We start from the raw sequence: 72,089 nt of genomic DNA on the forward strand, positions 1-72,089 counted from the left end.
AAGAAAATTTGTTCGAAATTCGACCATGTATGGCCTGCATAAGTCATAGTTCTACCCTATAAACTAAGCCACAGTGGACAGGACAAGACTCATAGGCTGATGCCACTTTTCACTGTGTGTCTGCATGGACTAGTTATGAGTAGCGGCAATTCTTTTACTAACACTTGTCTGCTCTCTGGACTGGTATCAGGACATGCCAGAACCCTGCATTTTCACTCATCACACATAGGGCAGCCCATCCACCTGAATAGGCTGCCTTACTTACAGCAATCACCCCAAAGAAGCTTCAGAACTGACCTACAGTCTGTGAGGAAGAAAGACATTACTAATGGAAACGTCTGGATACATGGATTAACACAAGAAAACTGTGTAGATTTAATGGAAAGAGTTGATATTTTTTCAAAAAAAGTACATGAATGCTATTGGTGCATAAGGGAGCTGGAATTTAGGGAGAAAAAAACGCAGTGTACAAAGGTGAACTTACCGTTTAAGACGAGCTAGAATTCAGATGTGCATCTCCACAACAAATATGTAATTTGCCTGTAAACAGGTACCTGAATCTGAGCGCATGTGAAGGTATCCAAACTGACACTTCACCCTCAGTGCCTCCTGTTTCTGCAGCTGCCACACAGACAGGAGACAGCCCAACAGCAGGATATTTTGAAGCTTGGTGGGCAGAGCCTGATGGGGATTCACGGACATTAGTTCCCCTTCAGGTCCACTCCCTTTGTAATTAACAGCGGCAGTAGGTGGATCATTAGCCAATAGACAGCCTGCTATTTTCTATAAAGTTCACCCACTGCCCTCTACCAATCAAAAGGTGAGAGGAAACTGGATGGGGAACTAGTGTCTTCACTTCCCTGTCAGACTTTGGCCGTGGTCAGCATCACTGGTTTTGGCAATATTTTCCCAGGGATCTACCCTTTTTATGTTGGTTGGCCTGTAGGAAGCAGTAAAACGGCTGAGAATGGCAAGAAAAGCATTAACCCTTACAGCCTGGTTACCCCTAGCTTTAAGGTCAACCTGAGTACACAGGAAACATACAACATTGTAATATTTGGCACCTGGCTGGCTCAGCTAACTTGCAGAAATTAGCTCAAGCAGGGGAAAACAAGTGCATACACATTAACCCCTTTGTAGGTACCTGCAGATTTGTAAAATTGGACAGAGCCAATATTCTAGGCACATGGATGACAAAAGAACATGAACCTGTATTTTTGAATCTAGACCACCTGTTGTAAATGAGATTTTATTGAATCAGTATTTGATTAAAGAACCGGAAGGCTGATGTTGGGCAGAAGCATCATTTGAACCAATGATATAATACTGGAAAAAACTAACCAAATTCACATTTATAGTAAAGTAAACAGCTCATTCTGTTTTATTTAGCTTACAAATGTGGTTTCCTTTTCCTTTTAGGATCTTTTATAGTCAGCCAAATGAGAGGTCAGCTCCAGGCTGCGTAACCATTTAGATCAGAAAAATAAAAAACCTACTCGGCTCATCTTGATCCACTTTTGTCTTCCCCAAGTCTCAGCAGCTTAGGTAAAGCATTTTCGTCTGGCACCCCATCAAAGGCGGCCCTGAGCGCATTCTCACCTCATTTCCTCATAAACCAACAGGCAGACCTCTTTGAAATCTCTGACTTGACACATGTTTTTCGTTTTCTAGTGTAGTTTTTGGTGTCTTTAACAAAGAAAAATGTTTTGCTTTTTGATCAGAATGACAAAGCTTTGATGCATGTAACATTTATTATATAAAACATTTTTCTAACGTCTGAGGTCTTTTTAATACTGTGCACAAATTCCTCAGCTCCCACATTGGCTTTTTTAATTTTTAATTTTTTTTTTGATAAGACCACAGAAGTGCTTGAAATCCAGACTCATGAGCAAAAGTGAAAAACTACATCTGAGACACATACTACTTGATAAAAAAAACATATGTTTTACAACTGTCTCAGATTTTCTGATTAGGACCTCATGGCCGATCTGTCCACAACAGTATTTTTTTAGAGCAGATTTCAAATGAAAGGATGAATATGACTGACTGTTGTGGGCTGTAATCTACTTTTAAGCAGATTTATGCTTATTACTCCACATAGGCCAATTATAATGTGCAGCCCTCCTATACCCAAGTCTACTAGGTAACCTTTATACTAAAATAAAGTGTAATTGTAGCCAACCAAGAAATGCTGATGCTGGAGGTTGAGAAAGATTGTCTAACCCCTAGAAGGGCATTAAAAATTGTTGCCCTCTATGACTGAGTGATTTGTCATTAATGGCTAATACAATGGTATCCACCAAAGAGGCCATCCCTATAAAACACTGGACTTCCTTGGGTTTAAATGGCCACAGCAGCCACTTCATTAAAACATGAATAAACTATTATCAACAATGTACAATGTAAGTACATTTCTTGCAGTGTTGATCTCCTATCCCATCCACTGTGCTTAGAGGTTCCTCCTGCCAACCAAAATGTCCTGTACTTGCAGGCAGGTACTGCTGCACCAGTGGGAAGTTAAGGGTTAGCTGCACTCCCAGGTTTTCTGTCTTGGCGGGGTCTCTTGCATCTGACTCTCCGGTCCTGTAAACTATAAAAGGGACAGGGGGACCGGATCCAGAGAGAGACAGAAAGTGGTGCGGGAAGTTATACTCACAGTCTCTATGAGTGGAAATACAGCCTGCATTCCTATCTGAAGATGCCAATTCCTGGATTGTGCCAAGTATGGACTCTGCCAAAGGTGGATTCTTTCCCTTACAGGTATGCTAGGGCAGCCACAAGTCTGAATTAGGGACGAGGGATGTTAGGAAAATGTCTGCACTTTATTCTGAACCGTTAGCTCTAAAAGCCATCATGCTAAGTTATTTAACCACTTACAGACCGGACCATTTTGCTGGTCAAAGACCAGACCCCTTTTTGCGATTCGGCACTGCGTCGCTTTAACTGACAATTGCGTGGTTGTGCAACATAGCTCTCAAACAAAATTTACGTTCTTTTTTTCCCACAAATGGAGCTTTCTTTTGGTGGTATTTGATCACCTCTGTGGTTTTTATTTTTTGCGCTATAAACAAAAATAGAGCGACAATTTTGAAAAAAACGCATTACTTTTTACTTTTTGTTATAATAAATATCCCCCAAAAATCTATAAAAAATATTTTTTTCCCTCAGTTTAGGCCGATATGTATTCTTCTACATATTTTTGGTAAAAAAAAACGCAATAAGCGATTATTGATTGGTTTGCGCAAAAGTTATAGCGTTTACAAAATAGGGATAGTTTTATGGCATTTTTATTAATAATTTTTTATTATTTTTTTTTTACTAGTAATGGCGGGGATCAGCGATTTTTATTGTGACTGCGACATTGTGGCAGACACATCGGACATTTTTGACACATTTTTGGGACCATTGTCATTTCTACATAATCACTGCTATATAAATGCAGTGATTCCTGTGTAAATGACACTGGCAGTGAAGGGGTTAACCAGTGGGTGGCAGTGTAGGGGTTAAGTGTTTCTAGGGGTGTGTTACTAACTGTGAGGGGGTTGGGCTTTCATTTAGTGAACACTGATCTCTGCTCCAATCACATAGAGCAGAGATCAGCGTCACTAGTTGCTAGGCAGAATGGAGAAATGGCATTTCCTCCATTCCGCCGTCCCGTGAGACGATCGCGGGTACGCCGGCGGCGATCGAGTTTGCGGGACCCGCAACCGGACTCACGGGGGTCCCGACCGGCACGCGAGTGCGCCGCCGGCGGCGTGCTGACGATGGCAGGGCGGCATTGAAGATTGGACGTACCTGTACGCCAATATGCCTGCCCGTGCCATTCTGCCGACGAACATCGGCGTGCACTGGTCGAGAACCGGTTAAGTAAAGCTTTTGAAACGTCCTTATCAGGTTTAAAGTTATTAAAGGGATGCAATGTAAGTAACCCTCACATTTAGTCTACAGCCCGGGTCACTAAACACATTGGGGTATGAAGACATCTGTACAAGAGTTAATGCTGTGTGAGGAAACAGTGGGTACATGGGTAATGAAGTTTTCTCTATTAGTCTGTCATAAGTGTGTACATGTGGCATGTGAAACAGCCTCTTCTCTGATGAGAAGGTTGGCAGGAGGAACCACTGAGCGCAGTAGGGGGGGGGGGGCAAAAGGGATTGCCAATGCTGGAAGCGTCGGGGGTATGTGAAAGGTAAGTATTTAAAATCTTCTTTTACAGGATTTTCTTTTTGGCCAATCTGATTTATACAACAGGGTAGCCTTAAGTTTTTCCTTGATCCAAACTGTAATTTGTTTGTATAATTATAATTCAACTATGCACCCCCTTAGGCCAAAGTTTCAAAACTTACCAAATGAAAAACTATTACATATAAAACCCTATCAGTTCTAGTGTCCGGGGGGGGCAATGCCTTATGCTGGAAAGAATGGATGAATGGCTTTTTTTCAAAGATGTTTTCTATGATTGTTGTAATCATAGCCAAAGCATTTAAGATTTTTAATATCCCCTTCTAGGAGCTATAAAGGCATTATATTAAAATAATATCAGAAACACAAATTAGAGTAGAGAACTTACATTTTGTTGTAAAAATGTTGCTTTCCACCATACATACTATACATAAAGTCCCTTTGGGTCATGACAGCTTGTGAATGTAAGCGTCACTTGATGGTCTCTGGTTTGCCCCTGGATTCTTCTTTCTTTCATAAACAGGCAGCCAGTGTCAGTTTCTAATGTCTTTACATTATAAATATTGCAAATACTTTGCGGTAAGGACGTAACAGGATGGAAGATGATTTGTTTTAATGCTTGCATAAACTTTGTTGCCCTGAGCTGGGGTCCATGTAGCCTTTTCACATTTGTGACCTAAATGTATTGGTCCTTTAATTTTTTGATTAAATATTTTTTTTACTCTTTATCACTGATAAGACTGACTGGATTCACATGAATAATACAGAACAGGCAGACATCATTTTCTGCAATATGTGTGACTTTGCTATATAGGATAAAACATTATATTATTTTTATTACGACTGTCATCAGTTAGCTGCATGTTTTATAGTCACACAGTTAAGTACCTTATTCCCTTGAGGTGGAAATACCTGCAGACATTCTACAAATCTGTCAGCTCTGTAGTTACAGGAGATAAACTGACTTGATATACCGTATTGAAAGATATGATGAATTTACTGGAGGCTTTCCCTAAGAAGCCTACACTGAAGAAAGTCTTCCAGGAATAGAAATTACAGCCGGACAGAACATAGGATAGTAAAGGCTCAGTGATTTGCCAACAAGCCACGTGTCCAGGAACAAAATCTGCAATCTAAAAAAACAATGAATGTCTCAAAATAAACATCTATCCATATTCTCAGCTTTCATTTTTAGAGCATGCAAACCAATAACAAAGTGGCATTACTATGCAAATAAAAGCTTCTCAATACAGGAGTGCCTCTTACTTTTAAAGTGGTTGTAACCCCTTACAAACCACTTTGACCTACAGGTAAGCCTAGATTAAGGCTTACTTGTAGGTCCAAGAAATATCTCCTAAACCTATACGGTTTAGGAGATATTTACAAAAAGACAGGCACCGCTGTCTACGGAGCATGTGCCATAGACAGCGGCGCGCAGGCGCACTGAGCAGGCCACAGATCACGGCGATATGCCGCTCGTGTCGCATGCGCAGGAGTGACATCATCGCGGCTCCAGCAAATCACAGTGTTGGAGCAGCGAGACCCGATAGTCACTCCGGGATACATGGCAGCGGCAAAGATGAAGACGGAGGACCGATTCGGGGGCTTCATTCTCAGGTAAGTTATTCATAATTAGCTAGTATGCTATGCATACTAGCTCATTATGTCTTTGCCTTGCAGGTTGCATTTTTTTTTTTTTTTAAATAGCCTTTACTTCCTCTTTAAACAGCATGTTATAGAGGAAAGCTATGCAAACAACTGCAGCCAAATGTCTTTTTTTTCAGTTTTGGATGGAGTGGGAAAGGGTTAAAACTTCTGCTTTTAAATGTGTCTATGATTTCGAGAGAATGTCCCTCATTTAGTACAAAGTCCTTCTGTCCCTCTTTCCTCCTCATTTGTCCCTCATTATTTTAGACCCAGTGATGTAATCACTGAGCCTCTGTGCTTCTTTATGCAAGGGCAGTACTTAGCTTCCTTGAGGCATCAAGGCATCCTCAATATTCTACTCAAGAGCCGTTTGCCCTGGTACAAGCAGAGGGCTTGCTCTTGGGAGGACCTATGAAAAATCAGAAGGCCTTGATGGGTGGGTATCAGTCCCATCAGTCCTCTTGAGATGGGAAGGCCTGGGGAAAAAAAAGAAAAAATTGGGGGAAAATACATTTTTTCCCATTTTTTTTTAAAGACTTTTTTTTTGCAACGATTGAAAAAAAAAGTGTGGAATATGATCTTTTACAATTATAAATAATATATCCATGACATGGTATTCAAAATATATAACATGAAGATTTCAATGAAAGATTTCCGAAACATTATTGTAAATACTTTCAGCTGAGGAAGGAAATCCTGGAATAGACAATTCAAGTAACGTTGTACTTCTCAAAGCAGTTCTCAAACAAGAGACATTTTGGCCACTAGGGAACATTGCAGGGGAAAGGCCCCAGTTTAGTTTACCTACAGTTGGGAAAACTGTACCTCAGGGATTTGTGTTATTGTTGGGATAGAGTAGATGATACTTTCTGAATCTCAGGCCTTAATTGACAAGTAGGAGGGTAAATTTGTCTGACAAATTAGTTTATCTTTTTTGACCTTTAAATTAATCCTATTATTGTTCACCATCATAGCATAATGTTTACCTATAGGCTGATATGTAATTTTTTTTTCTTTTCCTCCTCTCAGTAAAATGGTGAGACCAACATTTAGAGTTTGATAACATTTCCACAGTGCAATTTCTGCTGAGAACAAAGCTGCAATTTGCAAATATTCTGAAAAGAAATATTCTTTTCCAAATGCTACATGGATGACAAAACACATCCTGGCATGCCAGAGGTGCCCTAAAGACATTAAAAATACTTTATGGAATTCAATGGTGAGGTCCAGAATATAAGTGCACGTAGCTTTTCCCTCCAGAGTTCTCATTCCAGAAACACTCTTTCTTCTGCTTCTGGATCATTACAAAGTGTTTCTTCACCAGCAGCATCTTCAAGTAAGTAAGTGTTGCAAACCACGGCCTCCCAAAAATACACAATACCTTCATTTATAGAGAAAATGGCACCCGAAAATCAGGGGAAAATGGATCATGCTCTTGCAAGAGCAATATATGCTTCTTGCTCAGCATTGTCAATAACTAAACATGCACATTGCCTGGAAGCTTTTCAATAATTATGAAGGAAAGGGGATGGTTACCTTTTCTCATGTATAGTTAACATTTTCTTAGTCCATGGTATTCCATTTATAATAAGAAATACAAATACAATTTTAAAAAGCAAGTTTAATGTATTTATTGAATAGGCTGCACTTTTATTTTGAGCATAATACTTTTATTTACACTGCATTTCACATTGTCAGTGTAACAAAATGACTTTCAATTTGTAAAACTACTCCACGGGATTTTCTTTTCGAATTTTCCTGAAAAAATTATTTTTTTTTCCAGAAAAAAACAGGGGAAAAAAACTCATGGCTTCTCAATTTCAGGAAATGTTACATCTCCTGTCAGGACATTCCTAGGTAGACTGTATTTGCATGCAGATGGCCCTATGTAAGGTCTACACATAATGCTGGAGGCTCCATGATTGACTGAACTGAAATCCAATGAATGAAAGAAATGGGACAGTGCAGCTGTGTAGGAAAGAGCTAGATGGTGATATACCTTCTGCAGCCAGGAAATTAGGCAGGCTCTATCTGACTTTCCACAGCTGCTAATGCACACTGTGAGAAGCTTGCAGTGCACAGTGAAATCATAGTCAGCAGCTTGGGTACCAGAGAGTAACTTGCATCTATTCTTCACCATAAACAGTGCAATGCACCAAATGCAATGTAATATCCAGCTACTAACAGACATCTACATGGCTGCAGAAGTACAACAGATGGTATTTCAAGAATAAAATGACTCCTTTGTGCTTGTGCACTGTTCTTCTCTCCCTCTCTGTATCACTGAAGCCTAAAACAGACATGAACTATGCATGCAGGTGATTACATGTAGATGCAAGCACAGGGGCAGGCAGCATTACCAGGAAGAGATCTGTGATTATTATGACATCAGCTTTAGTGTGCGGGATGCTGAGAGCAACACTGACTAAACAGACAATCAGGGTGCTCTGGGAAAAAAAAAATAACAAGTAGGTCTGAGGTAGAATAATGTTTTTATATGTGGCTGGGTTTTTTCCCTTACATTTCAAGATGCAATTCAGCTTTAACCACTTCAGCCCCGGACCAATTTTCAGCCTAAGGACCAGAGGTCTTTTTACAATTTCGCACTGCACTGCTTTAACTGGTAATTGCGCGGTCATGCAATGTTGTACCCAAACTAAATTTGCGTCTTTTTCTTCAGACAAATAGAGCTTTCTTTTGATGGTATTTGATTGCCTCTGCGATTTTTATTTTTTGCGATATAAATGGAAAAAGACCAAAAATTTTGAGAAAAAAATATATTTTCTACTTTTTGTTATAAGAAAAATCGAATAAACTCAATTTTAGTCATATATTTAGGGCAAAATTTATTCAGCCACATGTCTTTAGTAAAAAAAAATGTCAATAAGCGTATATTTATTGGTTTGCGCAAAAGTTATAGCGTCTACAAACTAGAGTACATTTTCTGGAATTTACACTTTTAATTTCGACTGCCTATCTCATTTCTTGAGGTGCTAAAATGGCAGGGCAGTACAAACCCCCCCCCAAATGACCCCATTTTGGAAAGTAGACACCCCAAGGAAATTGCTGAGGGGCATGTTGAGCCCATTGAATATTTTTTTTTTGTCCCAAGTGATTGAATAATGACACAAAAAAAAAAAAAAAAGTTTACAAAAAGTTGTCACTAAATGATATATTGCTCACACATGCCATAGTTATATGTGGAATTGCACCCCAAAATATATTCTGCTGCTTCTCCTGAGTACGGGGATACCACATATGTGGGACTTTTTGGGAATCTAGCCGCGTACGGCAAACCAATCACTGCCTTCAGGATTTCTAAAGGTGCAAATTTTTGATTTCACTCCTCACTACCTATCACAGTTTCGAAGGCCATAAAATGCCAAAATAACACAAAACCCCCCCAAATGACCCCATTTTGGAAAGTAGACACCCCAAGGAAATTGCTGAGGGGCATGTTGAGCCCATTGAAATATTTTATATTTTGCCACAAGTTGCAGGAATATTAAAAAAAATTTTTTTTGCACAAAATTGTCACTAAATTATATATTGCTCACACATGCTATGGGCATAAGTCAAATTACACCCCAAAATAAATTCTGCTGCTTCTCCCGAGTACGGGGATACCACATGTGGGGAACTTTTTGGGAGCCTAGCCATGTACGGGACCCCGAAAACCAAGCACTGCCTTCCGGATTTAAATATAAAACGCTACCAAAAAAAATGTTAGCGATCGCAGGAATCAGGCCTGACTCTGCGAATGCTGCAGTTATGTGTTTAGTGTTTTGTAAGTGACAGTGATTGATCGATACTGCACTTGGGTGGGCTGGGCGGAGGGGCAAGACGCAGGTGCTAGCAGGTATCTGGGCTGATCCTACTAACAATGCGTTTTTTTGGAACCCTAAACTGCTGGGGACGCTAGTATAGATCTGATCAGATCAGATATTGATCTGTTCAGATTCTATACCACTACGGGAGGTTTATGCTTTGCGCGTGGGTGTTAGCGGTACTGGCACTAACCTAGCGCTGCCTGGGGCGACGCAAACCCTGACCCTAAAACCTAATTGATATCACCCGCCGGGTGATCAGGGGGTTAAACCTTTATTGGGTAATAAATGGTGGGTGCCCTGATGCTATAAAAAGCAAACTAACCAGAGTCACCCGTAACACTTATACGGTGATCACTGGTGAAAGGGTTAACTAGGGGCAATCAGGGGGTTCAAATTTTTATTAGGTAGTATATGGGGGTCCCTGGCGCTATATAAAAACCTGACGGGGAACCTAAATAACTAACTGGCTAACCAGCGTCACCAGTGACACTTATACTGTGATCGCTGGTGAAAGGGTTAACTAGGGGCAATCAGGGGGTTAAAACCATTATTGGGTAGTATATCGGGGTACCTAGCGCTATAAAAACCTGGCGGTGAACCTAAAAAAATAACTAGCTACCTAGCAACACTAGTGACACTAATGCAGCGATCAGAAAAATGATTGCTTAGTGACACTGGTAAAAGGGGGTGAAAGGGTTAACTAGGGGCAATCAGGGGGTTAAAACCATTATTGGGTAGTATATCGGGGTACCTAGCACTATAAAACCTGGCGGTGAACCTAAAAAAATAACTAGCTACCTTGCGACACTAGCGACACTAATGCAGCGATCAGAAAAATGATCGCTTAGTGACACTGGCAAAAGGGGGTGAAAGGGGTTAACTAGGGGCAATCAGGGGGTTAAAACCATTATTGGGTAGTATATCAGGGTGCCTAGCGCTATAAAAACCTGGCGGTGAACCTAAAAAAATAACTAGCTACCTAGCGACACTAGCGACACTAATGCAACGATCAGAAAAATGATCGCTTAGTGACACTGGCAAAAGGGGATGAAAGGGTTAACTCTAGGGGCATTCAGGGGGTTAAACCTTTATTGGGGGGTGGTAGGGGGCTTCCCTGGACCTAACACTAACTGCCCTGACAGTTTTTACTGTCACAACTGACACTGAATGCAGTGATCAGAAAATAAATGATCACTGCAATCAGTCACACTGTGACTGGGGGTGGGAGGGGGGGCGTGATGGGGGGGGTTGTGTGCCTGTGTGTACCTATGTGTTAGTGTAGTGTTGGTGCACACTTACTGTGTCCTCTCCTCGTAGTCCGGTCAATAAGACCGCCCCGAGGAGAATGACATCACTTCCTCCCTGCCTGTGTTTACTATACACAGTGGGAGGAAGCTTCTCATTCGCCAGGAGCGATCGAGAGGGGATGGCCAGAAACCAACGGCCATCCCCTCATCCCGGATCGCTCCTGCAGCGAAACGGACCGCCGCATCCAGCGGGAGGGGGTCCGATCGGACTCCCCACCTGCTGGAAGGTAAGCACGTACATGTACGTGCTTGTGCCTGTACATGCCATTGTGATGACGTACATTGGCATGCGGCGAACCTTAAGTGGTTAAAGAGGAACTGCAGTCTGCTCACATAATTTGTAATAAAAACATCTTTGCCATTCTGAAGCTTCCCTCCAACCACTTTGCATATTATTTTATATATACTGTGATTCTGTGCTTACCAAATATCCTGCAGAAATCTCCCTTTACTGAGTCTGGCTGCAACCATTTTAACTGTGGGCAGCTAAAGCTGCTGTCTGTTCGCTTCCTAGATTTACACAGACACACAGAGGCACAGCTCCAGCTCTGCAGACCTGCCACTCTCATTGGCCCTCTTATGACTCATCCCCCTCCCTTCCTGGCAATTCTCATGAGAGTGAGAGAGAGAGAGCTGTGCATGATGTCCTAAGCCTAGGCTTTTTACTAGACAAGAAACAGGAAGTATCAGGTATTTACTGGTAGAAAAAAAAAATGTTTTACTATCCAAAGTTAAAACAACAAGGGCAGAAGATTTAATATATGGAAAGTTTAAAAAATGACTGAAGGTCTGCTTAAGGCTGCTTTCACACTGGGGCGTCGGCGGTAAAGGGCTGCTATTTTTTGTGGTTACCATCGTTTTTGTGGAGGTTTTTGGCTGCTAGCGGGGCGCTTTAACCCCCACTAGTGGGCGAAAAAGAGTTAAAATGACCCGCAAAGTGCAGTTTTGGCAGCGGTTCGGCAGCGTTACCCATTCATTTCAATGGACAGGAGCGGTGGCGGAGCGGTGGCGGAGCGGTGGCGGAGCGGCGTATACACCACTCCTGCACCGCTCCAAAGGTGCTGCTTGCAGGAGCTTTTTTAACGTCCTGCCAGTGCATCAACTCAGTGTGAAAGGACTCGGGCTTTCACACTGAGACTGCAGGGGAGCTGTTTTTCAGGAACTTTACAGGCGCTATTTATAACCCAAAAGCACCTGAAAAGCACCTCATTGTGAAAGGGGTCTTAAGGATGGCCCGAAAAGCATGTGAAGAGAAGCCGGGAGCGCCATCTGCTGGCCTAGTATATTAATATAACACACATATTATACTACATACACATTTATATAATATATACTATTTCTTATTACCTTACAAACAGAAAAAATCGTTTTCAAAGATGTGTTTTTTAGACCATAACATAAATGGAGAAAAATATAAATATAGTATATATTCTCTTTAACACATTAAAACACCTGTACATGACATTATATAAGTTAAGAAACTGATTTTGAAAGGTTCTTTTGAGTCACATTTCCTAGAAGGGAAATTGAAAGCAAGAAATGAAAATATATGTGCGTATTTTATTAGGTAAGAGAAAGAAACAAGACTTATATCATTTTCAGTAATGGAAATAATTTTCAAACCACCTGTTAATGTACAGGAAAGGGAACTGGTGATGTGTCATGTATGTCAGTCTCGTAAGTAGCCATTTACCATTAGAAAATAGTAAAGCTTTTCTTTTCTTTCCCATTCTTCTCATGGTGGCCATTTCTCTTTGCTGAAAATGTGGATCTACCTCCTGGAATATGTGACAGTGCACATCATCTAAGGGGGGAGACACTGGTGATGTAGAGTTCCCAAGATACATCTGTGAGGCCAGGGCTACATCACCACTGCCTGGTATTAAACACCAAACCTAAAATGTAACATATGTCAGCTTACAAATCATTAGAAGTGGCAGCTCTATTAGGTTTCTTTTTTAGTCCTTTTCCCTCTGTTTTCACCTGGTGATCTGCCCAGTAATACACCTCCTGTATTAGAGTACCCCCACTCTGGATGAAGGAGCACAGGTAGCACTTTTGGACAGCAGCAATATCAGTCTGGGAGGAGGGGAGTGTTAGATGTTCTAGCAGATTTAACCACTTGCTTGCAGGGCACTTACACCCCTTTCCTGCCCAAGCCATTTTTCAGCTTTCAGCGCTGTCGTATTCCGAATGTCAATTGCATGGTCATGCTGCACTGTACCAAGATGACATTTTTATAATTTTCTTCACACAAATAGAGCTTTCTTTTGGTGGTATTTAATCACTGCTGGGTTTTTTTTTTGTTTTTTTGTTTTTAAAAAGACCAAAAAATTAGATTTTTTTAAAATTTTATTTATTTAGTTTCTGTCAGTAAATTTTGTAATTAAGTAATTTTTCTCCTTCACTCATGTGCGCTGATAAGACGGCACATATGGGCAGCACTATGGTCACTGATAAGTGGCATTGATATGTGGCACTGATGAGCACTGATAGGTGGCACTGATGGGCACTGATAGGCAGCACTGGTGGGCACTGATAGGCGGCACGGATAGACAGTATTGATGGGCACTGATGGGCATTGATGGGTGGCACTGATGGGTGACACTGATGGGCAATGATGGACAGCAGTGTTGGGCATTGATGGGCAGCACTGATAGCCAGCACGGACTGGCATTACTAATGGGCACTGATTGGTGGCACTTATGGGCAGTGGTGGTAGTGCCCATCAGCTGAGCCTCATCAGTGCCCATTCATGCAGCCTCGTCAGTGTCCATCAATGCAGCCTGAGCAGTGCCCATCAATGCCCATCACCAGTGCCCATCAATGCAGCCTCACCAGTGCCCAACAATGCAGCCTCACAAGTATCCATCAATGCAGCCTCATCAGTTTGTTCAGTGTCCATTAATGCAGCCTGTTCAGTGCCGATCAATGCACCCTCACCAGTGTCCATCAATGCAGCCTCATCAGTGCCCATCAATGCAGCCTCACCAGTGCCCATCATTGCAGCCTCATCAGTGCCCATCAGCACAGCCTCACCAGTGCCAATCAGCTCAGCTTCACCAATGCCCATCAATGCAGCCTCACCAGTGCCCATCAGTGAAGCCTCACCAGTACTAATCAATGCAGCCTCACCAGTGTCCATCAATGCAGACTCATCATTGCCCATCAGCTCAGCCTCATCGGTGCCCATCAGTGCAGTCTCACCAGTGTCCATCAAGGCAGTTTCACCAGTGTCCATCGAGGCAGCCTTACCAGTGTCCATAAATGCAGCCTGATCAGTGCCCATCAATGCAGCCTCACCAGTGCCCATCAATGCAAAAAAACTCACCATGCCTCCTATTAAAGTGGACCTTCCACTCATCGGAACCCTCCCCCCCTCCGGCGCCACAATTGGCACCTTTCAGGGGGGAGGGGGGTGCAGATACCTGTACAGTACAGGTATCTGCACCCACTTCCGGGATAGCTCTCTGCGGAAAGGGGCGTAGATTACGCCCCTTTCCGAAAGTCCCCCGCTGCCTGCTGGGAAACACACAGATCCCAGAGGCAGCGGGTCCATCCTTATTGCGCAGCGCGACTCGCGCATGCGCAGTAGGGAACCGGGAAATGAAGCCGAAAGGCTCCACTTCCTGATTCCCATACCCAAGATGGCGGCGGCAGCATCCGAGAGACGATCGAGAGATCGGCTTCGGGTGCCGACATCGCGGGTGCGCTGGACAGGTAAGTGTCACTATTTTAAAAGTCAGCAGCTGCAGTATTTGTAGCTGCTGGCTTTTAAAAAAAAAAAAAAAACGCGGAGTCCCGGCGGACTCCCGCTTTAAATACTTTAGACTGTATACTTTCCAAAAAAGGGGAAATTGCATAGGCAGTCAGTACATCAGAACTGATTAATTTTAAAATATATACTGTATTCCATATTTTCCAGACTCTATAACTGTCACACAGACTGAATAATATACACTGATTTGAGTTATTTTTGTTGCCAAAGAAATGTAGCAGAATACATTTTGGCCTAAAAAGGTATGAAGAAAGATTATTTAAATAATAATAAACTAAGGAAAATAATATTTTCACAATTTTTGGTGGTATTTTTTCACTATATAACAAAAAAAAAATGTTGATTAAATACTAACAAAAGAAAGGTCTATCTGTCTAAAAACAAAATGATAAAAATTTTATTTGGGTACAGTGTTATATGAGTGAGTAATTGTCATTCAAACTGTGAGAGCCCTGAAAGCTTAAAATTGGCCTGGGCAGGAAGGGGGTGAAAATGTCCAATATTGAGGTGGTTAATACTTTAAGGATTCAGGTGGATTAACGGGCAAAAAAAAATGCTCTGATAAATTATTTTTCAGAATTTATGTATAACTACTGGTGTATGGCCAGCTTAAGTAATAGAAGCAGATCACAGCACTGCAACCTACAAGCACTGTCAGGCCCTGGGCAACCCAGGCAGTGTAAGGCTAGGTTCACATTATTGCGGGATTGATCAAACAAAAGCTAAAATGCACTGCTTTTTGGAGATACACAGGGGTGCCATTAATTCAGGGGTACAACAGCACCATGCAGTTCCATGCTGCCTACAAAAAAAGGGGTCAAGGACTTTGTACATGAAGGGAACGCATTCAAATGAATAAGCTGCTGTGTCTGCGCAAACACGGAACTTAACAACCGCATCCGTGTGATTCTAGGCTAGGGTAGGACCTTTATGTTAAAAAGTGAAGATGATGTCATGGGGATCTATATTTCAATTGGCTTAGATCAGATCAGTTTTTCAAGTACAAAAGAAAACAATTGAAACAGAAATATCAAAATTTCTACAAACCATTTGAGACTACAAGGGAGACAATTGGGGGAAATGGTTGATGGTAGATGTTTGGCAAGAGCGTACATTGTGTCACTGTACAGCTGCTTTGTGTAATAACACACAGCCTTGTTTATATTATTCTAGGGGTTTAAAGTCCCCCCTCTCTAGAGGTGACATAGCAGTGCTAAACGTAAATAACTCAGATCCATTTATTTAACCACTGAACAGGCTCCATCAGGCCAGCCACCCACTTCGCCTCTGTATAGAGTCTCGCTGCATGAGAAGTATCTGGTGTTCAAGTTGGAGGAGATTCCAACAGCGCACTGTTCTCCTGTATACAGCCTCTGTTGATAAATGGGTGTTAGTCAAAACAAGCAGCATTCCACGTGCAGCGCCCTGACAAGTATTATGCATTGGCAACAAAGTCACTATTTATCTAACTGACATAATGACATACAACAATACACAAATATATTGAGAATGGAATGCATATTTCATTATTTAGAGAAATATAATCTGTGCATAGCCTGGAGGATGGAAGAACATTCTTATTTCTGAATCCATGTCCAAATCCATCTTCAGTTATATATACTGATATATACTATGTATATGTATATATATATATATATATATATATATATATATATATATATATATATATATACACACATACACACACATACACATACATACATATATATATATATATATATATATATATATATATATATATATATACACATATCCGTCAGAAAAAACTTGGATGGTTTTTCCGACCGATTGCCGCTCAAGCTTGCCTTGCATACACACGGTCACACAAAAGTTCTCTGAACTTTCGACTGTCAAGAAAGCAGTGACGTACAACACTATGACAAAAAAAATATATATATATATATATATATATATATATATATATATATATATATATATAGTGCCTTGAAAAAATATTCATACCCCATGAAGTTTTCCACTTTTTTTATCATGTAACACCAAAAACGTAAATGTATTTTATTGAGATTTTATGTGCTAGACCAACGCAAAGTGGCACATAATTGTGAAGTGGAAGAAAAATGATAAACGGTTTTCAACATTTTTTACAAATAAATATCTGAAAAGTGCATGTGGCATTTGTATTCAGCCCTCTTTACTCTGATATCCCTAACTAAAATCTAGTGGAACCAATTGCCTTCAGAAGTCACCTAATTAGTAGAGTCCACATGGAAGAAGGTGCTCTGGTCAGATGAGACCAAAATTGAACTTTTTGGTCTAAAAGCAAAACGCTATGTATGTCAGAAAACACTGTACATCACCCTGAACACACCACCGAGAAACATGATGGTGGCAGCATCATGTTGTGGGGATGCTTTTCTTCAGCAGGGATAGGGAAGCTGCTCGGAGTTGATGGGAGGATGGATGAAGCCAAATACAGGACAATCTTATGCCCCATACACACGATCAGAAATAATTCTGTCAGAAAAAACTTGGATTTTTTTTCCCGACGGAATTCCGCTCAAGCTTGCCTTGCATACACACAAAAGTTCTCTGAACTTTCAACCATCAAGAACGCAGTGATGTACAACACTACAACGAGTCGAGAAAATTAAGTCATGCTTCCCAGCATGTGTCAAATTTTTTCCAAGCATGCGTGATATATTGCGCGTCCGAATTGCATTTTCGGATAGGAACGTTTTCCGACCGAAAAATAGTGAACCTGCTCTCAATCTTTTGCTGGCTGGAATTCTACCAGCAAAAGTCCAATGGAGCATACACATGGTCAGAATTTCTGAACAAAAGCTCACATCCGACTTTTGCTGGCAGGATTTCTCATCATGTGTATGGAGCATTAGAAGAAAACCTGTTAGAGTCTGCAAAAGATTTGAGACTGGGGCAGAGGTTCACCTTCCAGCAGGACAATGACCCTAAACATACAGCCAGAGCTACAATGGAATGGTTTAGATAAAAGCATATTCATGAGTTAAAATGGCTCAGTCAAAGTCTGGACCTAAATTCAATTGAGAATCTGTGGCAAAACTTGAAAAATGCTGTTCACAGATGCTCTCCATCCAATCTGACAGAGCTTGAGCTATTTTGCAAAGAAGAATTAGCAAAAATGTCACTCTCTAGATGTGCAAAGCTGGTAGAGACACCCCAAAAAGACTTCCAACTATAATTGCAGTGAAAGGTGGTTCTACGAAGTATTGACTCAGAGTGGCTGAATACAAATTGCCCCCTACACTTTTCACATATTTACTTGTAAAAAATGTTGAATACATTTACATTTTAGGTTGTAACTCAACAAAATGTGGAAAAATGCAAGGGGTATGAATACTTTTTCAAGGCACTATATATATATATATATATATATATATATATATGTAAATTAGAATTCCCAACTTTCACTCTATTGAAAAGACTAACCCCCCCCCCCCTTTTAAGCCAAAGGATGCATTAAGGTGAAAAAACACGAAGGTTTAGAACCCCTTTAAGGACTCCTGGGGGTGTTCTATATCAGAAAAAGATGTGCTGGAGATACTTGTGCAGCAAAGGATTATGGACCGTTTGTCGACATCATTTTTGTTTTTTAATTTGTGAGACTATTGCCCCTTTTGAGGACTTCCACTTTGTGATAGAGCTGGCAAGGTTGAGTCAACAAGCCCAACCTCCTCCTATTTGATAGACAAAAGAGCCAAGTCAAGCACCTCACATCTACTCTTTCTGGGTCTTTAAAGTGTAACTAAATGCAAACTTTTTTTCATGTTTGGTAGAGTAATGGAAGTATTTTTTTTTTACATCTGTTCCATAGGGAAGATTTCCCTTTACTTCATGCCTACAAAGTGAGAGAATCCCGGGGTGTCACCAAAGTGACCAGAACTAGTGTCCCCATGATAGTTGTAAACAAGACAAAAAGAGAGGGTTAATCTCCCTAATAGGGATGGGCAGAACGGACCCCTGTTCGGTTCGCACCAGAACTTTTAAACATCGTGAAAGTTCGGACCCAAATAACGAACCCCATTAAAGTCAATGGGACCCGAACGTCAAAAATCAAAAGTACCCATTTTGAAGGTTTATGCGCAAGTAATTGGGCATACAGTGGTTATAGGGGTCTGGGTCCTGCCCTGGATGACACGTATCAATAAAAAAAAAGTTTGTGAAAAACTTCATTTTTAATTGAGCAGTGATTTTTAGATTTTTAAAATGAGAGCCTAAAAAAGAAAAATTCCTTCAAATCCTGCCTAAAGGGACCCCCTTTAGTCTACCTGTAAAGTGGCAGATCTGTACCATGTCTAGAATCTGCTACAGCAATAATTGCATTTATAAAACCAAAAAAATGAAATTTTCCCTAGAAGCTGCCTTTATTTTGCTCAGCAAAAGCTGGGGAGCCAGTGTTTATGATGAGGCCACAATGTAGTGTACTGGGAACAAGATTAGAGATTTTCTGGGTACATTCTGGTGTTACTTTGACTTTGTATAGAAGTAACGGGTGCGTAAAAATTGTTTTTTGGGTGTCGGTGGCACCTTCCCATTGTAACCCTATAGAGATACTCTTAAAGAAAGGAAGAATTAGCCTTGCTGTAAAAAATTGCAATGATATGCACTAGTCAAACAGGTGAAGAAAAAATACTCTTTGGGTCTCAGGGGCACCTTCCCACTATAACCCTATAGAGGTGCACGTGATGAAGGCAAAAACAATTGCAATGATATGCATCATCAGTGGCGTAACTAGAACCTTCAGGGCCCCGATGCAAGAAACCATGAAGGGCCCCCTGAACCCCAGCCAGGGCCCTTCCCTCCGAGTCCGGCGGTGGAACTCCATGGCGTGGTCACAGGTATGACCTTTGTGAGCCCTGTAGTTCCACCACTGGCATCAGTAGTTTTTTTATTTTATTATTATTTTTTTTTTTTTTAGGTGCCCCATCTGGCTGGGGAGAACAGACATCGGACTGAGTGGCAATGCATGGAGCAGGAGAGGGGTACTCTGAGGAGCCAGCCGAGGACACAGGTCATACAGGGAATGCACAACTAAAGAGCAGCCAGTGCGATATGTAGAGGGGGCTGCATGGGCCCCCTGCAGCACCGGGCCCAGTTGCGGTCGCGACTGCTGCAAGCTAGGCAGTCTTGAAGTCCTGCCGAGATTCCACATCCAAAAATGTCTTAATCACTGACATCGGCATCAGGGGCTTCATAACTGGTAATCCAGGACTGGACTCTTATAGTGCCCTGTGCCCTGATTGGCTGAAGCTTTCACTGTTTCAGTTAATCAGGGCATGCAATGCACTGTTCAATGCCGCAATGCATTGTGGACGGTTCGGTGACCGAACAAACGGTCGAAAGACCCATTTGTTTGGCTTTTTGTCGAATGTCTGAACAGCAAAATCTCCGGCCGAACTTATGCTCAGGCCGAACCGTTTGCCCATCCCTAACAGGGGCACAGATAGCAATTAAAACTGGAATCCCTGGAAAAGCTGTAAAATAAGCAGTCAGTTGTCGAGTTCTACTGCAGATGTGATTAAGAAAATGAAAGGTTAAAGCGGAGTTCCACCCTATTTTACAACTTGTGCTTAAATGAATGACCATCCCTCCACCCCCTCCACTACTCGTTTTTGGATAATGATTTTTTATTTTATTTTTTTTATTTACCTTATGTGGAGTACTGAGTGTACTTCCATTCTGCCTGGGACACAGCCCAGGGCGTCCTTTCCTCCTTCACCCTGTTGCCTTATGGGACCTGTGTTTGTCCCAGAAGACGACAGGCCATTCAGAAAGCGACATGCGACTCGCACATGCGCAGTAGGAAACTGGTGGTGAAGCCTGAAGGCTCCACTGCAGGTTTCCCTTAGTTACATTGGTGGTGCCTGCACCCGAGCCAATGGACGGATCGGCCTCGTGGGGCCGACATCGTGGGTTCCCTGGACAGGTAAGTGTCCTACAGCAGTGGTCATCAACCCTGTCCTCAGGGCCCACTAACAGGCCAGATTGTATGTATTACCTTGGGGAGATGCAGACTAGAATACTGCAATCACTGAGCAGTAAATGATATTACCTGTGATGTATTTCAGTTATCTTGCAAACCTGACTTGTTAGTGGTCCCTGAGGACAGGGTTGACTGCTGACTTTTAAAAAAAAATATTCACAAATCCACAGCTCCTGAAGCTCAATTTCTATATCAGTAATGCAGCTAAATAAATGTTTTTAATGTGCAATAATGGTTCTCCAAGCATCCATTTAGAATTAAGAAATACAAATTTTAATACACACACACACACACACACACACACACACACACACACACACACACACACACACACACACACACACACACACACACACACACACACACACACACACACACACACACACACACACACACACACACACACACACACACACTTTTCCCTCCTGCCCAATTGCATATCTCCCAACTTTTTGAGATTTGATGAAGGGAAACTTATTAGCAAAAGTGTGTGACACACACCCCCTGCCAAGCCCCCTTAAAAGATAATTATACAAAAAATATGATTAATTAAACAAGTGCTTTTTTTTTTTACCACTACTATTCCTTTATATTGGATTTTGACATTTACAAATGCAGCAATTTAGAAATTGGATAAAATGTTTAGCACTGAGAAACATTTTTTGAAAGATAAAAAGTGCATTCTATATATACTTTATAGATAAAAACAAATTGAGGGATAAATAAGGAGGGAACAGGGACAGAGGGACGTTCTTAAAAATCAGGGAAAGTCCCTCGAAATCAGGGACAGTTGGAAGCTATGCAGTGTCCACCTTGCCCTGGTCATAGTGACACACACCTCACCCTCCTTTCAATGCTTCCAAGCCACTTCAACCACTCAACTCAAAATGTCACTTTCTCAGAGTGCATTACCTCTCTGGTGACCATTTCCATTCACCCAAATTTACAGCACCATTCTTCCATCCACCTATCTACCCCCTGTTGACTGCCACAGAGAATACCAGGCACAAGTACAGTGTAAGATAATATAATTTACCGTATATACTCGAGTATAGGTCGATCCGAATATAAGCCGAGGCCCCTAATTTACCACAAAAAAACTGGGAAAACGTATTGACTCGTGTATAAGCCGAGGGTGAGACATGCAGCAGCTACTGTTACAGCTTAAAAGAGTGGAAAAGAGGGTCAACAATGCCCATCTGCAGCTGCATACCTCCCTGTGTCCATGCCTGTGTCCGTCCCTCCCTGTGTCCCGTCCCTCCCTGTGTCCTGTCCCTCCCTGTGTCCCGTCCCTCCCTGTGTCTATCGCAGCCTATCTGTCTCTTTGCCTTCTGCAGCCTGTGTGCCATGCCGCACCTCTCCTCCTTGTCTGACAGACGGCGGCCATTCCACTGTTCAAAAGCCGCGCCTCTCTGTCTGTGATAGGCGGAACACTCAATTTCCCAGCAGTCAGTGTTCCGCCTATCACAGACATCCTCTCATCCTCGTCCGTAGTATGAGAATGAGCGGATGTTCGCGATAGGCGGAACACTGACTGCTGGGAAATTGAGTGTTCCGCCTATCACAGACAGGGAGGCGCGGCTTTTGAATAGTGGAATGGTCGCCGTCTGCCTACCTGATCTGCGTGACTTGAGTATAAGCCGAGGGGGGCACTTTCAGCCTAAAAAAAAGGGGCTGAAAATCTCGGCTTATACTCGAGTATATACGGTATTTAAAAATAAGTGAACAACATAAATGTAAACTCACCTCCAAAATACCAAACTGTATAAAATAAACCAGGAAACCAAACAAACAGGGACACAAAATAAACAACTGCCCAAATCATATATACACAGCAAGCAGGCAATGCTAAGTGAAGTCGTAACAGAGACTGGGTCATACACAGGAGATCAAGCAGAGGGATCTGGGAGCCAGACAGGACAGGGAGAGGGTATCATGAGATAGAGAGAGCAGATGGAAATGGATCAGGCTGCAGGGTCAGGATCAGGGTCCAGGAATGTCAACAGGGTCCAGGAATGGGATCAGGGTCCAGGAATGGGATCAGGGTCCAGCAATAGGATCAGGGTCCAGGAACTCAAGAACATAGGTCAAGGCCACCTGGAGACAAAACACCAAGGCAGGAATGAAGAGCGTAGACAGGGTTTAAATACACTTCCTTCAACCAGCATCAGGTGATGTCTAATTGCATTCAATGATGTGAGCTTATGGCCTCTGAGAGACACCCACTGGTGGATGCTGGAACTGCAGCCTATAGATCTGGGAGCCACAATGCCACCAGCAGGTGAGCCCTTTCCTGACAATTACAGTTTGCAACCATCCACTTTACCCCATTTGCTCACAGCACCTCAATGCAGAGTTAGTGCCTCCCACCCACATTACCCCTAAGCTTACAGCATCTCCCTCACACTTATGACATCCCCGATCACAAAAAATACCTCCCTGGCCACCTTCATCCCCTTCCCTACACATACAGAGCATCCTCCCTGCCCTCCCATTCCTCTCACAGCACCTCTCTTCAACTCACCTCACCTCTACAGGTAAAGTTCCTTGTTCCGACTCACTTTGCCTGCTGGCTTACAGCACCTTACCCCAGAGTGCCGCCATCCTTCCTTCTTCACTCCCCAGCTGACAGTGCTACCCACCCACAAAGTTCAACCCAGCTCACAGCAATTCCTTCAATCACACCTTCCCCCTGGCTCTGCTCTGCTACTGAAAAAAAAATACAATAATCTAGAGTAGCAAATCAGAATTCATAATTTAGGCTCCATTCACACCTTCCTTTTCCATGAACTTGCAGAAACACGCATTTCTATGTCTGTTCCCAGAAACACACGAAAATTTTTCCAAAATGTGCATTGCACTTGTGGTGCCATTATTTTTTAATGGCATCCCAAACACAGGCCATGCATTATGCTCACCATAGATATAACAAGAATGAACTCAGTATTTTTCACATACCTCTAAATTTTTTTAAGTTCACCCTATATAAACATTTTTTCCAGAAGTCATGCATCATCCTGAGAAACTCTTCTTCCAAAGTCGAGAGTGGGCAGTCTCCAATAATACGAAGAACAATGCCATGTTTTAATGTCAGCCCTGCACTCTGCCGCATTGCACTGTGAGCCCAGGCTCATATGCTGATGTACCCCCAGGGGGAGTGTCCACGACAACCTGAGCTCACAGGAAATTGGTTGAATGAATATTGGCCATTATTCAACCTATAAGGGGACTGGTTACCAGCAGCAGAGCAGTAAACTGACCATACACTAGTAAAACTGAATTTGCACATTTGTACGGAAATTCAGAAAAATGGTTCGTCAAACCATTTGATGGTACCATTTTAGACTCCACAATTTTTATATAAAAATCTTGAAAATGATTTGAAACTTCCGTTCAATTTCAGGATGCACCTGGGCATTAGAATATGTACAATTTTTCTCCTTCAAATTTTCTCGTCATGATCATTGATTTGAGGCAAGTTACCTATTAAAAAATCAAATATTCCAAAAATCGATTTTTTCAAATAAAATTTTACTGGTGTATGACCAGTTCAGGTATACAGGGGACAGAGCTGTAGGAAAGTTTATTAAAGCAGCAAGAGATTTTTTTTTCCCTAACAAGACTGGACAAACTATATTTAAAGCTTAACTCCTGGAATTTAATAAAATGCCCCCCTCCCCCCAAACCTGCGCTCCAAGGGTTAAATGCTTGTTATGCGCAGGGGTTAAAGTACAGGCTATAGTATTTACCCTACAAGCTTGCTGCAGCATAGCATGTACATCACAGAACAGAATGGCATACAGTACAGGGACATTAACCCTGTATTGTATGCTGAGAAGGCTGGAGTGCAACCAGAACCAATTGTAGCTTACAAAGCAGACTCCGGGGGCCAATCACAGCAATGGAGAGACCCTGTTGGAGCAAAGAATAAGGTAAGGATTTACACTTTATTCATGCACCCCTGGACATGCGCCCTTGCAGTGCGGATGATCATGCCTATGCATATTTTAAATTCATAGTTGGGCCAAAAAAAATTAAGTTCTGCTTTAAATAATTGGGCTTGCTGGCCTTATTTATCAGTGAGAAGTGAGAAGTCTGAACACAATTCTGCGTGTGTTTAGTAAGCAGTCTATGTCGCCCTCTGCTGAGCTATATGATGAAGTTGTTAATCAGAGTTTTACAAAAACTCAACTCAGTTTGATTCATCAAAGAGGAATTCACTAAAATAATTCTAATACATAAAAAGTTAAATGCTAAACGGAAACTAAGAACAGGCATTTCCCTATTTATCTAGATAAATCATTCTTACTTGTGAGATTGATAGAACGTATTTAAGTAATTTATTTTACATATTTGTATGCTTCTCTTGCATTTTTTGCACAGAAATTTATAAACAATTGTACCATTCACATCCATTTCTTGGCTGGACATTTGGACTTACTTTAACCCCAGTCTAATAAACCTAACCTACCACCTAAATCACAAGCCAATACTCCTACCACTCAACACATTGTACTGACAATTTTAGGTGTAGGCAGTGGCAGCTGGTGGCCTTTTTTTGGGGGGAAGGCCTCTGGCTCTAATCACGTGCGTAAAAAAAACTGTTATGGTCCAGCATCCCTGCATGTAGATCAGGGGGTCAGACTCATGGATAGGGGGGGGGGGGGGGCAGCGCCCGTGCACCCATAACTGGGTGAAGGCCAAAAAACTTAAAGCCCAAGTTTGAACAAAATAGAAACAATAAATAAAAATCAGGGATATGCCTTACTATTAATCTAATGTGATATAAAATGTATTTATACCCATTTTGGGTTGGATATGGTAGGCAAAAGTTATACCACCTACATATTTTTATTGCTGTCTGTATCCCCATTGGAGAGATTAGAATTTTCTATTTGTCATGGTGTCATCAGGGCTTAAAGTAAGGCTAAATCAAAAAAAATGGCGTTGTCACTGGAATGGGAATAGAGGGGGAATCTTCCATTGAGGACACTTGTTCTGGTGACAACTAATTATTTTATTTTAAAACAGATCTCCTTTAACTTCTTGTTTTGCCTTGCAAAAAGAAGTGAAGTGAAGAAAATCTCCACAATGGGAAAATGATAACAAAAAAGCTAAATGTGGGTCTACATTAAAACCATTATATTCTCACATAGTTTCTAACAAACCTCTTAAGTTCTGAAAAAAGCCAAGCCCTTCCATAACTCTTATTTCAGGGCAGGTTTGAATTGTAAATGTTGCCTTTATTTTACTTTACCTTGTTTTGCAAATCATTGCGGAGTAATTCACGTCTTGGGTGGTGCATTTTGGCTGGATCTTGATGCTTCTACCTACTAATATGAAGATATTCGTTTTTTCATTGGCTAAAACTGAACTCATGATGCATCAGAAATCACAATCTCAACAAGAATTTTAAAAAAGTGTGTTCCTTAATACTGACTCATGTGTGTAAGAACACGTGTACGCTCTAATCTCTGTGTTGTTCTGGTTTGGGACAATCTAGATACTCTCCTCCTGCACTCCACTTGCTGCAGACTATCTCTCCTTCTCCCTCCAGAACAATTCTTCAGGTGCAGCACATGGTTAAGCCTGACACTGGTTTCAGCCAGGCCTTAGCAGAAGTGCTTTATTACAGGCATGGACCGCGGGCCCCTATTGTGTAGCAAATGAAAGTTCTGGTGCTAGCTGCCCTCTTTGGTGGACTAATACTCCCAGCCAGTCCTCTCCAGACCCTGACAGCTCTTCTGGCTGCAGTGGCCTGCTTTCACTGCCCATGACACCACAGTCCTTACTGGCTCTACATCCATCTCAGATTGCATCCTCCCAATCTACTCCAGCATGCCTCCTCAGCATTCCTGACTGTGTCACTCACCAACACCTGGTGGATCCCTCCTGGAGACTTGCCCGGCAATATTCCCGCTGTCTGCTTCTGCTCCTGTTCAGGAGACCCCTTGGGTTGTATGGGGTTCCTGTTCAGCTCTGAGCCCCTGGCCCAAGGTCACGCCTACCCCCAGACTGGAGAGCTTCCTCAAAGGCCCCGACAGCCTAAGGCTCCATCTCCAGTTCTTTCACTTAAACAACTCCTCCTCCACTGGGCTAATGCTAGGTATTTAAGGAAGCCCCCCAATCCAGGTTGGAATTGGTCAGAGCTCCTTAGAACACCCCAGATAGCTCCACCCTTCTTCCCAGCCTTCCTTCTAGATGCCTCCAGGCATGTACTGGCCATTGGGACTACAGGGAGTTTCCCGGTGGGCCGATGGCTCAGTGGGCCGGTTTCAGTGACAAAGTAATGGCTGCACGGCTCGCCCTCAACTTCACGCAGTGATATGAGAAAAATACAGAGGAAAATAAGTGAAATAATAAAAGAGGTTAGTGAGGACTCCTTATGTTATGCTATTTATGTTTTTTTTTTGCACAATTACGTATAGTTTTATATACTGTTTTTGAGCTTGTTTGCAGAATTAAAGTAGGCTGGTCTGGATGAAGTCCATGGCCAAATTTTTGTCCCAGTCCAGCCCTGGATGCCTCTAGAAGAAGAAGGGAGGTAACCGAAAAGTGAAGATAGCTGTGAGTCACCAGCCTACTCTAGGCCGCTCCCAGCCCACAGATTAAAACAAACAGGCCTAGCTTTTGGCTAGGCCTGCTTAAATTTACCTCCACTACAAAGAAAAATCTTACTCTAGCACCTATCTAAGGTAGAGGGTGCTTACAGTATATGCACTATATTACCAAAAGTATTGGAACACCTACCTTTACACGCACATGAACTTTAATGGTATCCCAGGGTACAATATTGATTTGGCCCACCCTTTGCAGCTATAACAGGTTCAACTTTTCTATGAAGGCTGTCCACAAGGTTTAGGAGTGCGTCTGTGGGAATGTTTGACCATTATTCCAGTAGCACTTTCTTGAGATCAGGCACTGATGTTGGATGAGAAGGCCTGGCTCACAGTCTGTGCTCTAATTCCTCCCAAAGGTGTTCTATCGGGTTGAGGTCAGGACTCTGTGCAGGCTAGTCAAGTTCCTCTACCTTAGACTCGCTCATTCGTGTCTTTATGGACCCTGCTTTGTGCACTGATCCAATTTTTTTGGTGGAGGGGGGATTATGGTGTGGGGTTACTCTTCAGGGGTTGGGCTTGGCCCCTAAATTCCAGTGAAGAGAACACTTAAGGTGTCAGCATATCAAGACATTTTGGACAATTTCATGCTCCCAACCTAGTGGGAAGAGTTTGGAGATGGTCCCTTCCTGTTTCAACATGGCTGTGCACCAGTGCATAAAGCAAGGTCCATGAAGACATGAATGAGCGAGTTTAGGGTGGAGGAACATGACTAGCATGACCTTAACCCGATAAAACACCTTTGGGATGAATTAGAGCGGAGACTGCGAGCCAGGCCTTCTCATCCAACATTAGTGACACACAAATGCACTTCTGGAACAATGGTCAAACATTTCCATAGACACATTCCTAAACCTTGTGAACAGCCTTCCCAGAGAGTTGAAGCTGTTATAACTGCAAAGGGTGGCCCAACTCACTATTGAACCATATGGACTAAGGCTGGATTCACACCTATGCATTTTTAGTGCTTTTTGCATTTTGCAGATTTGCACTACAGAACGTGTTCCATAGGAAACCATATTAAATGGACTGTAGTGCAAATCTGCAAAATGCAAAAAGCACTAAAAATGCCTAGGTGTGAATCCAGCCTAAGACTGGGATGCCATTAAAGGTTATGTGTGTGTGCGTAAAGGCAGGTGTCCCAATACTTTGACAGAAAAAAAAGAAAAAAAAACTATGCAGTCACTTCCAGCGCTTGTAGATGTTCCAAGGTGTGGAGTAACAGCAGATAAAATGGTGGTGTGAAAGGTATATATGGTATCCAAAACTGTGTGGATGCTGCCTTCCTCAGATGGGGTAATCCGAAAGGAAGTACAAGAAAAACAGAAATGGAAGGCGCGCACACCTAGTGCATTACCAAAGATAATTTAATAATAAAAATGTTTTATATAAAAGTGGGCACTCACAAAATGCAACTGACAAAAGGCCATAAAAACAATGCATGGACATGCACAGGACACTGGGTACATTTAATGCTTTCAGGGGCGCACCCCCTTCCTCAGAGCTAGGCCTAGCTCTGAGGAAGGGGGTGTGCCCCGAAACGCGTTAGGTGTACCCCGTGTCCTGTGCATGTCCATGCATTGTTTTTATGGCCTTTTGTCAGTTGCATTTTGTGAGTCCCCACTTTTATATAAAACATTTTTATTATTAAATTATCTTTGGTAATGCACTAGGTGTGCGCGCCTTCCATTTCTGTTTTTCTTGTAGTTCCTTGCACATTATAAACCTGCTATACTGTATGTCTGCCAAACTACGATAGTAGCTTGCAGTTGTCTGCCTGTGACAGGTACTCTTTATGATTGATGCATCTGTAATACCTGTAACATTTTTTTTAGTAATAGCTTTTGTAAAATAGTAGAGAATGCAGCTAAGAAACACAATCTTGCCTATCCAATGCGTTCCGAATGCAGGAAAGAGTTAATATTTTTGCAAGGTTGTCATAAACAAAAGGGCTTGATGTCTCTGGAAGGCTATGGTGCACTTTCATTGAGATGATCGACGAGGTGCTCAGGAGAAGGTGACAGATGAACTAGCAGGCAAAATCTTTTATGTATGAGCTCTTGTATGTAGAGGTTAGGCAACTACAATAATTGGCTCATCTGCTTCTGTGTGTTTTAAATGAATTATCCCTAGCAGCATTAGAAGAGAAGTCAGAGCCATGGATGTTATAATAAGAAGGATATTTTTATGCCAAAATCCCAAATATAGAAGCCTTTAGGTATTTTAAAGAGAATTTATGTTATTTTCAATATATTTTAGTTGCTCATGTAAACAATACAGGATGAGTTAAATGTACAGAATCGTTTGTTGTGTGTTAAAGCACACTAAGATTCTTTTACTAAAATTGCACCCATTATTTCAGGGTGCACCAAAATAATAGGCTACCAATGTCTCATCTGTCATATCAGTTTTGGAATGCTGCACTGACACTATTACAGCCTGTCCCCTGCCACTCGCCTACAGCTAAGAAGTCAGATCAAGGGAGTTCCAGCTTTGCTGATTGGACTGACTAAGCAGAAGGTGAGTAGGCCTGCTGCAGAGAGACCACTGCTGTCACAGAGAGAGCAGTGGTCCTTTCTTAGCTGCAGGCAAGTGGCGGGGGAAAAGATGCATACCTCCCAACTGTCCCTGATTTGGAACAAAGTCCCTCTGCCCCACTTTCATGCCTATTTGTCCCTTATGTTGGTCTGATCTTTATAGTTTTAAATAAAATGCACTATTTATCATTCAAAAAGTGTTTCCCAGTGCCTTTCATCCAATTTCTAAATTGCTGTATTTGTATATTTCAAAAGCCAGTATAAAGGAATAGTAGTGGCATAAAAGGCACTTGTAGGTTTAACTAAACTTTTTTTGTATAATTCTCTTTTAAGGGGGTGTGGCAGGGGGTGTGTCCTATGCCTACATACTTTTGCTAATAGGTGTCCCTCGTTCCCATCTCAAAAAGTTGTGAGGTATGAAGATGTAATGGTAGCGTGGTATTCTCACACTTATATGATAGGCCGCGTACACACGGGCGGACTGTTCGCCCAACTTTGTCCGTCAAACAGTTTCGGCAAACAGTCCGCTCAAAATTAGCATGGACGGACATGGCCACACACGACGAACGAACAGTTTGCTGAAACCGTGCGCGATGACGTGAACGGCACGTACGACGGGACGAAAAATACGACGTCCTATACACTGCATTATAACTTTCGGCGTGAAAATCCTTTCTGAGCATGCGCGCAACTTTGTTTGACGAACAAGCCTACACACGAGCGGACTGTTCGCTGAAACAAGGTTTCAGCGGACAGTTTTACGGAATTTCCGAAAAACCTTGTTCGTCAAACTGTCCGCTGAAACTGTCCGCTGAAAGCCCACACACGAGCGGACTGTCCGCCCAAACACTGTTCAGCGGACAAAGTTGGGCGAACAGTCCGCCCGTGTGTACGCGGCCTAAGACATTGCAAACCTTATTTTGGGGTACCCTGCATTGGTGAATGCAACTTTGTAAAATACTTAAATTGAGCTTTAATAGTCAGGTTGAAAAGAGACACAAGTCCATCCAGTTTAACCCAAAAAAATAAAATACAATCCCACATACACAATCCTTCACAGTTGATCCAGAGGAAGGCGAAAAACCCCAGCAAAGCATGCTCCAATTTGCTACAGCAGGGGGAAAAAATTCTTCCTGATCCCCCGAGAGGTATTTTCCCTGGAAGAACTTTACCTATAAATGTTAGTACACAGTTATATTATGTACATTTAGGAAAGAATCCAGGCCTTTTTTAAAGCAATCTACTGAGCTGGCCAGAACCACCTCTGCAGGGAGTATATTCCACATTTTCACAGCTCTTTCTGTGAAGAAACCTTTCTGTATTTGGAGATGACATTTTTTTCCCCTTTAGACATAAAGAGTACCTCCTTGTCCTCTGTGATGACCTTAAAGTGAATAAATCAACACCAAGTTCACTATATAGCCCCCTTATGAATTTGTACATGTTGATCATATCCCCTCTTATTCTCCTCTTCTCAAGAGGGAATATATTCAGTTTCTCTAATCTTTCCTCAAAGCTGAGCTGCTTCATGCCTGTTATCAGTTTGGTTGCCCTTCTCTGCACTTTCTCCAGTTCCCCGATATCCTTTTTGAGAACTGATGCCCAAAACTGAACTGCATATTCCAGATGAGGTCTTACTAATGATTTGTACAGGAGCAAAATGATATTGCTCTCTCTGGAGTCCATACCTCTCCTAATACATGAATGGACTTTGCTCGCTTTGGAAACTGCAGCTTGGCATTGCATGCTATTATTGAGCTTATGATCTACCAAAATCCCCAGATCCTTCTTCACCATTGATTCCCCCAGTTGTACTCCCCCTAGTATGTATGATGCATGCATATTCTTAGCCCCCAAGGGCATAACTTTATATTTATCAACATTAAACCTCAATTGCCACATAAAATCTCAGTTGCCCAACTAGACAGTGCATTGAGTGCATCTCCGTTGTAAATTGGAGACATCCTGTGAGGACCTTACTCCATTGCATAGCTTAGTGTCATCTGCAAAGGCAGAAATGTTACTTTTAATCCCAAACCCTATATCATTTATGAAAATAATAAAAAGTAAGGATCCCAACACTGAACCTTGGGGTACACCACTGATAACCTTAGACCATTCAGAGTAAAAGTCATGAACCACTACTCTCTGAATTCTGTCTTTTAGCCAGTCTTCTATCCATTTACAAATTGATCTTTCCAAGCCTGTAGACGTTACCTTACGCATGAGCCATGTGTGGGGAATGTTTTTGCAAAATCCAGGTATACTACATCCACAGCCACCCCTCTGTCCAAGGTTTTACTTACCTAATCATAAAAAGAAATCAGGTTTATTTGACAACATCTGTCTTTCATGAATCCATGCTGTCTGTTGCTTAAAATATTTTTTCCAGCAAGAACTCGTTGATGTGGTCTTTTATTAAACTCTCCAGTATCTTCCCGGCTATAGAAAGTAAACTAACAGGTTTATAGTTACTTGGTAAAGACTTTGATCCCTTTTAAATATGGGCACCGCATTGGCCCTGCGCCAATCTAGTGGTTCCATTCCAGTCATTAACGAGTCCTTAAATTTTAAAAACAATGGCCCTGAAATGACAAAGCTCAATACTTTTGGGATCCGTGGATGGATGCCATCTGGTCCAGGTGCTTTATCCACCTTTATTCTGTCTAAATATTTCTGAACTATATATATATGGACATGAGCTCCCCCATGCTCCTTTGTATACACAGAGCTGAAGAAAGTTTTTAATAAATTTGCCTTCTTTTTGTGCCCAGTCACCCACTCTAGATTACATTGTAAAGGGCCTACATGCTCAGACCTGACCTTTTTACTATTAATACATTTGAAGAATTTTTTGGTGTTTGTCCTACTATCTTTCGCAAGCTGTCATTCTTTTTGAATTTTTGAGTCCTTGATTTCCTTTTTACATATTCTAATATATTCTTTGTAACATTTAGACAATGAATGCCTTCCTTCATTTTCATATTTTTAAAGTTTTTTTTTATTATTTATAGCAATTTTGACTTTGGCCGTGAGCCACATAGCTTTTTTTTGCCTTTTAAAGGAATTGCCCATGGGAATATACTTTGCAGTGAGTTTACATACAGTCACTTTGAAGAATTCCCATTTCTGTTCTCTGTCCATTGATGCCAATATTCCCTCCCAGTCTAAGTCCTGGAGAGCAGCCCTCATCCTTGGAAAATTTGCTCTCTTAAAGTTAAGTGTTTTTATCTAACCCATTGTTCTTTTACATGAATATTGGTAATAAGCTCTGCATGGTTTGAGATTACCAGGTGCAGCAGACCTTCATTCCTAGTCGGGGCCTCAATAAACTGGACCACAAAATTGTTTTGTAATAGGTTTATCAATTTTTGCCCTTTAAACGTCCCAGCAGTGCAAATACACCAGTCCATTTCCGGGTAGTTAAAATCCCCCATTATTATCACTGTCCCAGCCCTTGCAGCCCTTTTCATCTGTGCAAGGAGCTGAATTTCCACCTCCTCACTAACACTGGGAGGTCTATAACAAACTGCAATGACAACCTTTGTAGTACGCACACCCATGTACAGTTCCACCATGCTTTAGACTCATCACTCAAACACTACATAGAAACAGTTAGAAAGAGAGGGTCCCAAGGTGTTTTGCCTTATGTCCTTTTGCTTTTGTTTTTACCAATGGTAACATGGGGCATTTTTCCAAAGTGACACTCTATTATGCATCACGATGTGCTGCTGTGCATAGAGTTGACAGAGTATAGAGTTGAATAACATGAAACCCTTATTCTTGATATACTCCTAAAAAATCTAGCTGTGCACTTCCTGGTATGATTTGGTGATGTCACCGTAGTGCTGCTCACCCTTCTGTTTGCTCGGGTCTCTTACATAAGGAAGCAAAGGGCTTTCTCTACCAACATGACCTTCTCCACACAGAGACACAGTGCAGGAAAAGGTATGGCAAGCCAGTAATGGGGAACAGATCACGTGAAGGGTGACCACAGACAATACTGATGACTGGTTCTTTGCCATCTGCCTGCTTATTGATGGCACAACTTCCAGAGTTCAGGTCCTTCTTAAAGTTCATACTTAATTATGATTTTCTCAGTTTTTTTTTTAACTTTGCTCAACCCTTACTTTTTAGCAAGGGATTATAAAAGCACACATGTGTAATGATCACTCCCACAGTAGCCTGCAGTTTAAGGTCCCTAGGGTCTTTTTCAGTAGTTGCACCAGCAGCCAGGCACACAGTCACATTCACTCCTTTGGCTCAATGAACAGTCTAGGGGTATGCTTTTCTGATGCTTTTCTGATGCTTTGTTGCAGGACTGGAACTTTGGATAGGAGTAGGGTAACTGTGGAACACTCAATGAACTTTAGCAGTGATTTGAGGACCTTAATCGTAAACCCCATTGAAGTCTTTGAGACCCAAATTAAAAAAATCTAAAGTGCCAATTTTGAATGCCTATATGCAAGTTATTGGCAATAAAAAGGGTATGGAGGGCCAGATACTGCCCCGGGGGACATGTATCAATGCAAAAAAGTGTTATTAAAAAGTGCCTGGGGGTCCCCATAGTCTGCCTGCAAAGTAGTACATCTGTACTGTGTATAGAACCTGCTGCAGCAAAACTGACATATATAAAGAAAAAAAAAATTAAATAGATTTTCTCTGCAAGCTTTCTTTATTTTTTTAAACAACGGCGTGGGGAGCCAGTCTGTATGGTGAGGCCACAATGTAGTGCACTCAGAATACGATTAGAGAGTTTTTTGATAAATGCTGGGGTCTGGCAGACTTTGGATGGAAGTAACACATTTTTGCAACACAGTGAGAAAGCCTTATGTGAAGAAGCCAAATTATAGTACACTTAGGCTAAAATTAACCTTTTTTTTTAGATAAAGTGAATGACCTCATCATCATCATCCCCTCCATCCTCTTAATTGCTGAACCAACTTAACAATAAGCTGCAGCTTGGGGAAGATGACTGCCAATTTGTTGTTTATCAGTGTTCTCCCCTCTCTGTAGGCATTGTCAAGAAGCAAGTGGCTGAAGCTGTGTTTAAATAATTTAACTGACTCCTCCATGCACAATGCTGGGGCTATGGCAGGAGTAGCTGTGGACAAGGAGGCAGATCAAGCCTCTCTGGCAGTTGCAGTGGACGGTGCACTAGTCTCAGCTTGGTTCATAGAGGAGGATGAGGATGGTTTAGTAAACCAGTCCACCACCTCCTCTGCATGCTGTGACTGGATAGCACGGTCAACATCACTAAACAGAGACAAATGTGCCCTGCCTGAGGATGGACCACTTCCACCACTGCCTGTGGACACAGACGCTGCTGGCCCCCTCATAGATGCATGTCTGTCTCTCCTTGCTGGCCTCCCAGACATGATGGGGGGAGGCTTATTACCCAAATTTAATAGATACTGGGAAATGTGTAATTGGGTGCACTTTATTCAATGAAAATGGTGTTTGATGCCATTTAAATTGATGACTGCGCTGAGAGAAATGTAAAAACTATTAAGGGGGAACAACAGCTTTGCAGACAGAAAAACTGACAATTTAAAAAAAAGGGGCATGCACACAACAAAAAAAAAAAATGGGGGTATCACTAACATTCTACACTCAGAGTCACAATAACACACTAACTCGCTTCTCCACTTTAACCACTTCAGCCCCGGAAGGATTTACCCCCTTCCTGACCACTTTTTGTGATTCGGCACTTTTTGTGATTCGGTATTTGATCACCTTTGCGGTTTTAATTTTTGTGCTATAAACAAAAAAAGAGCGAAAAATTTGGGGGAAAAAAAAGCATTATTTTTTACTTTTTGCTATAATAAATATCCCCCCCAAAAAAAAAAAAAAAAAAAATTTCCTCAGTTTAAGCCGATAAGTATTCTACATATTTTTGGTAAAAAAATACACAATAAGCGTATATCGATTGGTTTGCGCAAAAGTTATACAGTCTACGAAGTCTACAAAATAGGGGATAGATTTATGGCATTTTTATTATTCATTTCTTTATCAGTAATGGCGGCGAGCTGCGATTTTTATCATGACTGCAACATTATGCGGACTGTGGACACAGCGGACACTTTTGACACTATTTTGGGACCATTTTCATTTATACAGCGATCAGTGCTATAAAAATGCACTGATTACTGTGTAAATGACAGTGCCAGGGAAGGGGTTAAACACTAGGGGGCGATCAAGGGGTTAAGTGTGTCCAAGGGAGTTATTCTAACTGTGGGGGGGTGGTCTACTACTCGACAGCGATCACTACTCCAGATGACAGGGAGCAGTGATCTCTGTCATGTCACTAGGTAGAACGGGAAAATGCCTTGTTTACAAAGGCATCTCCCCGTTCTTCCCCGTTCTTTCACTCTGTGACAGGATCGTGGGCACCTGGCGGACATCGAGTCCACAGGACCCACGGTCACGGAGCACGCCCACAATGCCGCATCTTAAAGGAGACGTACCTCTACGCCCATTTGCCCAGCCATGCCATTGTGCCAACGTATATATCATCGTGCGCTGGTCGGCATATGGTTAATAACACATTGCAAAAAGTCCCTGTGGGAAGGAACCTTTTATACTATGGGGTGGGCCTATGAGCACTGAGCCATGATTGGGCAAAGTCATCATGACTTTGTCCAATTGTGGCTCTGACTGTGCTCTGAGCATTGTGGGGTGTTCGGCGGGTGAACATCCCGATGAACGCCCCACAAATTAGAGTGTTCGCCGAACAGGCGGTGTTTGGGCCGAACTTTTGCTCTACTCCTGGAATCACGCATTTTCTCCACCACTGATTGTTTTTTACCCTGAACCTAAACAGGTGGAGGAGGTAGAAGAATTCTTCCAGAAAAAGGATTTTCATGCAATGGTTTGAAAAACAGGGTGAATCTTCATACTGTCTGGAAGTTTTAAGCGAAAGGAGACAGGACATATTTGAGCAGAAATCTGGAAAGGTCCTACAAATGTTTGGCCCAGTTTAGCAGCTGGAACATGAACCTTTGTATTTTGGTAGATAGCCTAACTTTGTCATTTACACAAAATGTAGGAGGTGACCTGCAAATTCTGTCAGCAGTCTTCTTGTAACAATCCTTAAGGCCCGTACACACGATCCAAATATCGTACGAAAGCGGTCGTCCGAGGAAGGATCGTACAATTATCGGATCGTGTGTACACTACTTTCGTCAGCCGATCACGACCGTTCATCTGATATTATTCGATCGGACATGCACGGAAATTTTCCTTGTACGATTCCAGATCGTATGATTTTCGTTTAGTCAGTATAGTTGTCGTCCGAAAGTACAATACAAATACATTACAACACATGACATCACTTCCGATTTTTGTTTCTATCGTACGAGAATTTTCGTGACTTTATTTAGCTATTCAATTTCTACTTGCGGTTATTAACCAAAAACGGACTTACAATTGGTCGTACAATATTCAGATCGTGTGTTCGGGGCATAAGCCTCCTTCAGAGTATCAATCAATTTTTCCCAAATTGGTAACAGCAGGAATTGGAGTTGAGCTAGGGAGATCAGGAATAAAAACTTGATGATACCCAGTGATAAAAATGACTTTGAAAAGTGGATGTTTAGAATTGTTATAAGCACACTTTGCCATAGGAAGATAGTTTACCCAGTCATCCTGAAGATAACTGACAAAAAATCAAAAGTACTGCTCCAATGTTTGATTGGTCCTCTCAGTCTGACCATTAGACTGAGGATGAAAAGCAGAGGACAGGTTAATAGTTAAATCTAAGGCTGAACAAACGCTTTTCCAAAATCTTGAGGTAAACTTCACTCCTCTGTCAGACACCACATTGTCAGGAATTCCATGTAGTTTGAAGTAGAGTTCCACCCTAAATTTATGTGCATAAAAAAAGAAAAAAACATTTGAAGAAAAATTTTTTTTACTCACATCTGAATGCCTGTTGCTAGGGGGTCCCTCATAGTCTGCCTCCTTGAGCACTTGGGCTCTTGACGTCACTTCCCTCATCTCTGCCCCCTCCCTCTTGTCAATCATGTGGGACACGTCACAGGTCCCAGGTGATTGCATGGCCAATCATGGCGCGCGGCACTGCTCGCGCATGCGTAGTGGGTGTCCGGCTGTGAAGTCACAGCCGGGCGCGCACAGTTACAATGCCAGCGTCGATGAGTGGAGGGGGAGACGAACGGGGCTTCAATCCCCCATATCGCTGGACCCAGGGACAGGTAAGTGTCTAAGTGACTTATTAAAAGTCAGCAGCTGCAGTATTTGTAGCTGCTGACTTTTAATTTTTTTTTTTTTAAGTGGAACACCGCTTTAATGATTTCTCAAACCATCAACTCCATAGTTTGTCCAGCAGAAGTTACCCCCTTGACTGGTACAAAATGAACCATCTTAGTGAGACAGTCAAAGAGTACCAAGATAGTGGTAATTTTCTTTGAAGGAAGTAAATCAACCACAAAGTCCATAGAAACTGCCCCCCACGGTTTTGATAGAACAGGGAGTGGCTGGAGCAACCCCAAAAGAGAAGCATTATTGCGTGCACAGGTCAGGCACGAGGCCACATAGCTTTTGACATTCTCATTTGTAACCATGCCACCAAAAGGAATGTGATGAAAGTTCTTATGTCTTAGAAATACCATAATGCCCTGCAAGTATAGAGTCATGAACTAACCTGAGGGCTTCAACCCGAGCAGATTTAGGTACATAGAGACAATGTGATTGAGTCCAAAAGCCAGCCTTGTACTCAAGGTTAATGTGCTTAGGAGAATGATTAAGAAGTGGGTCATTCTCATTACCCCTCTTTGAGGAGACTCAAGAATGTCTTGGAACTTGTGGCCAGGGTTAGGCATGGACCAAGGCTGTGGTGGACATTTTTCAAAGTACAGACCTTAGTGAAGGACACCAAGTTACATTTCAAATTAAAACCATCAAAAACAAACACTCTGTCTACTATCTGGCCTAGTTCTACAAGTGCAAATACGTTTAAAATAACATTTATACACAGACTGCTTATGGTACACTGTTAGACAGCATCTATCACCTCAAGCGCAGCCCCCATCCCTTATTTTACCTCAAAGGGGGCCTCCATCTCCTCACACTCAGCCTCCTCCCCCCTGACAGAACTTCTCCCCACCATCTTTTGAGCAGGGTTGCTGCTCTCCCATCACACATACTACATGAGATGGTCAGAGATTGCATATTTACTTCAAGAGAGGGTCAGAGACTGCACACACACTACAAGAGAGGGCCAGAGACTGCAAACATACTACAAGAGCGATTCAGAGACTGCAGAAATACTACAAGAGTGGATCAGTGTCAGAAACCATTAATCAGACTGAGACAGATAAATCTCACTTGTTTAATAATAATAATAATAATAAAAAAAAAGGTAAACAGATTAAATGTAGTCAAAACATAGCCAGAGTTCCGGAGCCAGAACATATAGTCAGACAAGCCAAAACGTCAGAGAGCCAGAGATGATCATAGTAGAACAGCAAGCAGGATCTGGAGCCAGAAGGAATGTCAGCTAACCAAGTTTTTAACAGGAACACAGGAACAAGAGAGTGTCTCTAGTGATGTGACCAAGGTGAAGGCAGAGAGATCAATCTGGGCTGGACGGCTTAAGTAGGCAGGACTGATGAGCAGGATATCGTCAACAGGTGAGTCACTGTGGAGAGATAGGAGCTGGCAATTAGCTGTCAGCTGAGCGGTCCGCTCACAGAAGAAAGGGCTGAGCCCAGCCTGACTCCCTGCAAAGGTAAAGCATAATGGACTACTACACATCGCATAGTAGCCCATTATGTGTCACTTACCTGACACATGAGCCAGCGATGTCCCCGATGTCTCCTGTAGCACGAAGCGTCCATCTTCTTCCAGGTATCGTTGCTCCGCCACTGTGAGTGGCCGGAGCAGCGATGACGTCATTTGCAAAAAGACAGGCACCGTAGACATCGGTGCCTGTCTTTTTGCAAATATCTTCTAAACCGTGTAGGTTTAGGAGATATTTCACGGACTTAAAGGTAAGCCTTAATCTAGGCTTACCTGTAGGTCAAAGTGGTCTGTAAGGGTTTACAACCACTTTAATGGACTGCGGAGACCCACACTGTCGGTTACCATCCTTTCTAGTCATATCAGTCAGGGGCTTGACCAGAGATGAGAAGTTATGACTAAACTTCCGATAATAGTTGGTAAAGCCAATTAAACGCTGCAGAGGACGTAAAACCCACAGGTTGAGGCCACTGTAGGACTGCTCAAAAATTTCTCTAGGTCCATCGAAAAACCCAGCAGTGGAAATTACATAACCCAGGAATTTAACCTGTTCGCTATGGAATTCACACTTCTCCAATTTATAATAGAGATTGTTTTCCCAGTTTTCTCAGTTTTCGAAGCACAAGACAGACATCTGTGTGGTGGCTCTTCAGGGACTTGGAAAACATTTGGATATCGTTGAGATAAACCAACACACATAACTGCAACAAATCTTGAAGGACATCATTAATAAATTCCTGGAAAACTGCTGGGGCGTTACAAAGGCCAAAAGGCATTACGAGGTACTCAAAATGGTCTGTTCTGGTATTAAAAGCAGTTTCCCACTTGTTAATCCTTATGAAATTGTGTGCCCCTCTCCATTCCAGCTTCATGAAATTGAAGCTCCCTTGAGGTGGTCAAATAACTCTGTAATCAACTGATTCGGATAGGCATTCTTAATTGTGAAACGATTGAGACCCTTATAATCAATACAAGGTCTTAGTTCACCACTCTTTTTTTTCACATAGAAGAAACCAGCAGGAGACGAATATTTGCAGATGAAACCATGAGAAGGTGTGTCTGCAACATAACCCTCCATGGCCTTATCTTCCAAAACAAAGGGTAAACCCGGCCACGAGGGGATATGGTACCAGGTTAAAGGTCAATTACGCAATCATACGACTGGTATGGAGGCAAACTACTGGCTTTACCTTTGTCAAAGACATTGCTAAAATCCGGCAGGGAGGAGAGAGAAGAAGTGCACAGGACCTTGGCTACCTTCTAGTAGCATGTCTTACTGCATTGTGGCAACCAGGAGAGAACTTCAACATGGAGTGAATCAAAAGAGGAATTGTGCCTCTGTAACCAAGGATAACCAATAACCAGCGGAAACTTAGGTGAGGAAATAATTTGGAAATGGATTATCTCATGGTGAAGAGCCCCTACGGTCATGGACAATGGAACAGTCTCATAAATCACATGGTCAGGCTGTAGAGGTCTCCTGTTAAGAGCCTCAATGGCAAGTGGAGTGTCGTGTGGAATCGAGTGCTTTGATACAAAGGCAGCATCAATGAACAGGCCTGCAGCTCTAGAATCCATTAGAACCTGTATCATGATGGACAACTCAGCCCAAGAAAGGGTAACCAAAACCAGGGGCTTATCCTTCTGGATAACTGGGGATGAAACAACTCCATCTAAGGTCTGTCCATGACAGGACCTCAAGGTTCTGGTGTTCCTTGGATAGGTAGGACAAGACTTCAAAAAGTGACCTGCCTGGCCACAATAAAGGTACAATCTCTCCCTCCTCCTAAGGGTTCTTAGGCAGAGAGACGAGTGAAGCCCAAGTGCATGAGTTCATCTTCACTGACCAACTCGGTACCAGGAGGCATGGGAGGTGAGGGAGTCAAGGGTGGGACTGCAAGGCTCGGAGGCAAACGTACAGGAGGCTTCCACAAGTGCTCCTTAACCTCCCTGGCGGTATGATTCAGTCTGGAATTAGGTGCTGAAAGCGGTACAATTATTTTGCATGGAAATCTGGCGTTTTATTTTGTAGTCCTGTAATTCTTAGGAATAACGCTCTTAAATCTCTTCAAACCAGAGTCTAGCAGACATCCCGGGTATGATAAAGTTTATAATATAATAAAGAATAATAAAAATTATTCAATAATGTAATTAAATCCTAAAACACTGAAAAAGGGACACGTTTTGGTTGCTATGGACAATCTCCAAATTCCAGGCAGAAAAAACAGTATTTATAATATAAAAGTGCATGCAGGGCATTGCACAGACCACTAGGGACAAAGGGGGTGTGTATTTTGTAATACAGTGCTGTAATCTGTAAGATTACAGTGCTGTGTGTGTTTTGTGTCTTTTTACTTTTTTAAATTTGCCGCCGTTCTCCGCTCCCGTGCGCCGTAACGCCGCAGAGAACGGAGCTCGGCGGCATTCAGCACTGTGAATCGAGAGGAGGACAGCTAGATCACACAGCGTGGAGGACATCGCTGGATCCAGGGGACAAGGTAAGTAAGTCTCCCTGTGTCCTCCCCTGCATCCAGCGAAGCGATCCCGAGTCTGGCTCGGGGTTACCGCTTCTATCAGTAAATTCCTAACCCGAGCCAGACTCGGGATTACCACTAGGGGGGTTAAACAAGAGTCTTTCTCTGAGTCTGGAGTCAATGAGGATGGCAAATGTGATCAACTTCTCCAGCTCAGTGAGTATATCTCTGACTGCTATCTCATCCTTGATGAAATCCGAGAGACCATGAGAAAAAGCAGCCACGAGGGCCTCATTGTTCCAAGCAACCTTTGCTGCCAGAGTATGGAAATCAATGGCGTAATTGGCAACAGTTCTCGTACTCTTTTTGATCGACATGAGGCACTTGGCAGCAGAAGCGAAGACTGCGGGAACATCAAATACCCTTTTAAAGGAAGCCACAAACCCAGGGTAACTCAAGATAACAGGTTTTTGCATCTCCCTTAAAGGGTTCGCCCAGGCCAAGGCTCTCTCAGAAAGCAAAGATATTACAAAACCTACTTTGCTTCTGTCTGTGGGAAATGCCTGGGCCAGCATCTCAAAGTATATCTCAACCTGGTTGAGAAACCTTCTGCATTGGACTGGATCACCCCCAAATCACTGGGGAAGCGGAGCGGAACCAGACATACTCATAATACTCATGGCGGGTGCCTGCACAGAGCAGCAGCAGGGATGGCCTGCAACACAGGTTTTTCCCAGAGCAGCCACAGTGGGAGATTCCAGGTGAACCGTGTGACTCAGAAGCGTTTGTAACTCCATGGCAAACTGATCCATGCGGTGATCCTGCTCATCCAATATGGAAAAAATATTACCAACAAGTGGACTGACTTCATCTTCTGAATTCATGACCTTCGCCTACTGTCAGAAACCATGAATAAGACTGAGACAATTAAATCTCACTAGTTTAATAATAATAAAAAAGGTAAACAGAGTAAACGTAATCAAAACAAGCCAGAATTCAGGAATTGGAACAGATAGTTAGACAAGCCAAAACATCGGGAGCCAGAGATGAGCGTAGTAGAACAGCAAGCAGGATCTGGAGCCAGAAGGAATGTCAGCAAGGCAAGTCTTTAACAGGAACACAGGAGAGCTTCTCTAGAGATGTGACCAAGGCAAAGGCAGTGATCATTTGGGCTGGATGTCTTAAGTAGGCAGGACTGACGAGCAGGATATCATCAACAGGTGAGTCACTGTGGAGAGATAGGAGCTGGCAATTAGCCGACAGCTGAGCGGCCAGCTCAGAGAAGGAAGGGCTGAGCCCAACCCTGACAATCAGAGACTGCAGGCATACTACAGGAGAGGGTCAGAGACTGCAAACATACTACAGGAGATAGTCAGAGACTGTAGACATACTATAGAAGATGGTGAGAAACGGCAGACATACTACAGGAGATGGTCAGAGACTGCAGACATACCACAGAAGATGGTCAGAGACTGCAGACATACTACAGGAGATAATTGGCCTTGCCATGCCTCAATCCAGGTGGCTACATGATAATAAAATTTAAATACTACAGATATATGTGCCTAGGTCAAATTTCATGAATTTGGTTTATATCCAGTTTAATTTTATTTTCTTCATGGATTAATGGGGAGATGGACTGGGTAATGGAATATATTTGTTCAGTCACTATAGCATCAGTCTCAGCAATTGCTCTTTTAACTTTGTTGGGACAATTACCTGCGTAATTCCCACAAAATAGACACAAGTTCCCAGAGCATCTTCTCCCTTTCTCCTGGGTGGAAATGGATCTCTTAATAGGATTAACCTGCATGGATTCAGGAGTGTTAGATTACAGAAAAAACTTTTGGACACCTCTGAACAAACTGACTAGCAGATAAACGCATTTCAGACATTCCCAGTCTCTCCTTCCTATTTTCTGTAAGTCTCTGATCGATTTGGATATACAGCGGGTAAAATAATTATTGAACACTTCACCATTTTTTAGGTAAATATATTTCTAACGGTGCTATTGACATGCCGGTAAGAACCCATATAATCCATACATCCAAAAAAAACAAAACAAATAAGTTCAGAAATTAAGTTGTGTGTAATAAAATGGAATTAGACAGGGAAAAAGTATTGAACACGCTAACTAAAATGTATTTAATACTTCGTACAAAATTCTTTGTTGGTAATGACAGCTTCAAGACAGCTCCTGTGTGAAGAAACGAGTCGCATATATTGCTCAAATGTGATTTTGGTCCATTCTTCCACACAAACAGTCTTCAAATCTTGAAGATTCTGTGGGCTTTTTCTACAAACTCTGATCTTTACTTCTTTCCATAGATTTTCTATAGGATTCAAGTCAAGTGATTGGCTGGGCCATTCTAGCAACTTTATTTTCTTTGTTTGAAACCAATTGAAAGTTTTCTTGGCTTTGTGTTTGGGATCATTGTCTTGTTGAAATTTGTGGTCACTCTAAAAGAGTTCTCTAAAAGAAGTTCACAGGTACAATGCAATCAGACATTGTCAGACCCTCCACTGGCCAGTGGCATTGTCAGGCTTATAGAATCATAGATAGGCTTTACCGTTTTCATTTATACCTGTTTATTGTAGTGAATGAGGCTCATAAAATAAATGATGTTATGAAATGGTGGTGAAACTGTGCTGCCTCATTATTATAAGCCCTGGCCTCTGTTTATAGGACAAATCAAATCTGTATTTTTTTTCCACACAGAGTAGAAAATTAAAAAAGTCAATTGGCTTTGCACTAGTTAAGACAAAATCAAGACAAATTGCCCTCTTTAAGTGGAACAAAGGTAAAACATGATTTTTCTCTGTTACCTACAGTAAATGTACATACTGGAGATGTAGTGTATATAATTGAACAACCTATTGTAAAACCTGTGAGTTTGTTTTTACAGGATATAGCGTGTACACAGTCAGGACGACAAAGTGAAACACATAGAATTCTGGAGGAGGTTTTTGCGCTGTTGTTCCTATAAAATTGACTACATCCACACCCCAGTAGCACAGGAACAGCTACAAGGACCATGTACCAGGAGTTTTTTTCACCATCTGTGTCCCATTAAGGAGGTTTCCCTTCACCTCTTGTCCCATATCCAAACAGGAAGTGAGAGTAAATCCTTCCAAATTAAAGGAATTCTTTGGGGACCCTAAGCTCACCAGAACTAGTGCCCTCATTGGAAGATTTACCCTCTATTACTTTTCTGGGAACAACTCAAAATTTGGGGTTTTCTTTAACCACTTCCCGACCAGCGCGCGAAGATGTACGTCAGCAGAACGGCACGGACAGGCAAATGGGCGTACAGGTACGTCCCTTTAAGAATGCCGTCATGCCATCGCGTGCTCGTGCTGGTCAGGACCCCGTGATTTCTGGTCGCGGGTCCCGCGGACTCGATCGCCACGGGGATACCCGCGATCGTCTCACGGGGAGGCTGAACGGGGAGATACGGAAGTAAACAGCATCTCCCCGTTCTGCCTAGCAACAAGTGACACTGATCTCTGCTCCCTGTGATTGGAGCAGAGATCAGTGTTCACTAACACACAGCCATGCCGCCACAGTTAGTAACACGCCCCTAGGACACACTTAACCCCTACACTGCCACCCCCTGGTTAACCCCTTCACTGCCAGTGTCATTTACACAGGAATCAGTGCATTTGTATAGCACTGATTGCTGTATAAATGACAGTGGTCCCAAAAATGTGTCAAAAATGTCCGATGTGTCCACCATAATGTCGCAATCACAATAAAAATTGCTGATTGCCGCCATTACTAGTAAAAAAAAAAAAATATTAATAAAAATGCCATAAAACGATCCCCTGTTTTGTAAATGCTATACATTTTGCGCAAACCAATCAATCATCACTTATTGCGATTTTTTTTTTACCAAAAATATGTAGAAGAATACGTATCGGCCTAAACTGGTGAAAATTTTTTTTTTATATATATATTTTTGGGGGATATTTATTATAGCAAAAAGTAAAGCTCTTTTTTTGTTTATAGCGCAAAAAATTAAAACCACAGGGGTGATCAAATACCACCAAAGTCTGGTTGCAGCACCATACAGATACAATCTTCCCCAGAGTAACACCCGCTATCAGTTCAATTGACTGGGAAACAGTGGCATGAGTATTACTGTCTACTGTCTAAAGACCACAGCACGTAACCTAGCATATCGTAACATTTTCCTCTCCGTCCTCTGCCTGCCATGGAAAGTCGGTAGCCTGTGGGTCCAATTAAGAAGGAAAAAGCGAAAGAAGCACTCGACAAACAAAGAGAAGTGAGAAAGAAAAAAAGAAAAAAAAGAGAGAGAGCGAGAGAGCAAGAAAGAGGGGGGGGGGGAGTGGTGGGGGAGACGGGGCAGGAGGACTATGGGGAAAGGGGGGATGGGAGACGGTCAGAGACATAACACAGTTAGTTCTCAGCTGTACTGTATATTGGCATGCCTTACCCCATTCTTAACTGTGGTGGCTTGTTCCCATGAGGGTCTTGCCCTCCGCCGAGTATTTAAAGAGATTCCAATGGGTCCAGGTTTTTTGATACGCCTCCCGTCTGTTGTTTGCGGTCATGATCAGATCTTCCATTCTATTAATCTCCTCTACTTTTTTCAACCAGAGTGCTATGGTTGGTGGGTGGCGCTTCCAGAATAAGGGAATACAGGATTTGGCGGCATTCACTAAATGGCGTAGAATGGCTTTTTTGTAGGTTTTGACCAACATGGTAGAGACATGCAGCAGGAAAAAAGCTGGGTCATCTGGGATTATAAGCTCCATAAATTTTTGAGATATCTCACGGACTGCCGTCCAGAAGGGAGTTAATTTGGGGCACTCGCAAAAAATATGTAGGATCGTCCCTGTGCTCGTCTCACATCTCCAGTATCTATCCTATGTCTCAGGGAAAATAGAGTGGAGTCTGCTGGGTGTCAAGTAACACCTCGTCAAAACCTTATAATTGTTCTCCTGTGTCTTGGTACAAATTGAGGATTTGAGGGATGAGTGAATCATATTCTGTATCTGTACCGCGGTGAATGTTTTCTGCATATCCGTTTCCCACTTCCTTATGCTGGGTAGCGCCGGTTGTTCAGGGGGCGTGTTCAGCAGGTTATACATCTTGTATAGTACTCATGAGAGGGGTTCTACTCCAGAGCAGTATTCCTCAAAAGTAGTAAGGCGCCTAGCGTATACTCTTGGTTCCGTCAGGGTTTGAAGGAAGTGGTGCAATTGCAAGGCCGGCCAGAATGTGAGATGGAAACGTCCTAAGGGGTCAGTAAGCTCTGCTATGGTGGGCCATCGCTCTCCTACCACAAACTTAGACGCGACGACAGTGTCGGAGTCCCGTAAAGTCTGGAAATATGCGGGCGTCAGGCCTGGGCGGAAACTATGGTTCCCCAAAATGGGGGTCAAAGGTGATGACCTGGTCATTTGTTGTATCCAAAGAGTGGCTTTTGTGCAGTATTTCAGGGTGTTCCCAATCAAGGGGTGCGCCTTAAGGGTGGGCGGTATTGCTTCCCAGCACCAAAGTGCTCTATTCAAAGGGATGGTCGATTGCTCCTGCTCTATCTGCACCCACAACTTCAGCTCCCCATGTTGTTGCTAATCAATTACTCTGCCCATCTGTACTGCCAAATAATACCCCTAACATCCGGGAGTGCGATGCCACCACAGTGCTTAAGCATAGTTAATTGTGTAAGTGGAATTTAAGGCCTTCTGTGTGCCCAGACAAAACCTATAAACAAAGATTGCACCCGTAGGAAGAATGCTTTTGGTATATGAACTGGGAGGGCCTGAAATAGGTAAAGATATTTATACATCTCCCAAGCCAGGAGTGTAAGTCCGTCTGCCATTTAGTCAACAGCGCTTTAGTCATTGTTAGCAAGGGCGGGAAATTTAGTTCATATATTTGAGATGGATCAGCTGGGATTTTCATACCCAGATATGTCAGTGCAGTCGGTGTCCATTTAAACGGAAATTCTGCTTTCAACCTTTCAAGGATGGTCAAAGGTATATTCATCCCCATCGCCTCCGATTTTGTGAAATTAATCTTTAGATGAGATAAATTACCATAAATCTCAAATAGTTTGAGCAGATTTGGGAGGGATATAATCGGGTTCGTTAATGAGAACAAGAGATCATCAGCGTACACCGCAATTTTGTGTTGTGTTTTACCAACCTGCACGCCCTGTACGTCGGGGTTCCATCTGATCGTGGACAGGAAGGGTTCCAAGCAGTCGCAAACAGCAAGGGGGATAAAGGGCATCTCTGTCGCGTTCCGTTCCTAATCTGGAAGGGATCGGATAATATTCCATTCACCTTAGCCTGTGCTGTGGGATTTGGGTAAATACTCGCCACTCGACGCATCATGACCTCTCCCAGACCCACGTGTCTTAGATCGGAAAACATGAACGACCAATTCACGCGGTCGAAAGCCTTTTCCGCGTCCTTGCTCAGGAAAACACATGGGGTCCCTTTAGTCCGTGCGATATGTATTAGATTGAGTACTTTAGACGTGCCATCTCTCGCCTCTCGTGAGGGTATGAATCCCACCTGATCCAAGTGGACTATGTTCTGTATATGTCGGGCCAGTCGGGTCGTAGACTCTTGGTGTATAGTTTAAGGTCCGTATTAAGGAGTGAAATGGGTCTGTAACTATCACATACTGTGGGGTCCTTTCTGTCCTTGTGGATTACTGAAATGTGGGCTTTAAGCGTGTCCCTAGCAAAGTCCGATCCCGAGTCTATGGCCTGAAACAATTGAATCAGTCGCGGGCCTAAAACAGGCATAAGCGTCTTATAATATTGCATAGTGTACCCATGCGGGCCCGGGGCCTTCCCAGGTTTCATAGCGCCCACAGCTTTTTGCAACTCCAAAAGAGTAATAGGTGAATTCAATTCCTCACTGAGTTCCGTGGGCTGTGACGGTATTTGAGACGCACGGATGTATTCCTCCATGACCGTAAGAGGCGATCCCGGGGACTGCAAGTTATAGAGTTGAGAATAAAAGTCCCTGAATTCATGAGCTATCTGTTCCGGGAGGGTCACTTGTTGCTTGTCATTTCTGGTCACTCTGGGAATATAGTTTGTGCTCTCTCACTTGTTTCGCCAGTAACTTCCCACATTTATTTCCAGCTTCATAGTTCACCTTACGGCAGAACTGTAACGCTGCCTTAGCCTTATACAACAGTAGGTCAGTAATCTGCCCTCTAACAGTCACCAGGTCTGCCTCTGAGGCCCGGGAGGGATCATGTTTATGCCTGGCCTCCAGTGAGTCCAGTTTTTGCAGAAGCTGAGTAAGTTGTTGTGTCCGTTCCCTCTTTATGTGGGCCCCATGTTCAATCAGGATGCCCCTAATGACCGGTTTGTGGGCTTCCCAAAGTATGCTGGGGTCACAGTCAGGGCTGTCGTTCGTTTGGAAATATAGGTCCAGTTCCCTAGTTACCTCTGTCAGAACTTCTGGGGTCTGTAGGAGAAGCTCATTAAGTCGCCAAAAACGGTGCCTATGCGCCGTGCAGTTAGTCAATGAATATGTCATAAGGATAGGTGCGTGATCAGACCATGTGATGTTTCCGATCGCTGTGTCGCGCACTGCATGTAATTGACCAAGAGTGTAAACTCTGTGTGGGGGCGAATAGAACGTGTAATCCTTTTCTCCGGAATGTTGCAGTCTCCATATATCAATCAGTTGGCTTCTATGGAAACATTTGGCAATTCGGCTAATGTGGCTTGGGGGAATCGATGATTTACCCCGTAGAGGTGTCTATTGACGGAATTAATGGTACATTAAAATCCCCACCCAGGAGCAGGTGCCCTTGCTGAAATTCTTGTAGTTTGCTCAGTGTTCTCTCCAGGAACACTGCCTGACTGTCATTAGGGGCGTAAACTGTTGCAAGCGTAATTTGTGCTTCCCCTATCAGTCCCCTGAGGAAGACAAATCGTCCTGCGGGGTCTACCAGGGTGGCCTGAGTACGCCAGGGAATCCTCTTAGAGATCAGTATAGACACTCCTCTGGACTTAGTCTTTGGGTTAGTAGAATGGAACGCCAAGAGGAAGTATTTGTTTTGTAAGTAATTTAGTTTGTCCATTCTAAAATGCGTTTCCTGTATAAACACAATGTTAGTTACCATCCTTTTAAGGTCTGCTATTAACATCTGCTTTTTCTTGGGCATGTTAGGCCCTCTGGCATTTAGGGACAGCATCTTTATAGCATCTAGTGTCATGTCTGGGGCAGGGGAGAGAGAGAAGGGAGGGACGGGGGGAGGGTGACGGTAAGCGGAGGCTCGTCTACCGTGGAAGGTAACAAAGACTAGAGAGATAAGAAGTGAAGCGATAGAGTTCAGGGGGGGAAAGTCGTCTGAACAAGAGAGCCGGAAGATAGCAGCAAGATAAAAAACACGAAATCTCGGCCTGAAGGCCTGAGGCCGTGTAAACACACGGTGTCAGCGTATTAACCACTCAAGGGTCAAAGTGGACCCCAAGTGAGTACGCAATCCTAATTGGGGGGTGAGGGAGGGCAAGGCTCCATATAAAGCTCCCAGTACCGTCTCCCCACCCCGACCGCCTATATAGTTGTATCAATAAAGTTAACATATACCCATCAAAGGAATAAACAGTTATCTGCTCTCTAAAGCAGATATAAACAGATTTAAACCCAACAGTTCACCCACAGCCTGCAGGAACAGTGCAGGAATTCACAGATGATTAAGCCGTACATCCTTCCAACATAACCCCACTCCCCCCAAACAAGGTGCGTAACAAAGCCCCCCTCCCCAAATGATAGGTTTATTTTTTGTCTTAGACCAGTCATCCCTTCTATTCTCAGCCTGTTCAGACATTGTTTATTGGGATGTTTCGGAGCCGGGTTATAGGAAGCTCCCGTGGTTCTGGACTCCTGCTCATAAGCCGGCGCACCCCACCCTTCCCCCAAAGCACGGCGCCCAGCCCCCTCAATGAGAATAGCCGGCACTGCCCCCCCCAGGTTTGAGAGCAGGGAGCCCCCGGGCCCACGGGTGCCGTTCTCGTGGCTTAAGCCACCCGGGTATTTCTATAGCGCTGTGGCAGCAATAAAATAGGGGGTTGACTTTGTGTCCCGCATCATCATGCCTCCAAGGGCCGCAAGCCAGATCAGCAGGGTGGAACATCCCCATCCGGACATTTTCATCCCGGGGGGCTCCCAGGTCCCAATGGGGCAAAACATATAAAACCTCTGGGAAATCACCAGACCAGCGGGTGGCTGCCTCCCCGGGAAACAAGACATAGGGACTAAGCTCCGCCTGCGAGGAGAGTCACTGCAGACGTGCCAGTGAATGCGTCAGTCGGCCAATGCGCCGCGAACCCTGTACTGCAAAATCCCGATAACATGTCCATGGGTGAAAGGCAGGAGCAACTTCAGGTGAGCTAAACAGAGACTCAACTCATTCTCTGGACTGGGCTCCATGAGGGATTCACTGGTGGGGGAGAAGTGTTTGGGAGGAAGGCGGGGCCTAGGGACTAAATGGTAAGATTGAAAGAAGTGTCAAAATGTCAGAAGGATGTACTTACAGCTCCACGGTTTCATGATTCTCGGTTCTCCTCCAGCGAGGGCGCGCGTAGCCGGCGGCGACCTCTCAGATGTCCAGAGGCAGACCTTTCTCTCCTCGGTAGCGGGTGATCCTGACGGGTGGGGAAACGAGGGATGAGCGCCAGCCAGTCAGGTACTTCGATCCCAGCGCTCTGTGGATGTGGTCGATGGACACTCTTTCAGGGAGTTCTATCCAAACAATACTGCGAAAAATGGCCAGCGCAGTGTCTGTTAGGTCTTCTACCCCTGTTGCCTCCGGGAGTCCTCTGAGCTGGACATTATTCCTCCAACTTCTGTCTTCGAGGTCTTCCTGGTGCAGCTGCTGGTCTATCAGGGTCTCCATTTGCAGACCCTGCCGTTCTTCCAATGCCGCCACACGGAAGTCTAGTGAGGTCAGGGAGGATTACCCCTCAGTCACCCTCGTCGTAAGCCCCTGTATGTCGGCCCTAACAGCCGAGATCTCCTTCCTGTGTGCCGCTTCTACCGTGCCAATCAGAGCAATAATGTCTGCTCTTGTGGGTAGCGCCTGGATGAGGGAGCGGAGCTTCGGGTCTACACGGGAGGATAGCGGGGCAGGCTGTTGGGAGCCGCCGGGCTCCAAGTGCAAGTCCAGCCGCGTGGCATGAAATGGGTCCTCCAGTTCCATCCCCGAGTATGGTGTGTCAGTGTGCAGCCTCTCCTCATCTGCACGTGCGGCCGCTATGTTGGTCTCCGGGGTGCCGTGCTGTGAGAGCTGAAACAAGCGCCTGAGTTTACCCGGAGCCGGTGTTTTAGGAGAGGACTTGCCGTGCTTGTTTTTCTGCTGTGTTGTCTTCCTCCTCGAGGGGTGTATGCTTCCTCTGTTAGTGCAAAGCGGTCGGGATATACGGGGGACGGCCAGGAGCTCAAAGAATACACGTCTTTACCCAGCCATGTTCAGGCCACGCCCCCCACCGAAAGTGGTTAACTTTAACAAACTGACAAGCCTTTTAATTCCTTACTAAAAAGTTTTGCTTTTAGTTATACTTTAATTAAAGAACAATTGCTTTTGTTGTTAATGATGTGTTTTATCAAAATCAGAAAAGCTAGCTTCAAGCTAGCTTCAATAATCTGTTTAATAATAAGAGCGGATGAAGAAGTATGTAAATTGTATGTAAGCATTTGTTGCTATTACTACCTATTACAATGTAGTATTACAGTTTTTCCACTAGATGGAACTGTACTGCCAATGAATGTCACATTCTTTTCATCCTCTCTTTTATATTTGTACTCTGCTCCTATGTAACGCTCGCATGCATTGGGTCATCTATCTGCTACCTTCTTGCATGGAAATATCTATTACTAATAATTTCATGTAGAAGAAATAAATGATTAAAGATATATTTTGAATATACTCATTGATTATGTAAAGCAGATTTTTGAAACTGAGACTTTTGCAGGCTGGTTGTTGTTGTTTTTGTAATTAACCACATAAAGTTCAGTTCCAGGTTTCATATGTGCCGAGATCAACTGTTTGCAGTCAACTAATTTGAACTAGTCTAATGAAGTATAAGGTCCAAAGAACATGTGGCACATAGGCATTAAATCTCCCCTAATTTCATAAACCTAATTGGAGTGCTTGGAAGGTGGTCGAATAAACCAACTTCCTCCTGTGGCCTTGAGCAACTGCCTCATTCGCCAACCATCAAAGACACAGCGTAATGGTTTTTGGGCAATTTTATTTAATACCTCTATTTAGTGTTCACAAGTTAAATAAATCTTTGAGTATGTAGGCTGCTCTTATGCTTCTAAAAATAATAGCTTTTGGTCTAATGGCTTCAGCATTTTTAGACACTCATTAAGGCTGGGTCCACACCTAATACCAATGTGGCTCTCAGCAGGGGTCCTGTGCTTCTTGGTTCATCGTTTCAGGTCTGATTTCAGCCCTAATGTTTGGCTGAATTCGGATCTGAAACAGACCAAAAGACGCATAGGGCTCCTATGCAAAATCACACCGGAGCCGCATTGGAGATATGTGAACCGGCTCCATAGAGAGGTGCTCACAATCTCCTGCTTTGTGAATTGGATGTGGAGATCCCACACCCAATTCGCAATAGTGTGACCCCAGCCTTACTCAGAACAAACATGCAAATAAAAGTTCTGACTTTACTCTGTTTTTTTCTGATCTATATGCCTGTGATAAGTCAGTTTCTCAAAATGATGGTGGAATCAGCCAAGGAATTAGTATTTTCAGAAGGAAGTCAGCAATGTATTCAGTACAGGTTTAATTTACTAAAGTGATATTTTGATTCATTTTTCATGTTTGTGTATATAACCCCTGTTTTATACAATTAGTATAGGATGCAGCCATGAGTCCCCTTTTGCAGGTGATGATGGGCTTTCTAATATCACTGCCTGCAAGCTAACTAATTCAGATGGATCCAATCTCTACTAGGAGAGGTTGTTGGGTTGTGCCCCTTATTTGAGTTATTCAGCTGTGACAGCATTGCCACAAGTACAGGAAGAGAGGGAAAATCTCTCTATTGTGATCACAACAGCAATTAAACCCTTTTTAAGTAGATTTGGCAAGGCTAAATACTCTAACAGTTGCTGTATGTGTGCCTGTTACTTTTTTTTTACTTTCAGAGTCCTGAAACAAAGTGAACTCTCTCTAATGGGACACATTAACAAAAATCTGACAGATAGTTTTGTCTGGAGTTGGCTTTAATACTTAGGCCGTTTCTATTAATCGTACATGTGGGAATATACATACCTTTTTGAGAGGAGAATTATACAAAACAAAAATTAAGTAATTTTTTTACCACTATTATTCTTTTATATTGGCTTTTGGAACTTATAAATGAAGCAATTTAGAAGTTGGATGAAAGGTTTAGCACTCTAAAACACATTTTGATAGATAAAAAGTGCATTTTATATATGTAGCACTGACTCCCGAAGGAGCAGCTGATTTGATTTTGGGCCTGCACTCTTGTAACAAAACCCCACTAACTTGCCTCAGTCCCCTTGACACAGCTGTGGTGCAATACAATACAGTACAATATATTATATCACAATATACCTGTATTGTCCTCTCAGGATCCACTGGCTCCACCTGCTGAGAGAAAACAATACTCCACACAACGAGGTACTTAACCAAAGTATATTTTACTATATGTATTTGTAAATAGGTGATTACAACAATGGTACATTGTTGGTATATATATATATATATATATATATATATATATATATATATATATATATAGGAGCTCCCCCTACTTTTGTAGCTATGCGCGAGATCTCACTTAAAGTACTCAGTCTTTATCTTTGGATCTTCGCTAGCAAGGGTAACTCCATATAAATTTGTAATCCAAGGTTAAAGCAGTTAAAGTTGAATTAAGAATGATCCTAGTGTTGCTTCCACAAATATAATACAGTGCTTGAAGTGTGATAGTAAGTAGGCCTTATGCCTGCCTAGCGTCAGTTGCTATACTCCTCCTCCGTGCTACCCACTCACCAACTGGATCGGAACTTTGGTTTGGTCCGGTAGTTGCAGCTTGTCTCTGCATCAGCTGGCTCCATCACTCCGTCCCGTCCCGACAGGTGATCCTGGTCTTCCGATGCTCAAACGAGTGTCTCTGAATCCTCTCAATCCAATCTCTGAGTCACTGGCACTTCAGGTCACTCACACAACTGAGCAGGGTTGCGCTCCGCACAGGCAATAAGTCGCTTCTCCTGGGAGTCCTCTGCACAAGTCCTCACAGGCAGACCATGCGTTCCCAAGAGATCTAAGATGGCCGCTTGGGCTCCTTTTATCTCCTATCCAGCATGCAATGCAAGAGAGGGTGTCCATGGGTAGGTCACTCGGCATCCTGGGTAAAAGGGTCAACTCTCCAATGTAAATAACAGTCACTTCCTGTAAATAGTTCAATGCTTGAAAGCCAAATATTATTTAAGTTCCCTTTCAGTGTTTGGTCACTAGATGGTGCTAAGCCACTAAGCCATAAAAACGTCCATAGACTCCTGTTATAACATGCTAACATACATTAATAGACAGGAGAGTCAGCACTACATATACAAGTATATAGATCAGACCAAAATGAGGGACAAATGAGGAGGACTTTGTTCTAAATTAGGGATAGTCCCTCAAAATCAGGGACAGTTAGGAGCTATGGAATATGTCAGCACAGCAACATTTCTTGAAATAGAGGAACCATGTCCATGCAGCTTTAAAGTAAACAGGTTGCTTTGCCCATTCAGGGCACACTAACTGGATATCATGATAGGCCAACTCTTCTGCTTCTTTTACCCACACTCCCTGCTGTCTGGTTCACTTGCCAAAGCCTAGTAAGGAGATGAATGTATAGTATCTGGGTTTGTTTAGAGTACATTTAACAAACGACAATGAAATATAGATGCTAAGTCTGATCCCCACTGAAATCAGTGGGAGCTGAACCTTAAAAGTCAGAAGTGAACATTTTCTAGGCTGACAGGCAGGGTATTGTAAAACAAAGGGTATGGGTGGCACTGCCCTTGGGGACAAATCTCAAAGAAAAAAGCTTTGAGATTCAGAGCATTCCGTTTTGGTGTTGGGATTTATTCACTTATGGACTTTATGCTTGCTTATTTTCTCATTGATGTGCACATTTGAGTTTGATGCAGTGTTTTTTCTTTGTGACAGTATTTTTATATGAACATGTATAGCACCTTATTCTTTATGTTATAATTTCACACAGTTCAGTGATTTGTTCACTTTGTTTGTTTATATGTTCTCATCCCCACAAGGGGCCATTTTTTTGGTACACATATTTTGCAAAAAAAAAATCTGTTCAGCAGGGAGGAGGAAAAAAAACAATATTTAGTTAATGTAGTCATTCACTACAGTTTATCTGGTCTCCCACAGTACAAAGAACATATAAATGCAATAGTTTTAGTAAATATAAACTGCTAAATATCTTTTTACTTCAGCAGTTAGAGCAGTCTTGTGACTTCTATCCGTGTCTGGATAAAGCTTGTAGGAAGAATTTTTATTCTGCTCTGACTGTCCTATGAGGCTGCAAATAGGAAGAAAGGAAGAAACACCACTCAGGTGGGTGAATCTAGATGAATAGATGAGTAAGGTGAATTGAAGGACTCCTCCTAAGGGTGCTAGCCACGGCTTGCCTGCCATACAAACTGCAAAAAGGAAGAAACAGCTGCACTCCAAGATGATGAGTATGAGTCTTTTATTGATCCATCTGAGTGACACACCACTGATTAAGCACATAATACTGGGTGAAACATGTCCGCCTTGATGCCTTGATTGTCATTTTTCCTGTGGTGTGTCACTTGGATGGATCGATAAAGGACTCATATTCATCATCTTGGAGTGCAGCCGTTTCTTTGTTTTTGTTCGGTGAGGCTGCAGGACCTCCTGACCCTCTGTCTAGACAGTGCTGATTGGCCCTGTGCTGATCACATGCACCCTCCCAAGAAAAAAAACTCTCTAGCATACACACCAAACTGAGCATGTGCAGCTTGTCCCCAATGCTCTGATCTATCAGCACGTGGTTTGGGGGCTGTGGAAGAAGGGAAGGATCAGAGAAGACAGAATCAAACAGCCTTTTTACACAATGCAGATTAAACTCTGAGTGAGTATAACAAGCATGCTTTACTGCATATACAGACTGATTTTACTGTTGCGAGTTAGGTAACACTTTAAATAACTTATAACAATACAAACTTACTAATATTCTTGGGGGGGGGGGGTTCCCTCGCAGGCCAAAGGGGGATGATGTGTGCCTCCCCTTCCAAAGCCATACAAGGTCACATGTCCTAAACATGGGAGGGTAGCATGCCAGGACAGACCCCCCTGGCAAAGCATATTGTCCCCCTGTTGATGAGAACAGTGAGCTCTCCCCCACAGCCCTGGGCCAGTGTTTATTGGAAACTGGAAGGGCCCCCAGGTATCTGCCCCATGATGTAAATGGGTAAAGGGTACAAAAAGAACAAAAAGAAAACAAAAAGTAAAAAAACACAGACACTTTGACAAATGTCATGTCCATAATTGCTCAATGGTGTCACCTGGGATATGTATATTTATTATGTCTAATTCCTATTTGTATTGAATGCTATGTAGCAGCATATTTAGTGTAAATCATGTGACTACCTATCTATTTAAGACAATATTTCTCTTTAATATAAAAATAAATCATGTACTGTAACACTTTATGTTGTTTTTGTCCATATCTGACTTGGCAGTCACCTCATTTAAAGTCCCATAGCTCTCCTTTTCTATAAACTAATTTAGGGATGGAGGTCGCCATGTGTGCTATATTGTGTGTGCCAGGTCACATCCAATTCACTGTATGTCCCTATATGTGTATTAATAACAACCAATATTCACCGAAGGGGGCACTGGGGAGGGTCCAACTGTAATGCACATAGCAGCTGAGAGAAGTAGCAGGTAACAAACTGAAACTGGAACATGAAATCACAATGAGTTTACTAATGGTATGTTATATAGTTATACCAATCAAGGTCAAATAAAAATTAAAGCAATTTTTACTATTTTTTTTAAGTGCTGTGATCATGCCTACCAATCAGTATGAGCCAAGTAACACTTAGCTTTTCATCACCTCTGTGCAGGCATTTCTTTGAACAAAAGGATCAGCAGTAAAAACCCATCATATGACCAAACTGTACCCTAAACATTTTTTCTTCCTAGGGCATCCTTGGCATTCCAGGGAATGCCTAATAGTTGATCACCTGTAAATAAGAGCTATACAAGAGACCTCTTGGAAGTTTTGTCTGTGGATCAGCACTTGAGCCAGAGACCTCTCTGAAGCACCAGAGCAGCCAAACTATTATGGGCAATCACCTATGATCCATCCAAAGAGATAACTATTAGACCCTCTCACCTATTCCATTGTAATATGGGACAAAGGTTTTTAGTAGATTTCAACCTTAATAGCAATATTCAAAACCCAGACAGAAACATTTTATGTAGCAATATGCTTTAGTGTCAACATTTTATATTTTGCTTGAAATATATCTAGTTATTAGCATATAATAATTCTGAACAAGTATGTAAATATGGCTCTGCGTAAAAGTAGCTCCAATGTACTTAGCTCTCTGTGTAAACACTAAATGCTTGAAATTTATTTTAGACTGCCAAGTTAATGTGATTCCCTTTCTAGTAACTCAGTTGTGCTTGGATATATACATATACAGTATACATCTGCTTCAGGGCATTGCTGATGTGATCTGAAAGGTATCTGCTACTTCATTACAAAATACCATGAATGTCATCACAGCCGTCAAAAAGTTTATTTAGAAACTGAAGGCCATATTAGAAGACAAGCATGACAGCTTCCTTAAAATCTGGACCCTATGGCTAGATTATAAATAATGATTTGCCAAACTCACATTTCTTTTGGTACATTCAATTGTGGTATTCTTTTTGCTCAGAATTTGGTAGGGAGCCCCTTGACCTTGAGCCCAGCGAACTAGAACTACTGACCCGCAGTGAATCACTGCAAAAAAACTGTTTCCTACTTATATAAAGATTTATTCCATGAAACGATCCTCCTGTTGGGGCCTTGCAGGAGAGCTTGGGGGGGCCATGGCTTCGGGACTGGACAGAGACAATTAGGACAATATGTGGGGGACTGCATTCCAGTATTTAGTATCTAGACTGATCCACTACAAGTTCCTTTACAGAATCTACCTCACCCCGGCTAGACTGGCAAGGATGTTTGGAACCCAGCACTCCCTGTGCTGGGAATGCACTGCACCCTTAGTTAATTTTATGCATATTTTCTGGGAATGCCCATCAATTAAAGCTTATTGGCAAGCCAATACCTCCTGTATAAGGTCAGTCACTTCAGTCTCTATCCTTGTGTCCATTGAGGTGGGTCTTCTACACTTAGTGGAGCCTCTGGCCACTACCAGGGCCATTCGGACCCTTCTTACCCTATTACTGTATTATGCTAAAAAGCGCATTATCCTTTCATGGAAGAGCTCTGTGTCACGACTTTGGAGTCTTGGAAAACACTGGTCAACAAGGCAATACCCTTTTACAAGGCTACATACTTGAGCAGAGGGGCTCTGAACAAATTTGAGAAGATTTGGAGGGGGGGGGGGGGGGTGGATGGCTTCCATGGACACGGCATCAGATTAATCACACTAGAACACAGCCCAGGATCCTTGGTAGGAATAGTAACTTGGAGAGGAGATTGTCTTGAAGGGCTAGTAATTAGTGAGTGGTCGTAGAACTGGTGCACTGAATATTTGGGGATGAGCAACTCTCCATAATTGAACCATGTCACTAGGGGGTGGGGTGAGGAGAACGTCACCACTCCATGGAGGATATCTGCTAGCCACGGAACTGTATGTTTGTGTTATGGTAGACTGCCTCCGGCTGGAGGTAGGATTGTTTGTGTACCTATCTGGGCAAAGTTAGGGAGCATACAATACAAGTTTATGTGATATCTTTTATGTTGTACTGTTTTCTGTACAACCAATGGCATGGCACTCGGTCTTTGTGTTAGGTCTACCCAGCCTTGGTTGTAACGTGTATTTTTTTATTGTATTTATGTTACATGATGTTGTACTCTTGTAAAACTTCAATAAACATTATTGAACCAGAAAAAGTTTATTTCACCGAAAATGTATTCAGTTAATCCAGGTATCTGCTCTTTATTACAAAATACGATCAATATCATCACACCCATCAAAAAATGTATTTCACCGGACATTGATCCAGTCAAGCTACCTAAATCTCAAACAATGTAAAAGGCAGCAAGCGCAATTTGTTGATTCATAAATAAAAATAATAAATAAAGTCCAGATGCTGCGAATCTTATCCGGGTTCCCCATACACAGAGATTTATTTGAACTGTCTATGCGTGCTGCAGACTGCAGGTGACATCATCCCCCTCCGGTGTGATAGGACACAGCTGGAGCTGTCTGTGTAGTGTACAGGGGCAGCTCAGGTATATATAGTACAGTAGTGAAAATAATTATTTGATCCCCTGCAGATTTTGTAAGTTTGCCCATACACTAAGAAATTAAGGATCTATAATTGTTATCATAGGTGTATTTTAAATGGTAGAGACAGAATATCAACCAAAAATCCAGAAAAACACATGATACAAATGTTATAAATTGAGTTGTCAGTTCTGTAAGTAAAATAAGTACAGTAAAACATTGGATTGTGAGCATAATTCGTTCCCGGAAACATGCGAATTTCCCCATAAGAAATAATGGAAACTCAGATGATTTGTTCCACAACAATTTATTTATAGGTCTTTCAGTTTATAGTCCATATAAAAAGATTATAGCAATGTGACCAGGTTGTGTAACCATAAAATGTCTATTCACAAATGTCAGCCTCCACAAGGAGATTAGACGCAAAATCCAGCAGGAGCTACAGAGTATAAAAGAGAAGAGAGGCGTCTCTAAGTGTAGCAATATGATTCCATTTAATGAAGGTAGAACATATAGCAACTCACATGGTTGATGATTAAAACAGGCACATCTAAGTATGCAGGCATCTGGGGTAAAGATGTCCACATAGACCATTCTCCGCAGTGCCGGTTCTCACTGCTGTCAGTCTGCAATCGTGACCGGGAAGACTACCCTGAAAGCGAGACTTGAAGCACTTGTGGACCGCAGGGTGGAAGGGATGACGTTGATGGCAGTGTGGAAGATGGTTTATGTGGACAGCTTTACCCCGGATGCCTACATGTTTAGATGTGCCTGTTTTAATCATCAACCAGTTGATAAATGTTGTACCATTATTAAATGTAACCATATAGCTACACTTAAAGGCGCCTATCTTCTCTTTTATACTCAGTTGTTACATGAGGCTACTTGTATATCAAGACATCGCTTGTATATCAAGTTAAAATTTATTTAAAAATGTTGCTTGTCTTGCAAAACGCTCTCAAACCAAGTTACTCTCAAACCAAGGTATTTGATCCCCTACCAAGCAACAATAATTCTGGCTCCCACAGACTGGCTACAGTATGTGCTCATGTGGTACACAGATTAGTCATGTCAATTTAGGAAGGTGCTCCTAACGACAAATTGTTATGTGTATTAAAGACACCTGTCCACAGAATCTCTTTCTTCCATTCAAACCTCAACATCACGGGCAAGACCAAAGAGCTGCCAAAGGAGGTCAGGGACAAGATTATAGACCTGTACAAGGCTGGAATGAGCTACAGGACCATCAGCAAGAAGCTTGGTGATAAGGAGACAACTGTTGGAGCAACTATTCACAAACTGAAGAAATACAAAATAATCATCAATCGCCCTCAGTCTGGAGCTCCATACAAGATTTCAGAGAGAGAGAGAGAGCTGTTCATGACGTCATAAGCCTAGGCTAATGACCAGACAAGGAACAGGAAGTTGGCTGAATAAGGTATTTACTGACAGAAAAAAAGGGCAGAGGATTTAATAGATGGAAAGATGAAAAAATTAATGAAGGTCCGCTTTAAAGTGGTTGTAAACCCTTACAAACCACTTTGACCTACAGGTAAGCCTAGATTAAGGCTTACCTGTAGGTCCAAGAAATATCTCCTAAACCTATACGGTTTAGGAGATATTTGCACGAAGACAGGCACCGCTGTCTACGGCGCATGCGCCGTAGACAGCGGCGCGCAGGCGCACTGAGCGCGGCATTTCCAACAACGGAGCTGCCGCACGTGTCGGCTCCCGTGCGCATGCGCGGGAGTGACGTCATCGCGGCTCCGCCGAATGACAGCGGCGGAGCTGCGAGACCCCACCGAAAAGATGGATGCGCCGGACTACAGGGGACAGCAGTGACATCGCTGGCTCCTGTGTCAGGTAAGTGACACATAATGGACTACTATGCGATGCATAGTAGTCCATTATGCTTTGCCTTTGCAGGGAATGAAAGAGGTCATGGAATGGCATAGCCAGGAAACCTTAAGGATTTAAAGAAGATCTGTAAAGAAGATTGGACTAAAATCCCTCCTGGGATGTTTGCAAACCTGGCAACCAACTACAAAAAATGTCTTACCTCTGTGCTTGCCAACAAGGGTTTCTCCACCAAAAGTCAAGTTTTGCTTGAGGATCAAATACTTATTTTACTCACTGAACTGCAACTCAGTTTATAACATTTGTATCATGTGTTTTTTCAGGATTTTTGGTTGATATTCTGGCTCTATCATTTAAAATACACCTATGATAAAATTATAGACCCTTCATTTCTTTGTAAGTGGGCAAACAAACAAAATCTGCAGGGGATCCAAAAGTTTTTCCCCATTGTAAATATACTATAAGTAGATCTACATAATTTGTACAATTATAAACTGTATGTGTACACACATGTCTTCATGGAATGACTTAAGGAAGTACTATTTAGACATCATGGATGGTAGTAATGGCACGATATGTTAAATGATATGCTATTATATCCTAATTGGTTGGTTTCCAAATTTGAACATGGTAGATAGGAAAGAATAGTCCATATAGGGCATGAATATTGAATTCAATATTATTATAGTGTAATCTGAGAAGTTATTATATTAATATTTGTTCAAAATATGTGTGAATGAGAGCAGTTTAATGTAAATATTCTTATCACTGCGGGTTTAAGATGTAAAACTTTGGTTCTTTGTATAATGTGTGTTTAGTTATGTACATGGGGGTAGACAGATTTTCCCATTACCTACTGTATATAGATTCTTCTCCCTACTTCACTGCACAATGGTTGTGATTTACTGCTCATAATGCCGCGTACACACGACCGGACTTTCCGGCAGACTAGGTCCGACGGTCTTCCCAACTGACTTTTGGCGGAGTTCCGATGGACCTTCCGAACGAACGGACTTGCCCACGCACAAACGGACTAAGTCCAATCGAAAGTCCATTCGTTTTGAACGTGATGACATAAGACGGGACTAAAAAAGAAAGTTCAATAGCCAGTAGCCAATAGCATCCCTTGCATCGTATTTGGCCCGTTGGACCAGCATACAGACGAACGGTTTTCCCGATAAGAATTGAGTCCATCGGACAGATTTGAAACATGTTCTATTTCTAGGTCCGTCTGATTTTTTATGTTAAAAACGATCGGATTAGCCCACACACGATCGGCTTGTCAGACGGACTGATTCCATCAGACCTAGTCTGCCAGAAAGTCCGGTTGTGTGTATGTGGCATTAGTCTCAGTTTAAATCTCAGTCAGGTCTGACATACTTTCCTTATGTGGTTACTTCACTTCAGCTTGTTGCCAATCCAAAATTCTCTGTATTTAATACAACAGTAGAAATATCGAAATAGCAGGTAGTATGGCATATTGCTTAACTACTTCAGCCCCGGAAGAATTTACCCCCTTCCTGACCAGAGCACTTTTTGCGATTCGGCACTGCGTCGCTTTAACTGACAGTTGTGCGGTCATGCGACATGACTCCCAAACACAATTAGCGTCCTTTTTTTTCCAACAAATAGAGCTTTCTTTTAGTGGTATTTGATCACCTCTGCGGTTTTTATTTTTTTCGCTATAAACAAAAAAATAATGACAATTTTGAAAAAAAATCATTATTTTTTACTTTTTGCTATAATAAATATCCCCCAAAAATATATGACATTTTTTTTCCCTCAGTTTAGGCCGATACGTATTTTTCTACATATTTTTGGTAAAAAAAATGCAATAAGCATTTATTGATTGGTTTGCGCAAAATTCATAGCGTCTACAAAATAGGGGATCGTTTTATGGCATTTTTATTGATAATTTTTTTTTACTAGTAATGGTGGCGATCATTATTGTGACTGTGACATTATGGTGGACACATCGGACAATTTTGACACATTTTTGGCACCATTGGCATTGATACAGCGATCAATGCTAAAAAATTGCATTGATTACTTTAAAAATGTCACTGGCAGTGAAGGGGTTAACCGCTAGGTGGCACTGTAGGGGTTAAGTGTGTCCTAGGGAGTGATTCTAACTGTGGGGGGGGGGGCTGTGTGTGACACATCACTGATCACCGCTCCCGATTACAGGGAGCGCAGATCAGTGACAGTGTCATTAGGCAGAATGGGGAGATGCTTGTTTACATTAGCATCTCCCCGTTCTTCCTCCCCATGAGACGATCGCGGGTATGCCGCCACCCCGGTCAAGGAGCTCCCGGCGTGCTGGCACGCAAGCCGCCTCTTAAAGGGCAACATGCAGGTACGTTAATCTGCCTGTATGTGCCCTTCTGCCGCAGTATATCTGCGTGAGGCGGTCGGGAAGTGGTTAAATAAACATCACAATAATCACTTACAAGTATTGATTAGTGAAAAGTATATACAGGAAACATTGGATGTGTATAGGGTATATGAGATACATTTTAGCATCCTCTGGTGTACTAATCTGTAAATTTGTATTTCCCCAGACCATTGAGACCTGTTATTTTTCCACCAAGTGCCATTAAGCCTGTGTATTTCAGTCAGGGGCATATCTACCGCAAGGCAAACAATGCACCTGTACCGGCATTATGCCTGCATCTGTATGCGTCACGCCGGTACCGTTTTTTAGAGCCAGCAGACGGCTCTCTTGTAATAGTAATCAGAGTGGCTTACTACCTGCCTGATTGCTATTACAAGCAGTGGGAGGAGACGTCCTCTTTCTCCCACCGCCTTCTGCGGCTCTCTCAGGCTCTCCTGTCCCACCGGGAAACCCAAGAGACTAGCTATTGTGTCCACCGCCTGGCCAGACAGCCAGGCAAAACCAGGTAACAGTAAACTGGAAGCCAAATCATGACATCACTTCAGATTTACTCGTAAACCTTCGGCACCATTTTTGAAAATCTGAACCATGAAAAACACAGATCTTGGTGCTTTGAATGCTTTTATGGGCAGGGGAGAGATTCAGAGTCTTATAGACCCCAGATCGCTCCATAAAGAGTACACGTCACATGCCTATTGCTGTCACTAGGATATTTACATTCCATGTGACAGCAATAAAAGTGATAAAATAATAAAAGCAACAGTGTAAAAATAAAAACATTAAAAAAATTATGATTGAAAAAAAAAAACTTTTTAAGTGCCCCCATCCTCCTGTGCTCCCACGCAAAGGCAAACACACATGTCGGTCCTGCACGCATGCAAACAGCGATGGTCCCATACATGTGAGGAATCATCTAGCACTAGACCTCCTGTGTGAATCTAAAGTGGTAACCTGTAAAGGCATTTAAAGCATCACCTATGCATAGTAACATTTTTATTGTTTGTCACCGTTGCACGGGCATGCGCAATTTTAAAGCAGCTGGGGTGGGATGAATTTCGATTGGAGGGGCACCTCATTTTAGTCTTGCTTAGGGCAGTAGGAAACCACAATACACCACTGATTTCAGTATGTTATACAGTGGTGTGAAAAAGTGTTTGCCCCCTTCCTCATTTCCTGTTCCTTTGCATGTTTGTCACACTTAAGTGTTTCGGAACATCAAACCAATTTAAACAATAGTCAAGGACAACACAAGTAAACACAAAATGAAATTTGTAAATGAAGGTGTTTATTATTAAAGGTGAAAAAAAATCCAAACCATCATGGCCCTGTGTGAAAAAGTGATTGCCCCCTAAACCTAATAACTGGTTGGGCCACCCTTAGCAGCAACAACTGCAACCAAGCGTTTGCGATAACGTGCAATGAGACTTTTACAGCGTCCTGGAGGAATTTTGGCCCACTCATCTTTGCAGAATTGTCCTAATTCAGTTACATTAGAGGGTTTTCGAGCATGAACGGCCTTTTTAAGATCATACCACAACATCTCAATAGGATTCAGGTCAGGACTTTGGCTAGGCCACTCCAAAGTCTTCATTTTGTTTTTCTTCAGCCATTCGGTGGTGGACTTGCTGGTGTGTTTAGGATCATTGTCCTGCTGCAGAACCCAAGTTCGTTTCAGCTTGAGTACACGAACAGATGGTCGGACATTCTCCTTCAGGATCTCTTGGTAGACAGCAGAATTCATAGTTCCTTTTATCACGGCAAGTCTTCCAGGTCCTGAAGCAGCAAAACAGCCCCAGACCATCACACTACCACCACCATATTTTACTGTTGGTATAATGTTCTTTTTATGAAATGTAGTGTTCCTTCTACGCCAGATATACTTGGACACACACCTTACAAAGAGTTCCACTTTTGTCTCATCGGTCCACAGAATGTTGTCCCAAAAGTCTTGGGGATCATCAAGATGTGTTGGGGAGAAATTGAGACGAGCTTTGATGTTCTTTTTGCTCAGCAGTGGTTTTCTCCTTGGAACTCTGCCATGAAGGCCATTTTTGCCCAGTCTTTTCCTGATGGTGGAGGCATGAACGCTGACCTTAACTGAGGTAAGTGAGGCCTGCAGTTCCTTGGACGTTGTTGTGGGGTCTTTTGTGACCTCTTGGATGAGTCGTCGCTGCGCTCTTGGGGTAATTTTGGGCGGCCGGCCACTCCTGGGAAGGTTCACCACTGTTCCATGTCTTCGCCATTTGTGGATAATGGCTCTCACTGTGGTTCGCTGGATTCCCAAAGCTTTGGAAATGGCTTTATAACCCTTTCCAGACTGATAGATCTCAATTACTTTCTTTCTCAATTGTTCCTGAATTTCTTTGGGTCTCGGCATGATGTGTAGCTTTTAAGGATCTTCTGGTGGACCTTACTGTGTCAAGCAGCTCCTATTTAAGTGATGCCTTGATTGTGAACAGGTGTGGCAATAATCAGGCCTGGGTGTGGCTAGAGAAATTGAACTCAGGTGTGGACAACCACAGTTATAGTATGTTTTAACAAGGGGGGCAATCACTTTTTCACACAGGGCCATGATGGTTTGGATTTTTTTTCACCTTTAATAATAAACACCTTCATTTACAAATTGCATTTTGTGTTTACTTGTGTTGTCCTTGACTATTATTTAAATTGGTTTGATGTTCCGAAACACTTAAGTGTGACAATCATGCAAAGGAACAGGAAATGAGGAAGGGGGCAAACACTTTTTCACACCACTGTATGTTTGATTCCTACGATGATTAAATATGATTGGTTGCTCTTTGCTGCTGAATACTGTTCTTTGATTTTGTATAAATAAGCCATTTAATATCTTGTACACCCTGATAAAACATTTAAAAAAATATCTACAGAAAGGACAGATATTGCAAAAAAATAAAAATCCTTGATGTCTTCCATCCTCTTCAGAGCACTTAAAATGTTTCTTTTCCTTCAATATTCCAATGTTGAGTCAAGTCAGCTGTAATTTCCCTTTTGTTTTGCATCTGTACTAACGCTTCCACAAAAGTTTAAGGTAGAAGACCATAGAAGCACCCAATACACATTAACCCTTGGCTCACACCTATGTGTTTTTTAGTGTGTTTTGCAGAAACCCATTACAGTCCATTTAACATGGTTTCCTATGGATCTCATTTTTTGAAAAGGGTCAGGGACTTTTTTTTTCCCCCATCAGATTGCGTTTTGTATGTAATAGACTTCAATAACCCTCAACAAAAACATGTTGCGTTTTTGATGCAATTTTGAAGTGCTTAGCAGTTTCAGGTTTTTGTTGCTAATAGGAAAGTATGACAGTTCTGTTCATGGCATGTTACTTTGATGCGACTTTACACTCTCTGGTACTCAAGTAGCATCAGAGTTGCATCACAGTCGCATCAAAGTAGTGCAGGAACATTTATGTGTGACATGTTAGGGTTAAGGGCTAGGGTTAAGGTTAAATGTTAGGGTTAGTGTGACGGGAATCACTTGGTGTGGGGGGTTTGTGGAACTCAGCTTACCTTGGAGAGCTCTGGAAACTCTGTGTCCAGCTCCCCTGGCCCCTCTTATGTGTAACTAACCCTGTGTCCATTAAGGGCACAGGGTGTCTGAGAACCACACTATGATCTGTGCTATTTAGACACACTGTGCAGACACACTGGAATGCTGTATATATGTATATATTGTGTGTTGTCTCATGCTGTTGTGGACTCTTTGCTGGGATCCTTTGGAGTGGGGTTGTATTCCAATGTTTTATTGTGTCTGTCTGCCCCGGATATTATGGGATGTCTACGTAGATTCGTTGTGATATTGGTGGGGGCAAATTCCTCCAACAGCTCTCCCTGCTGATAAGACTGTTCACTGATGAGAAGTTTGAATACCCCTGACCTGTGTGTCTATTGTTAATGGACACTTTACCCCACCCTGAATCCAAGGTGCCTCTGAGTTATATATCTGTTGTAACATGTGCTTGAATAAAGGATGTTTTTTTACCCTACACTGTGTTACGGCGGGTGGCTGGGTGAGCTAAGGGGTCTTGGATAGTGCTGGTTCTGGACAAAGGAAGCATTTACGGCGGACATAATCCTATGAAGGACAAGTGTTTGTCACAGTTAGGGTTAGAGTTAGCGGTAATTTTTAAGGTTAGGGTTAGCCGTTATGGTTAGGGTTAGAACACTAACCTTAACAATTACCGCTAACCCTAGCCCTAATGAATACCCCTAACCCTAACTCTAACCTTAAACCTAACTCTAACCCTAACCCTATCATGAGACTTTGGACATATAAAGGTTACTGTACTACCTTGATGTGACTTTGATGCCACTAGAGTGCCAGAGAGTATAAAGTCACATCAAAATCGCACTCCATTAACAGAACTGTCATACTTTGCTATTAGCCAAAAAAACACAAAAAGCATCAAAAATGGCTCAAAAAGATGTGTTCAAAAATGCAAAACGTGCCAGAAAAACACATCTACCGCAATCTGCATAGATGTGAACCTACATTTAGACCAGGCTTCCCTCCACAGTTTAGGCTTCAGTATGGACAGTCTGAACTGCATCAGACACCATGGTATTGACAAACTCCTCGCCAGCTTTCTGTAAAATGAGAACTACATTTACATTTAATGACTTCTGGCCATTTAAAATCTGGATTGATATCTGTTGACCATGCCAGTTGTTGCATGGTAAATGCCTGGTTCATTTACTTGCAATATAAATCAACCATGTCGGCCCAACACTTAATACATGTAATGGCACCATTTGTGTATGATATGAACTCCATAAAGAAATATGGCAAATCCAGAAGAGGGACAACTGTGAAAGAACTAGGGACAGAGAGATATTACTCCCCATGAGGGACAGGTAGGAAGTGCGGCAAGTAGTTCCTAGGTACAATGATACCTTGGTTGAGCCACAGCTATCTTCCCTGCTCTGACACGTTCATATTGAGAGGAGCAGTGCAAGGTGAGAGTCTTAGGAGAACCAGTCCACTCAGATAGGGGGTTTCTGCCCAATGACTACCATGGGGGTGGTCTAGATTGGGAATCATGGAAAAACAATTTATATGAATTTAACAACTTTATCATGTCCCAAGATGATCTTTTCCTGTATGCACAGTGCTGTTTTCTGACCCCTAGATTAGTCATTTAAATTGGGGTTTGGGATTGTTTCAAACAAGTGTAGCGCAGGGGTTTGCTACCAATGTTATCATGCTAAGTAATGTATTGTTTCTTAAGCAAGGTTTTGGCTCCCTCTAGTGACTGCTAAAACTTGTCAGGACCTTTTCTTTAATTAAGAATGCAAACAGTTATGCATTGTGGGATGTGAAGTATGAGGAGGAAGTGACTCATGTTGTTAACTCAATTTGAAAACTACTAAACCCACAATGCTAAGTCACAGAACAGCCTGCTGGGAGAACAGATAAAAGAACAAGTGTGCCCATCTTTCGGCCTCTCCGGACACCATTCAACAACCAGCAGGAGGTCTGTGTGTGTGACCTGGGCTGAGAGACTGCGGCCTATGGCGCGGAGTAGGATCGTCAGCCTCTGAGGGACTTCAGAGTACAGCCCTGCCAGCTTAGCAAGCGGATCGGTGTGCAGTGCCAGGACATCTGGAAGCTTTCCTGCATCTCAGCCATCCAGAGGAGTGGTACAGCATGGCGGCGCCATCTTTTCATCAGACTGAGACATAAGGAGGGGACTCTAGACAGAGCCTCACAGTCTCTGAGTCTATTGTGGTCAGAGGGCACCTGCCCATTCCAGTAAAGTGCACTGTTTACTGAGTGAGTTATTCCAATGACTGCTGGTGAGACTTGTAGTTCCACAGAGGTGATTCTACTTATTTACAGGCTACATGCAGCTGCACCCTGGGGTTTATTGTTTCCTGTGTTGTAGGGTCAGTACTGTATTACACTCACACCTAAGGAAGAGGTTACAAGTGCCATATTTCTTCAGTTACATAGTTATCAACGTACCATTTAATCTACGGTTTGCTTTCTCTCTTTTGCCCTGTTGGATTACAAATACTGCAGTTTAAACTACACGCTAGCTGTAGATATCTGGAGTCAAGGAACTTTTATCATCTTCTGCAAAGCATCACGATTCTATTTTTGTAGTTTGGACACTGAATTACAAACTAGGGGGAGACCTTGAGTACAGGTTAAATATTGCATTGTATTATTAAATGTAGGTAACATTATATTGCAATTTGGTGTGTGTATTGAGGCCTCAGTGGTAAGGTGTTTAATATAGGTTTTGGAGCATATTGAACACTTGTCCCCAGGGCCGGTGCTAAACTATTTTGCACCCTAGGCAAGACCAGCTACTTGCGCCCCCCCCCCCCCCATAAAAAGTATACAATATTTGCCCATATACTATCTACATGAGAGAGAGGGATTGGAGATATGAGAGAGTAGGGGGGGGGGGTGATAGAGAGGGGGTGAGAGGGGGAGGATGAGAGAGGGGGAGGATAATAGAGAGAGTGTGGATTGGGGATGAGAGAAGGGGAGGGGAAATGATAGAGGGGGATGGGAGAGTGGAGGAGGATGATAGAGAGTGTGGATTGGGGATGAGAGAGGGGGTGGATGAGAGGGGGATGATAGAGGGGGGATGAGAGGGGGAGGATGAGAGGGGGGAGAATGATAGAGAGAGTGTGGATTGGGGATGAGAGAGGGAGGAGGATGAGGGGGGAGGGGGTGATAGAGAGGGTGAGGAGGATGATAGAGAGAGTGTGGATTGGGGATGAGAGAGGGGGAGGATGAGAGGGGGATGGGGAATGATAGAGGGGGGTGAGAGAGGGGGAGAAGGATGATAGAGAGCGTGTGGATTGGGGATGAGAGAGGGGGAGGATGAGAGGGGAAATGATAGGGGGTGAGAGAGGGGGATAAGAATGATAGAGAGAGTGTGGATTGGGGATGAGAGAGGGGGAGGATGAGAGGGGGGTGAGAGAGGGGGAGAAGAATGATAGAAAGAGTGTGGATTGGGGATGAGAGAGGGGGAGGATGAGAGGGGGAGGGGGAGGGGGAATTATAGGGGGGTGAGAGAGGGGGAGGAGGATGATAGAGAGAGTATGGCTTGGGGATGAGAGAGGGGGTAGGATGCTAGAGAGGTGGATGAGAGGGGGATGATAGAGAGGGGTGAGAGGAGGGGAGGATGAGGGAGGGGTAGGTAGGATGAGAGAGAGAGTGGATTGGGGATGGGAGAGGGGGT

Source organism: Lithobates pipiens, unplaced genomic scaffold, assembly GCF_037356315.1.
Source record: "Lithobates pipiens isolate NorthernLeopardFrog02 unplaced genomic scaffold, aLitPip1_a1.2 Scaffold_19, whole genome shotgun sequence".
Taxonomy (NCBI): Eukaryota; Metazoa; Chordata; class Amphibia; order Anura; family Ranidae; genus Lithobates; species Lithobates pipiens.